The sequence below is a fragment of the Moschus berezovskii genome, chromosome 19 (assembly GCF_049115385.1).
Source record: "Moschus berezovskii isolate FMDL1 chromosome 19, NW_MosBer_1.0, whole genome shotgun sequence".
Taxonomy (NCBI): domain Eukaryota; kingdom Metazoa; phylum Chordata; class Mammalia; order Artiodactyla; family Moschidae; genus Moschus; species Moschus berezovskii.
In genome coordinates this window covers 71,984,100-72,043,644 of record NC_142478.1, presented here as the reverse complement: position 1 = coordinate 72,043,644, position 59,545 = coordinate 71,984,100, and the positions used below count along the sequence as shown (strand labels likewise).

The 59,545-nt window shown below is 58.4% G+C and overlaps 3 protein-coding genes across 4 annotated transcripts; 1 reads left to right on the top strand and 2 right to left on the bottom strand.

The window, feature by feature from the left end:
- Positions 1-4,673: 4,673 nt before the first annotated feature.
- UQCR10 (ubiquinol-cytochrome c reductase, complex III subunit X) lies at positions 4,674-6,655 on the bottom strand. Its single transcript, XM_088828316.1, has 2 exons — positions 6,449-6,655; positions 4,674-4,937 (listed from the first exon to the last, which is right to left on the bottom strand). Exons 1-2 carry the CDS (start codon positions 6,596-6,598, stop codon positions 4,893-4,895), a joined length of 195 nt encoding a protein of 64 aa, XP_088684442.1. The 5' UTR covers positions 6,599-6,655; the 3' UTR covers positions 4,674-4,892.
- Positions 6,656-6,939: 284 nt separating this feature from the next.
- ZMAT5 (zinc finger matrin-type 5) lies at positions 6,940-29,860 on the top strand. Of its 2 annotated transcripts, XM_055405119.2 has the most exons (7): positions 6,985-7,034; positions 10,767-10,850; positions 19,388-19,542; positions 22,645-22,707; positions 24,597-24,677; positions 25,877-25,988; positions 29,468-29,860. In XM_055405119.2, the coding sequence occupies exons 3-7, from the start codon at positions 19,416-19,418 to the stop codon at positions 29,595-29,597; spliced, it is 513 nt and encodes a 170-aa protein (XP_055261094.2). In that variant the 5' UTR covers positions 6,985-7,034; positions 10,767-10,850; positions 19,388-19,415; the 3' UTR covers positions 29,598-29,860. The 2 variants fall into 2 exon arrangements, with proteins under 2 accessions (XP_055261095.2, XP_055261094.2); XM_055405120.2 differs by lacking the exon at positions 10,767-10,850 and having other exon boundaries at positions 6,940-7,034.
- A 1,017-nt stretch (positions 29,861-30,877) lies between these two features.
- CABP7 (calcium binding protein 7) lies at positions 30,878-40,572 on the bottom strand. Its single transcript, XM_088828315.1, has 5 exons — positions 40,464-40,572; positions 32,991-33,134; positions 31,811-31,923; positions 31,382-31,535; positions 30,878-31,183 (listed from the first exon to the last, which is right to left on the bottom strand). The coding sequence occupies exons 1-5, from the start codon at positions 40,570-40,572 to the stop codon at positions 31,056-31,058; spliced, it is 648 nt and encodes a 215-aa protein (XP_088684441.1). The 3' UTR covers positions 30,878-31,055.
- Between the last annotated feature and the right edge of the window lie 18,973 nt (positions 40,573-59,545).

Sequence of the window (59,545 nt, the reverse complement as noted above, 5' to 3'; positions counted from 1 at the left end):
TTACTTCCCCCACCTGTGGGCAGATTCACCCAGGGAAACCTGGGGAGGCCCAGCTCCCATTTAACAGGGCCAATCAAGAACAAGTTCCCGGGACTCTTCTGACAGTCATGGTTAAGACCATGTGCTTCCACTACAGGGGGCACAGGTTCAATCCCTGGTCCGGGAACTAAGATTCCCCTGAGCCTCGGGGCAACTAAGCCTGTGTGCCACAACTAAGAATCTCGGCAGCCAAAATAATTAATAAAAAACAAAAGTCTCCGTGCTTCCACTGTAGGGGGCATGGGTTCAACCCCTGGTTGGAGAACTAAGATCCTGCATGCCATAAATTAAAAAAAATTTTTTTTTTTTTTTTAAAGAACAAGTTCTCCTCAGGACTTCAGGGAGAGGCACCATGGACCGCCCACCAGCTGGGTTCCAGGGCTGGGGGCTCATATTTCTCGACTCTCTGTGTTCATGTTCTCCCTGGGCAGCCCCCTTTTAATTCACTTCCAATCCCCCGCTAAAGAGAATACAGGCTTGATGTAGAAAACTTAGAAATCGGGGGGAAAAACACAGGAGAAAATAAAATGGCTCAGCCAGTTAACTACTGTGAGGAATCTCGTGTGAGCATTTCCAATTTTTTTTCTTATACACGTTTACCAAAAACATAAAAGATATCACACTTTATAGGAATTTGTGACCTGCTTTTTTCACTTAGCCTTATATTGTGACTGTTCTATCTGAGCACGTGCATTAACTATATTTTTTACTGAATTGCTTCCTTTCCTAGAAAATATTTTTTACTAGAATGTCAGTATCAGCTTGTTTCGAGAAAAAGTCAATCACTGTTGCACGAAGTGAAGGTCTATCTTTGAAACCCTAGCCCTCAGGTGTGTGTTTTCCCAGGAAAATTTGGTGCAGATCCTGCAGGATTCTGTGTGCAGCCTTATCAAAATGCATGTGTTTACTTAAGTGGATCGAACTAAACAACTAAACATGCCATTTTGCAGCTTGGTTTTGTTTTCACTTTGTCTTTCTTTTCAACTGCAGGCTGAGTCACCCCCTTCTTTTTATTGTCTGCAAAGATTTCTATGGTATGAAGCTACCTTTTATTTAACCACACCCTCACTGAAAGGCAATTTTATTCTCTTTTAAATTCCAAACCAGCCTCCAGTGACTTTTTGTGTGTTTGCATATGCACGTGGGATCCTGGAGGTGCTTTTCTCATCATGAAAGATCAGGAACAAAAGGAACCAACAGGGACTCTCGTGGAGGTCCAGTGGCTAAGACTCCAAGGTCCCAGTGCAGGGACCCGAGTTCAACCCCTGGTCAGGGAACTAGGATCCCACATGCTATCACTGAAGAAATGAAAGATCCCGCATGCCGAAACGAAGACTGGCCCCGAGTGCTGCAGCTAAGACCCAGCTCAGCCAAATAAATAGATAAAATTTTTAAAATGGAACAAATATTTAAGAATAGATATTGCCGAAGTACCCTCCGATATCACTGCTTCAGGGCCCGTGGGCAGTACCTGCTTCCGCACTGAAACACTGGTTTTGCTAATCTTCTCCATTTTTGTTCATGGGATGTGCAAAAAAATGGTATTTCATTTTGCTTATTAGTGAAACTGGGCATCTTTTCATTTTTGTGGCCATTTGTATTTCCTATTTTAATTGCCTATTCCTGTCATTCACCCTAATCTCTACTGTGTTAGTCATTTTTTTCTTATGCATTTGAAAGACTGTTTCATATATTAGTGAAGCTGGTACGTTGCCATGTTTGTTGGATATTTTCTCCCAGTTAAAACTTAATTTTAGGACTTTCCTGGTGGTCCAGTGTTTAAGATGCATGCTTCAGGCTTCCCTGGTGGCTCAATGGTAAGTAATTTGTCTGCTGGTGCAGGGGACACAGGTTTGATCCCTAGTCCAGGAATATCCCACATGCCGTGGGGCAACTAAACCCGTGTGCCACAATTATTGAGCCTGTGCTCCAGAGCCCGGGAGCCGAAACTACTAGAGCTTGTGCTCCACAAAAGAAAAAAAAGCAAAGCCCCCACAATGAGAAGCTCACACACCACAGTGACGAGCAGCCCCACTTGTTGCAACTAGAGAAGAGTCCGGGCAGCAACAAAGACCCACAGCCAAAAATAAAATATAGAAATAAAACTATATTTTTAAAAAAGTTAACCCCCCAGATCTCTTCGTTTTAAGTGGCTACCTAATATTTCACCTTAATAGTAATTCCTATTTTGGAAAGCTTAACCCTGCCCGCCACCCCCTCCCCACCCCAGCCATTATAAACATCATGATGAACGTATCTTGTCGACATTAACATTTGTTTTTAGGAAAACTTGGTAGAAGTGGAATTTACTGGGTCAAGGGTATGTATATTAAGGATCTTGATACATAAGTACAAAATATCCTCCAGGAAGATGGTACCGCTTCACATACTCTTGCAATAGTCCATCTGTGTCATTTTCCTGTATCCTTGACAAGGTTAGGTAATGTTCTTTAGCTTGGCCAGTGTGTGCCAAGTTATGTCTGACTTTTTTTGCAACCCCATGGACTGTAGCTCACCAGGCTCCTCTGTCCATGGGGTTTTTTTCAGGCAAGAATACTGGAATGGGCTGCCATTTCCTTCTCCAGGGGATCTATCCCACCCAGGGATCGAACTCATGTCTCTTGCATTGGCAGGCGGATTACGGCTGAGCCATCAGGGAAGCCCAGCTTGGCCAATGTGACAGGTGTATGTTACCCAGGGCTGCCATGACAGATGACCGCAAACTGAGCAACTGAAAACAACAGAAATCTATTTTCTCCATGTTCTGGAGGGTATTACTCTAAAAGCAAGGTTTCATCAAGGTCCCTCTAAAGTTTGGGAGGGAAGAATCCTTGTCCTTGCTTCTGGTTGCTGGCAATCTGGCATTCCTTGACCCCTGAAATTCTCAACTTCCAATCTCTGTCTCGGTCTTCTAAGAAGGACACCCGTCATTGGATTTAGGGAGGGTTCCCCAACCCATTATCCCATCTCTTTTTTAAAAAATGTGTATTTTTTACTGTGGCTGCGCCAGGTCCCAGTTGTGGCACGCAGGATCTTTTAGTTGGGGCACGTGAACTCTTAGTTGCAGCATGCGGGATCTAGTTCCCTGACCAGAGATCAAAAATAGGCCCCAGGCCTTCACAGCACAGAGTCTTAGTCACTGGACCGCCAGGGGAGTCCCACAACCTCATCTTCATTTAACTGAGTACATCTGCAAAGACCCTGTTTCCAAATAGGGTCAAGTTGAGGTTCTGCTGCTACTGCTGCTAAGTCACGTCAGTCGTGTCCGACTCTGCGACCCCATAGATGGCAGCCCACCAGGCTCTGCCGTCCCTGGGATTCTCCAGGCAAGAACACCGGAGTGGGTTACCATTTCCAACGCATGAAAAGTGAAAGTGAAGTCGCTCAGTCGTGTCTGACTCTTAGCGACCCCATGGACTGCAGCCTACCAGGCTCCTCCATCTGTGGGGTTTTCCAGGCAAAAGTACTGGAGTGGGTTGCCAGTGCCTTCTCCTTGTTGAGGTTCTGGGTGGATAATATTCAGTCCCATAAAATAGGTTAAATGGGGTTAATTACTTTTCTCTTAATTGAAAACAGACACACCACCTCAACAGTCCAGAAGTGCTGATGACAAAAAACGGGGCATCTTAATGTAGAATGGCTTAGAGACACTTGCTGCTTGGGATGAATGTGCCTCACCTGAGGCAGGTAACCAATTAAGCTCGTTCTAACCCTGCTGCCCTGAGCTTGTCATCAGGTGCTCAAGGATATTGTAGAGTAACTTTTCAAGAATGCTCCATTTTACTGTTTTTCACCAGCACACTATTCTCAAATTGTTGGGGAAAGTGTAGTGTAATGTAAATGGCAGATCTTCAACCCAAGAATTATTCTTTACTTCATGGTGAAATCATTCTTAAAAAGAATAGCCTCTACTCTGGCTCAGGTCTTGATCTGGCCCCTAGAGCTCTACGACCTTTGTCAGGTAGATTTCTCCAGGCCTGGACTTCACCTTCATGAGGATATGCCTCAGGTAGGGCAAACCGGGCAGTTCCTAGGGTCTCTCCAACACCCACATGAGTTTCCCAACTGACTCTTCCCCCATCAGACGCTAGTGGTTGTTCTAGCTCTGGCCCCATCACTCCAGGCTCCAGGTGAGGGATGGTGGGCAAGTGAGTCACTCATCTTCCCAGGACAGTCACCAAACAGAACCAACCACTCTACTGCTCAGCACATCTCCGTCCTCTCCAGGGCTGCTCCCAGCCATGCTGCGTGCTTTCCGATATGCCTTACAGCCGTGAGAAGATGAGCTGTGGCCCAGAGAGGTATGCCAGCTTCCCCAAAGATCCTCAGCAACTTAAAGGCAGAATGGAGAATAAACATTTGTTCCCCAGCTTGATCCACAGCGCTTCCCTATGGCCAAGCCAGTTAGCTGTCCTCTGCGTGACTCAAGAATGGAGCTATTGGTTTACAGGCCAAAGCTGAAGGTTAACACCTCCAGCTCTAGATCACGGTGTGAAACCTAGAATTCTTTGGAAGTTAATGGGAGATCCAGAATAATGGAATCTGCCCTTCAGATGTCTGCAGAGGACTTTGAAGTGGTGTTAAATAACCGGTTAAGTGAAGAGCAGGTAGTTAAGAAAATGCAGAAGCAGGTCTCAAGGACAATTTACATTTATTTGCTGATGACTCTGACTAAACATACTTCAAACATAGCAGAAGTTAAAGAGTCTGTCAGGTGACGCCATCTCCTGTTGACAGCTAAAGGTGGTCCATGGAAAGTGACGCGAGCATGTCTTCAAGCTGAGGCCCGGGCTCTGGGCAAACAGCTGGTGCTGGACCTGGTCCTTCTGGCCTGGACGGGGGCCTCCAAGAAGCTACTCCTTGTTCTCATACTTGTGCTTGATATGCTTCCATAGCTTCTGCATTTTAAAGACAAGAGCCACAAACTGAGTTTTGCTTCTCACATTGTACAATGCCTCCCACAGCCCTGGACTCTAAAACAAGCCTGAGAGAAACATGTACGACATCCAGACAGCTTGCAGTGGGCAGTCTGGAAGCAATACTAGGCTTGACGCACACTCCTAGCATTTACAGAATGCTCTGTGTGTGAAGGAAGGGGGAACGCATGACCTCACTCTACAGGTAACTGAGGTAGAGAGACTAAGGGACCTGGGCCCCCAAATCATACAATTATTAAGGAACAGAGGCTGGAAAATGTCTCATTTCTTCAACTCCCAGTTATTACTCAAGAGGTCCTAAGAGCCTGGTCCCCAAATACTTCACACTGAGCCATATTTTAACCTCATCAGACTTAAGATCCCTGGGTCAGGAACTAGCTGTATTCTCATTCCTAAAAGCACCAAGAATGGGTGGATTATGACAAGGTTCGGAGATGCCTTCCCCACATACTAAAATGGCCAGGGGAACAGCTTGCAAATGAACAGGAGCAGCACTTTCATAAGGACAGAAAGCTACCCTGGCCACAGGCTGTACATCAGGAGACAGAGCCTACCTGGGCTGTAGGGCCAGACAGTTTCAAATTATTAACAGAGTGGTGGAACACAGCTTATTTGTCCGAGGACGTTCCTTAGTATGAGCCATGAATTAAATACTTTAACGACATAAAGTATGCAGAGCACCCAGCACAGTGCCTGGCACACAGTGACTTTAAAAGGCGCTGTTAATCTCTATCTTATGCTTTCACTTTCTCCCTGGGATTGTAAAAAATGCTAGTTTTCGAGTGGTACCACCTACCACCTACCGAGACCCCTTGCCAGCATCTCATGGAATCCTCACAATAATTCCCTGAGATAGCTACTATCATTTCTACTTCACAAAAAAAGGGAAGCTCAGAGAGGTTAACTCACACAAGTTATTAAGTGGGAAGGCCCGGTATTCCCATCCAGGGTTCTCTGCTTTTATACCCTCCCTCACCCCTTAACCACTATTAACACCATCGCTGCCAGCATAGAAAAGCTTCGGAACTGAAAAGTACTGTCTAAAAAGGCCAGCCCCAGTGTCTAAGAAGATGTCCTATGCACGGCCGTCGCCCGCTCAAATGTGCCCTTGAAACCCTCAGACGAAACAGGGGGTCTCGGGTCCAGCCCTGACTTGCCACTGGCCTCCTGGTGGCGTGGCCCTAATAAATCCTTTGCTCTCACTAGGCTTTAGTTTTCGCTTCTGCCAATGGACAAGTGGGTGTGTGGGGTGGGAGACAGCGATACTAACAACCCCTGCACAGTGGGAGCTATTGATCCCGTTGAACATTTTAGGATTCATACCGGCGGGTATCGGACAGACGGCAGTCTACAGATAGAAGACATGAAGGGTTCCCCCGCTACTCGTAAAGGCAGACTGAGTCCCGCCCCACCTCCACTCCCACTGTCACCGCTCAGAAGGGCCCAAGGTCAGGGACGGTCCAGGCCCTCACCCCCTGGTTGATGTGTTCGTAGATGGCGTCTGCGCCTTGATCGAAGGCGCGCTCGAAGAACAGGGCGCCCACAACGATGGTGAGGGCGAAGGTAGAGGTCCTGCGGAACAGCAAGGAGTACAACCTCGCAGTCAACGTCGGTCCCGCCATGTTTGTCCGCTGCAGAACAAGCGCCGGCGCGGCGACGACCTTTCTCTCCAAAGGCCCTCCGCGTGTAACGCTTTATGGGATTTGTAGTTCTTCTGAATCTCGGCGCGCGCTCGTCGTTTTGAACTATAGAGGTATACTAATGGCTTGCGCAGGATTAAAATCACCTAAAATCCAGATCATGGAATCCCAAACAGCTTGGTGAAACGTATTACTGAATTCTTCTTAAGCATTTTAAAAAAATGATTTAATATTTTCACTACAACACCCAGAAGCGCTCGCGCTTCCTCCACTTCCGCTCTGTTTCCGCTTTGATTCGCAAAGGTTTCTGGGAAGGGCGGGCCGCTCCCCACCGGGAGGACTACGAATCCCAGCAAGCAGTTCGCGGTGTGAGGGCGCCGGAGGAGGAGCTGGGAGCCGTCGGGCCCCGCCGAACCAGGTATGTTCTGTGAAGGGGACATCGAGGGAGAGTTTCTCCTCACCCCCGCGCGGGAGGACTTGGGCTCTTCCAACTAGGTCGGCGAGCCCGGCGGCAGGCCACGCTATTTAACGCGACGTGGACTGGATACATGGGCGAGGCCTGGATGCCCAATCTCAAGCTTGTCCCCACTCCTGTCGCCTCTGTCAGCCCCAAGTCCAGGTCTAGAGTTGGAACCTATGGCAACAAGTCGGGTCCGGGGGACTGAATCCGTCTGTCCGACCCCCGGGGAAGAGGCGATTCTGCCCCTGCTTCCTGTACTCCTCATCCCTGAGTTTCTCTGACAACCTGGCTTGGAAGACGGGAGACCTAGATCCACTTATTCCTTCTGGGGAATAGAAATAGCAAGAACTTCGGAGGACGAGGGCGGTCCAGTAAATGTTTTCTAAGAGGCCCTGGGCCCTACGCTGCGGATCCAGCGGTGAACAAGTCCCTGCCCTCATGAAGCGCTCGTTCTAGTGCGTGTGTGGAGGGGCAGTAATAACAAGTAATACTTAGAAGAGCAGAAGACAGGTTGATTGGGGAGGGAGTGGTGCTAATATTTTAGCCAGGGTGCCCAGGAAGACACTTAACCCTAGACCTGTGCAAAGGCCTTTTCTGTCCTGGGGTGTTCCAGGGGAAAAAGTAGAATGAACTGTGAAGTAGCTCAGATCAGCTCATATCTGGCCTTGTAATCCACAGTAAGGAGTCTGTTTTTTTCCTTATTGCACTAGGAAGCCACTGATGGGTTTTAAGCTGGGGTGTGACAAATCTGATTTACTTTCAAGGTCCTTTCTGGCTGCTCTCCAGAGATCAGACTGAAGAGGGGAAGTGCTGTGGTGGGAGTGGAGGCTGGATGGAAATTTAGATTAGGGTGTGGATTAGAGCAGTGATCAGATTTGGAATGTATTTAGGGGGTGGGTCAAATGGAACAAGCTGACAGATGCATGTAGAGGGTTCAGTTCAGTTCAGTCGCTCAGTTGTGTCTGACCCTCTGCACGCCAGACCTCCCTGTCCATCACCAACTCTCGGAGTTTACTCAAACTCACGTCCACTGAGTTGGTGATGCCATCCAACCATCTCATCCTCTGTCGTCCCCTTCTCCTCCTGCCCTCAATCTTTCCCATCATCAGGATCTTTTCCAATGAGTCAACTCTTCGCACCAGGTGGCCAAAATATTGGAGTTTCAGCTTCAACATCAGTCCTTCCAATGAACACCCAGGACTGATCTTCTTTAGGATGGACTGGTTGGATCTCCTTGCAGTCCAAGGGACTCTCAAGAGTCTTCTCCAACACCACAGTTCAAAAGCATCAATTCTTCGGCGCTCAGCTTTCTTTGTAGTCCAACTCTGACATCCATACATGACCACGGGAAAAACCATAGCCTTGACTAGACGGACCTTTGTTGGCAAAGTAATGTCTCTGCTTTTTAATATGCTGTCTAGGTTGGTCATAACTTTCCTTCCAAGGAGTAAGCATCTTTTAATTTCATAGCCGTAGTCACCATCTACAGTGATTTTGGAGCCCCCCCAAAAATAAAGCCTGACACTGTTTCCACAGTTTCCCCATCTATTTCCCATGAAGTGATGGGACTGGATGCCATGATTTTAGTTTTCTGAATTTTGAGCTTTAAGCCAACGTTTTCACTCTCCTCTTTCACTTTCACCAAGAGGCTCTTTAGTTCTTCTTCACTTTCTGCCGTATGGGTGGTGTCATCTTCATATCTAAGGTTATTGATATTTCTCCCAGCAATCTTGATTCCAGCTTGTGCTTCATCCAGCCTAGTGTTTCTCATGATGTACTCTGCATATAAGTTAAATAAGCAGGTGACAATTTACAGCCTTGACGTACTCCTTTTCATATTTAGAACCAGTCTGTTGTTCCATTGGAGAAGGCAATGGCAAGCCACTCCAGTACTCTTGCCTGGAAAATCCCATGGACGGAGGAGCCTGGTAGGCTGCAGTCCGTGGGGTCGCTAAGGGTCGGACACGACTGAGCGACTTCACTTTCACTTTCACACATTGGAGAAGGAAATGGCAACCCACTCCAGTGTTCTTGCCTGGAGAATCCCAGGGACGGGGGAGCCTGGTGGGCTTCCATCTATGGGGTCACACAGAGTCGGACACGACTGAGGTGACTTAGCAGCAGCAGCAGCAGCAGCTGTTGTTCCATATCCAGTTCTAACTGTTGCTTCCTGACCTGCATACAGAGTTCTGAGGAGGCAGGTCAGGTGGTCTGGTATTCCCATCTCTTTAAGAATTTTCCACAGTTTATTGTGATCTACACAGTCAAAGGCTTTGGCATAGTCAATAAAGCAGAAATAGATTTTTTCTGGAACTCTCTTGCTTTTTCAATGATCCAGCAGATGTTGGCAATTTGATCTCTGGTTCCTCTGCCTTTTCTAAAACCAGCTTGAACATCTGGAAGTTCACGGTTCACGTTTTGCTGAAGCCTGGCTTGGAGAATTTTAAGCATTACTTTACTAGTGTGTGAGATGAGTGCAATTGTGTGGTAGTTTGAGCATTCTTTGGCATTGCCTTTCTTATGGATGGGAATAAAAACTGACCTTTTCCAGTCCTGTGGCCACTGCTGAGTTTTCCAAATTTGCTGGCATATTGAGTGCAGCACTTTCACAGCATCATCTTTTAGGATTGGAAATAGCTCAGTGGAATCCTGTCACCTCCTCTAGCTTTGTTCATAGTGATTCTTCCTAAGGCCCACTTGACTTCACATTCCAGGATGTCTGGCTCTAGGTGAGTGATGTAGGGGGTACTGGAAAGAGAAATCAAGGATGAAATCATAGTTTTCACCTCAGCAACTTAAAATTAAAGGAATGATTTTAGCTTCTGTTTGGCCATGTTAAGCTTGAACTGCTCCTTAGATGTCAAATGGAGGTGGTTGTTGTTCAGTTGCTAAATGGTGTCTGACTCTTTGTGACCCCGTGGACTGCAGCACACCAGGCTCCCCTGTCCTCCACTGTCTCCCAGAGTTTGCTCATATGCATGTCCGTTTAGTGGGTGATGCTGTCTAACCATCTCATCCTCTGCCGCCCCCTTCTCCTTTTGCCTTTGATCTCTCCCAGCATCAGGTCTTTTCCAATGAGATGGCTTTTTGCATCACGTAGCCAAAGTATTGGAGCTTTAGCTTCATCATCACTCCTTCCAAGGAACATTCAAGGTTGATTTCCTTTCCTTGACTGGTTTGATTTTCTTGAAGTCCAAGGGACTCTCAGGAGTCTTCTCCAGCACCACAGTTTAAAAGCTTCAGTTCTTTGATGCTCAGCCTTCTTTATGGTCCAACTCTCATATCCATACATGACTACTGGAGAAACCATAGCTTTGACCATATGGACCTTTGTCGGCAAAGTGATGTCTCTGTTTTTTAGGTTTGTCACAGCTTTCCTTCCAAGGAGCAAGCGTCTTTTAATTTCATGACTGCAGTCACTGTCCACAGTGATTTTGGAGCCCGTGAAAATAAAATCTGCCACTGCTCCTGTCCAGAGGGTAATGGGCATTTGAATCTAGATTTCAGAGGAGAGGCCTGAGCCAGAGATAAAAGTCGTTTGTGTAGGTGTGGCATTGAAAAGCAGGGACCGGATTGGAAACCTGGATCTACCTCTGACTTGTAAAAACAACTGTAATGCCTTATTAGGAGATGGAGAGGAAAAATGTGAAATGCTCTATAACCATGACCAGTTATTTTCTATTTGCAAAGCATCTTGGTAGCCCGTTGGGGCAGGAGATTGTGAAGCTTCTGGGAAAGAACACTTGTATCTGCTGACAGCTAGTCTGGCTGATGGTAAGTTAAGAGGAGGGAGGAATTATTTTATGTGAGATGGGTAGGGAAGACTACAGGGAGTTAAGGTGTGGCTTATTTTATTTTATTTTTTTTTGCCTTTTTAGTTAATTCTCATTTTGGAGCAACACTTTATAAAAAAATCTAATTTACTTTAAGCTGTCGCTTTCAGTTTAGAAGTTATTATTCTATGTGTAAACCTAAAAAAATAAGAAAAATGACCTTAACTTTCCCTTTGATTAATATTTGAACTCAAGTTGATTAAACAAAATTCCTTTAAACATTCAGCCCTATCTTTAGCCCAATTACATTCCCTTACATATTTAATTCCACTTATACATTTAATATATTTGATTTTCCTTTTAAGTACTTCAGATATATAATCTAACAAGCATAATATCCCCAGAATACTTAAACTACTAGGAAAGCCAATAAATTAAACTCATAAATGTGATAAATTTTAAGTTCTTATAAACAGTTTGGTACTTTTAACAGACTTAGTCATGTTCTCTTGTGTCACGTTCTCTCAGTCTGGGGATTCAAAACATACTGGCTCCATCTCCATTGTGAACCTCGAACATGGGGGCACTCTTAGTGGCTTTCATAGCACCCAGGTGTCACATGCACGTGTTTAATATGCAGCCAGCGTTTCCAGCCATTGCTGCTGCTGCTGCTGCTGCTGAGTCACGTCAGTCGTGTCCGACTCTGTGACCCCATAGACGGAAGCCCACCAGGCTCCCCCATCCCTGGGACTCTCCAGGCAAGAACACTGGAGTGGGTTGCCGTTTCCTTCTCCAATGTGTGAAAGTGAAAAGTGAAAGTGAAGTCGCTCAGTCGTGTCCGACCCTTAGCGACCCCACGGACTGCAGCCTACCAGGCTCCTCCATCCATGGGATTTTCTAGGCAATAGTACTGGAGTGGCTTGCCATTGCCTTCTCCAAGCCATTGCTGACTCCTCCGCTTAAAGCAGCAAGTCTCATATAAATCACTGACAGGTATTTCATCAGTCATGTGCTGTGCTCGGTCACTCAGTCGTGTCAGATTCTTTGCGACCCCATGAACTGTAGCCCGCCAGGCTCTTCTGTCCATGGGATTTTCTAGGCAAGAATACTGGAATGGGTTGCCATTTCCTCCTCCAGAGGGTCTTCCTGACCCAGGGATTGAGTCCATATCTCCTGCATTGGCAGGCAGATTGTCTACCACTGCACCCACTGGGAAGCCCATTTTATCAATTATCTAACTACAAATTTTAATTTTTATATTTTAAATTGGAATCAATTTAATCAATTCCTGAAAAGCGATGCTTTTCTCTTGTATACTCAACAGAAATTCTTTTCAATGAGATACTTTTAAATACCAAGTATACACTGATTATTAATAAACTTAGGACAAGAACATTAATACAATAATTGAGTTGCTCTTCTACCTCTGTTTTCTTTTCTAAAAAATGATTGTCTACATTAATTCCATGAAAAGTGAAAGTGAAAGTCGCTTAGTCGCATCAGATTCTTTGCAACCCTATGAACTCTACAGTCCATGGAATTCTCCAGGCCAGAATATTGGAGTGGATAGCCTTTCCCTTCTCCAGGGGATCTTCCCAACTCAGGGATCGAACCCAGGTCTCCCGCATTGCAGATGGATTCTTTGCCAGCTGAGCCACAAGGAAAGCCCCAGAATATTGAAGTGGGTAGCCTGTCCCTTCTCCAGCAGATCTTCCTGACCCAGGAATCAAACCAGGGCCTCCTGCATTACAAGTGGATTCTTTACCAACTGAGCTATCAGGGAATCCCAGTCAAATTCCTTACATATATCTTTAAAAAAAAAAAGATTTCTTTATTTGTTATTTATTTTTTACTCTGCTGGGTCTTCATTGCTGTGTGCAAGCTTTCACTCCTTGTGGAGAGCAGGGGCTTCTCTTTGTTGAGGAGCCCAAGCTGTAGAGCACGGGCCCAGTAGTTGTGAAACATGGGCTTAATTGCTTCCATAGCACGTGGAATCTTCCTGAACCTGGGATCAAACCTGTGTCCCCTGCATCGGCAGGTGGATTCTTCACCGCTGGACCACTGGGGAAGTCCTCTATTTTCAATTTTAAACTGTCCTGGAGTATGACAAGAGACTTAGCCAGTAAGAAAAGTGTTTTATCCACTTTTCTGAATTATGCTTTGCCTTCCAGTCAAGTTGGGGTTTCAGCACACTGAGGGTGTTCGTAGACCAGCAGATTTCTGATTGGGACATGAATTTGGGGGCTGTGTCCACCCAGAGTGACTGCCTTCAGCGGAGGCTGCTGGAGGCATGCAGGGGAAGAGAAGGTTGATGAACAGGGGTACCTCAGTTCTCCATGCTTTTATTTATTGGGGGTATCTGCTAGGGGGGTGCTAGACTCACTGGTTAGAATGCAAATTTCTCCAGATCTGCTGAGTCAGAATTCGTGAGGATCCGATTCAGGAGGCTTCATTTTTAATAAGCTTCTAACCAGAGCAGTGGAAAAATTTGAGGAGTTGTTTTCAGAGGGTTGATCTGATGCTGCCCAGGGTGGGCTGAACTAAGGAGGCTGGTCCAGGGGTTCAGCGTTGGCTCAGTGGTAAAGAACCCGCCTGCCAATGCAGGAGACATGGGTTCGATTCCTGATCTGGGAAGATCCCTTGGAGAAGGGAATGGCTACCCACTCTGGTATTCTTGTCTGGGAAATTCCATGGACAGAGGAGCCTGGCAGAGTACAGTCCATGGGATCTCTGAGTCAGACATGACTTAGTGACTAAATAACAACTACAAACCAGATGTTATTGAAATAAAAATGTGAGAAAAAGAAAGTAAAGGGCAGGGGGAGGCTGGCCTAGGTGTGAAAGGGTGAGATGTGACTTGGGCAGTGGTGGCAGAGAGTCCCGTGGTATTGGGAGCCCAGGCTTGGGGCTGGTGGGGAGAGGGTGGAGAAGGGAAAGGCAGAGATGTTTTGGAATTGGGGAGTGTGGTTCAAGGGCCTCCTTTAGACGATTTTTTACTTCTCCTGTTTGGGACCTCTGTCCTTTCAGGAGGCCAGGGTGAGAGAGCTGCGTGGTTGCTACAAGACCCCAGGGGCATCTGAAGGAGACCTTAGCATCTCAGGGGTCCCATCAGGGGAGACATTTGGGTCTCCTAGGTACTGCTGTTGGAGCTGGGTCCCGAGCAGGCAGTCTGCAGGTCTCCCGTGTGGGATGGGTCTGATGCCATCGACTTCAGGCGGTGGGCATACGCGATGCTGGAATGTTGCCGTGCTCCTAGTGGGCATGCCATAGAGCCGCCCTCTGGCCGAGGTTTGCTGTTTACCTGGGGTCTGACGGTGCCGTAATCAGAAGAAATGAGAGGTGAGCCTGAGGGTAGCATGTGGAGAGCACAAGTCTGGATCATTACCGGCTGCCTCCCAGCCCCCGCGGCCAAGCTGTTGGCTTATTTTAGCCTTGTGCCAAAGCCAGCTCTGGACCTGAGATGCTCGCGATGAAAGGAACTGAGAATATCAGTGGAGCAGCCTCAAGGTGGAGCGCTGGGGAGGGAGAGCTGGGTCCCGGGTCAGCCAGGCCCCAGGGCGAGTGATGACCCCACCAGGCCTTGACACGCGTGGTGACAGCTCCATGGCAGGTGCTTGGAGTGCACCCACCAGCCCACCCGCGGCACTCAGGTTGATGAGAGATCATTAGGGTCTCTCCCAGTTGTGGCTTTGAGCAAATTAGGAAGTGACTGTTTCTGAATGTGTGTCCCCATCTGTGAAATGGACGCCCTGGTGTCTGCTCAGGGGGTCTGTGAGGATCAGACAAGAGAATGCCTCGCACGACGGAGTCAAATCTGATTCTCTTTTCTTCCCTCTTCCTCCTCCCCGCATCTCGGCTCATTGGTCATCCTTTCCCTGAGCCCTCCGGGTGTGGGCTAAGTAGATCGGGGGGGCTCTGCTGGGGACAGAAGCCCTGCGGGGAGGGTGAAGGTGGCAGACTTGCCTTGGGGGACCTTATCTCTCTTCTCATCCTCTGCTCATCTCTGTATTCAAGCTTATGGAGAAGAGGGTAGGTGAGCCAGTGAGCAGGTGGCAGGAGGCCTCGGGCAGGGATGGGCAAGTCCCTTGCATCCGCTCTGCGTTTGAGCAGGTGCAGCCACCGGACGGACAGACAACGCTCTCTGCCCTGGTGGAGCTGTGTTCTAGCGGGGACGCAGCCCGTTTGACAGTAAATCAGCGTGTGAGATGAGCTCCGGAAAACAGAGCAGGTGGCGAGAGGGACAGACGTGTCTGCTGCTGAGACTTTGGCTGCAGTTTTGAATCAGGTTTGGGGGGGAGGAGTGAGCCCCCCAGGTGACAATGGCAACAGCAGTCACAGCCTCCACTCTCTGTGGTGGTAAATTCACAGCAGTGGCAGGGTTCCTGTTTTCTAGCTGAGGACAGACGCCAGGAGATGAAAAGGACTTTCCGGAGGTCACCCAGCTGATAAGTGGTAGAGCTGGAACTCAAACCCAGGCCTGTGTGACCCCAGAAGGTGGTCCCCGCCAGCCTTGCCCTCTGCTCCGTGGCCACGAGGAGTCACTCTGTCACCTGGCAAAGGTCCAGGGAGCCAGCAGATGCTGTTGCCACCACAGACCTGGTCTCCGGGAGTGGGTGGGCAGTGCCGCCTGTGTTCCCGGCGAGGGAGCGGGGCCGGATGGTCCTGTGTTCCCAGACGGGGCTGCGCTCACATGGTGCAGAGCGTCCTCGGAGGACGGGGATGAATCACGGCTGCGGAGAGGGCCCGCTTAGTCAGCACCCCGTGCTGGCATCTGGGCGCCAGGGAGACATCCGGCTGTCCCCACCCCCGCCCCTGCCCTGCCCTCCCGCTCAGGACTGCCAAGTGAGGTAGTGCAGGTTGTGCCCTCTGCAAGGATGCCTGGCGTGCTCCACCTGCCAAGTTGTGTGTCTGTCCAGAGGGCTTTGCAGCCGTAGCCCCTCCTAACATGTGCCGGGGCAGGAGGGCAGGAGCCCTGGAGGTTCACACCTGGGCAGTGCCCGGCCGAGGTCACCTTGCTGGGGGCCAGCTCCTGCTCAGGGACAGGGCCTCTGCCTCCTGGGGTCAGGCCTGTGAAGGCGGCAGGAAGTGCTGGCCCCCGTAAAGCCGCTCTGCTCCCCTGACCGCATTCCCGGGTAGCGGAGGCCGCAGAGCTGCCATGCGGGTGGGGGTCTTAGGCTGCCGTGGGGGCTGCGAACTAGTCTCGTGCCACCTTGTGCTGGGTGCTGTGGACGGCTCACTTCCCCTCTCCTGGCCTCACTTTCCTCATCTGTATTATGGAGCAGCTGATCACAGAGGTCACTTGGGTCACCCTGGCTTTTGGAGGCCAGCAATAATGATGGTGATGACAGCCAATGTTGCTTGAGGGCCTGCTATGGGCCAGGCTCTCTGTTACGTGTCTGTGTGTATGTGTGTGCTTTTAGAGTTCTCCTGGCCTAGCTACCTACCTCCTGCTTTCCATGTGGGCAAACTGAGGCCTGGAGAGGGCACGTGACAGAGCCACAGCCTGGCAGAGCCGGGATGGGATGCATGGCCAGTTAACCTGTCCTGGATAGCTGAGCACTTCCCCTGCCCAATGAGGGGTGGCTCAGGTGGGCAGGGGGGAGGAGGCGTGGGTGGGTATTGCTGCTGTGACAGCCTCAGCTGAGACTGGTATGTCCCCCATGGTTTGCGCATGTGAGGGACGGGGGAAAACACACACACGTATACACAGACACACGTGGCCCAGCCCCAAGGGCTCATCATTTGAATCGGTGTCACCGGGTAGGCTATGGCAGGTGGGGTGTGTGATCTTCATTTCCTGGTGGGTTGGTGGGTGGCTTTCCCAGCAGACCTGAGCCCCAGGCGTGACGAGACCTGCTTTTCTTCCTGGAGGTGTGATCTGGAGCACCTCAGAGCCCCTCTCTGAGCCTCAGTTTCCCCCTTCGTAGATGGGATCATGATACATGCCTATGGCCCTGGGGGCGTTGTGAGTAAACAGCAGAGGAAAGCTGTCATTGGTGTGATCTGCTGGGAGGAGACTCTCAGCCATGGGGAGTGTGGGCTCCAGAGCCATCCCCGCTGTGTCCTCAGCCGGGCCTGGCCGCTCTCCAGCAGCGTGACCTTGGCTCAGTCATTTCCCTTCTGGGAGTCTCAGAGCCCTCATCTGAAACCCACCGATTGTCCTGAGGGTTCAGTGAGAGGATGCCTTCCAGAGCTGTGAGCCCAGTGCTGGCCTGTGGGAGGTGTTTAGTGGACCAAACACTATATAACATTCATCGTGCACTTGCGCGTTGCCAGACATCATTAGCGTCATTTACATTGCTAGCGTAATTTAGCTGCTAAGTTGTGCCTGACTCTTTTGCGACCCCATGGACTGTAGCTCACCAGGCTCTTTTGTCCATGGGATTCTTCAGGCAAGAATACTGGAGTGGGTAACAATTTCCTTCTCCAGGGTGTCTTCCCAGCCTAGGGGTCGAGCCCATGCCTCTTGCATCAGCAGGTGGGTTCTTGCCCACTGAGCCACCAGGGAAGCCCTGTATTGCTGTTTCTCTTTTACTAATAATTCATTTGGGTAAGCAGACTTCTGTGTGCTGCTCTCTAAGCAATTAGCCAGTCAGTCAGACCCACTGCCCCGTAGTCCTAGCTTGAACGCAGAGGCCTGGAGGGGTGTGGGGTCACACAGCTGGCTTCCCAGTGCCTTGGGGGGTTTTGCTCCATCGAGTCTGCCAAGAGCCCCTGTTCCATCACAGCCTCCCGAGGGACGCCCCTCTCCTGGCCCTTCCCCCTGCCCATTCCTTTCCTCTGAGCTGCTTCAGGCCTCGTGCATGGCTTGGTTAAGCACTCGGCCGTTAAACGTTCATCTCTTACAATTTCAATCCAATTCCTATAAGTTTATTGGCAAGACGGGGTGTATTAGAGCTGCCAAATTTAATATATCAAGTCTGTGTGTCTGGAATGTGGTTTCTCAGCAGTAATAGGAGAAGAGAGGGTTTATACGTTTTCATTTTGAGTGACTGTCTGTTCCCGATCCCATTACTGCCCTTGACTTCATGGCTGCTGTCTGCCACGGGAGCGGCCTTCTCCAGGGGGCTCACTCGTCTCTGTGTCCCTCCCCATTATCAGGAGGGACGCATCCCGAGGTGTATCTGTCCCCCTCCGGCTGCCCTGTGGATCAGCTCTCAGCTTTAACTGTATTCCTGGGGCCGTGGGAGGCCGGGGTTTCTGTTGCTGGCCTGACTGTTACCTGGTGACCTTGGGGAAGTCACTTTCCCTCTCCTCCTTGGGGCCTCAGGCACCCGCTCTGGGAAAGGAGGGGTCAGACTCTAGGACCTGAAAGGTGTGGGACGATTCTGGGCTCAGCCCTTTGCCGATCCCACTTGATTGCCCTGAGTGGACCCGTCTGTCCTCTCATCTTGTGACACCAAACGGGGACCCACGGGCTGGCCATGAGTCATAGAGTTGCCACCTGCCTCTGGCTGCGGTGGTTACCACCGGTGAGCGGTCTTACGGGTCTGAAGACCCTGAACCGTTCTCGTTTTCCTCCGTGATCCCCACCTGAGCACACGTTCAGTGCCCGCGTGTCCGCCTGAGCCCGCTGGCTTCTCTAAGCCGTGAGCTGGCTGGAAGAGTGGACACCAGCGGTGGGATCGTCGGGCACCGGGGGTTGCCTTCCGCATACCAGCTGTGTGACCTCGGGCGAGTCGCTTCCTCTCTCTCAGCCTCAGTTGTTCCCGTAAGGAAAATGGGAATTAATTCATTTGTTCAACACACATTTGGTTGCCTTCTCTGTACTGTGCACCACTCTGGGGGCTGCAGCAACTCACAGAACAAAAATATCCCAGCCCGCAAGCACGCAGATTCCTGCTGAAGAAGCAACATAATAAACAACAAATGACGCCACTTCAGAGGTGGTAAAGTGGAGCAGGGAACGGGGAAAGCCACGCGGAGGGTTCTGCGTTTTCAACGAAGTCGTCACGGGAGATTACTGAGAGGCAGCGTCTGAGCAAAGGTGGAAGGAGCACGGCTCTGAGAGGGGGATGCGAGGTGGGGGGCCTGCGGGGGGCTGTCCAGTGGGGGCAGGTGGCCGTTCTCCAGCCTGGCTGCAGGTGAGAACCCCCAAGGAGCGTTGGAACATGCTGACGCCCCCTGGCCTCACTCACGGTGGCTCTGCTCTCACTGGCCTGGGGTAGAAACTGGCATCAATCAGCATTGTTAAAAAAGGACTTCCTTGGCGGCCCAGCGGTTACGACTCTGCACTTCCAGCGCAGGGGTGCAGTTTCCATCCCTGGTCGGAGAACTAAGATCCCACATGCTGTGTGGCAGGGCCAAAAATAATAACAAAATTGAAAAAATAAAATAGAGGGGGGAAAAAAGAATTGTCAAACGGCCCCTCCGAAATGTGGTGTCTCAGGCTCTGAGTATTTGCCTGTGTGGATCCTCCCAGGCTGTTTGGGAGCCTTCCTGCCCCGGCACAGGCCAGGCCCTGGATGCGCCCCTCTGCCCTCAGGGTGGGTTGGTGGTGTGCCCTCCTTGCTCTGACCCAGTGCCCTGACCTTGCAGGCAGTGGCAGCTCCCAGCGCAGGTCACCATGGGGAAGCGTTACTTCTGTGACTACTGCGACCGGTCCTTCCAGGACAACCTCCACAACCGCAAGAAGCACCTGAACGGGCTGCAGCACCTCAAGGCCAAGAAGCTCTGGTACGACATGTTCCGAGGTGAGTGCTGCAGGCCAGGCAGCCAGGCGGGGGGAACCCTGGTCTCCGATCACTCTGATCATCCGCTGGGAAGCGCCGTGGGCCAGCGACCGTCCTGGCCTGGGCTCTCTGAAGAGCCAGAGAGAGAGGCCCGGGCCGCTGGCCCCTGGGGCACACGGGCCCTCGGAGGGACAGATGGCAGGCATGCTCCTCTCCCTGCAGTCCTGACTGGAGGCTCCGTTCTCAGACCCCTTGCTAGGCTCTCGGGGACACTGGGGACAGGGAGAGGGCCTCTCTGAGGAGCTGGTGTTCCAGCCCACAGCTAGGGAAAAGCCCGTGCTCCGTCCTGAGCAGGTGTTCTTGTTGCAGGAGAGAGGGTGAGGAGGAGGGGCCGAAGCTGGCCAGGGGCTGGGGTGCACTTGGTGCGTGCCTGGCTGCCCAAGAGGTGAATAAAACAGGACCCCTCTCCTTCATGACCTCACGCCCCATTACAACAGCATGGTCAGGGTGGAACCCCTGTCCTGTCCAGGCCTCCGTGCCCTGCTGACCTTTCCCTCCAAGCTCCAGCCATACTGGCCACAACCAGTACTGTCCCCTCAGCTGCCAGGCCTTTCCTGCTGTCCTGCCCTCCCCCAGAGAGTCCTCTGGGATGCCCTCTCCGACCCCTGGGCCAGGGCAGGTCATCTGGCCGCGTGCTGGCTGTTTACCTTGCTCATAGTCGCATGGATTAGTGTGACTGTCGGAGTGGAAGGAAGGACCAGGTCTGACTTGTCCTCCGCTAAATCCTCATCCTGGCACAGCGCCTGGCCCCCAGGACGTGCTCAGGAAATGTTTGCCGGGCGAATGTCTCAATGAACGAGCAAACAGACCCAGGGCAGTGGGGCAGCTGTTCATCTGGAGAGCTGAAGCGAGAAGGACCGATGGGGTCAGACCGCAAGGAGCCTTGAATGCTGGGCAGAGGGGCGAGGCCTGGGCTGGGGGTTCTCAACCCTGGGTGCACGTCAGCATCACCGAGGAGCATTTTAACAGTTCTCAAGCCCTCCCCTCAGATGAAATAAAACAGAAGGTGGGAAAGACAGGCTGGGGCTCAGTAGACTTGAAAAGCTGCCTGGAGCTTCTGCCGTGTGGCTGAAGTTGGAGCCAGCAACCAGATGCTGGGCAGCCTGGAGCCCTTCCCCATAGGGTTGTCTTGACAACCTTGTCAAGACTCAGACTCAGCCCCTCTTCCAGTTTCGCTGTCCTGCGTGGGAGATGGGTGGCAGGGGAGGCTCTGAGCAGTGTCCAGATGTCTTCCGCAGGCCCACCTCCCCAGGGGAAGGCTCTGGCCCCAGCCGGGTGGGCTGAGTAACAGACCTAGTGCTGACAGATGGACCCTGGCCCACGCTCCGGCAGGCAGGCCGGGAGAGTCCTCTGATAACTAGCTGCAGACCTCAGCAGCCAGCCCTGCCCCGGCCGTCAGTTGGCCCACCTGAGGAGGTGAGGCTCCCCCATCAGAGTCAGCTACGCACTGCTGGTGCTTAGTCGCTCCGTTGTGTCCGACTCTTTGCTGCCCCATGGACTATCGCCCTCCAGGCTCCTCTGTTCATGGGATTTCCTAGGCAAGAACACTGGAGTGGGTTGCCATTTCCTCCTCCAGGGGATCTTCCTGACCCAGGAATTGAACCCGTACCTTCTGTGTCTCCTGCATTGCAGGCAGGTTCTTTACCCGCTGAGCCATCAGGGAAGCCCAACACCAGAAAATCAGCAGCCACACGGGAAAGGGAAGGGGCTTGAGACTCACAGCTAGGGTTCAAACTTGGCACTGCCAGTTCCTGTCTGTGTGCCCCTTTTCCTTGCGTGAACCTCAGTATTCCCATCTGCAAAATGGGCCTATTTGCATATATGATGGGTTTATGAGGAGGTCATGGAGTAAGAACTGCTCCTGTTGTTTGAGCTTCCACTTCTGGCTGCATGTCAGCATCACCGGGGACCCTGGTGCTGAGGCTGCTCCCAGCTCCACTTTTCTGGCAAAATTCTAATGTGTGGCATCCTCTGCCAAGTGCTCTCCATCCATTAACTTATTAAATGTTCACAGCAGCCCTGCCAGGTGAGCGTTTTCCTCCCATTTTACATGTGGGGAACCTGAGACTTGAAGAGATTAAGCAGCTTGCCTGGGGTCCTGTGAACCTCGGCTCCGAAGCCCGGCGGCCTCTGGAAGAGGCGGTGGACGGACGGGGCGGGTGCACAGCCCAGGCCCATCTGCACCCCCTCCAGGGCGATGCGGCGCTCTGAGCCGGGCTCCATCCTCGCGCGCCTCACTCACTCACAGATTTCGACCAGTCGACTCCTGGCCCACCAAGAAGCACACAAGGTGTAAACTTCAGACAGAATTTAAATTCTAATTTAAGAATTAGACTCAATTAAGAATAAGACTCAATATTCAACATGGGATTCCCTGATGGCTCGATGGTAAGGAATCCGTCTGCAAGGCAGGAGACCCAGGTTCAGTCCCTGGGTTGGGAAGATCCCCTGGAGAAGGGAATGGTAGAGAGTCTCAGGAAGTTGCAATGACAGTAAACAGAAGTAAACAGAAGTCTTCTTCCGATTGAACCTGGGCCTCATGCATTGCGGGCGAATTCTTTACTGAGCCGCCAGGGAAGTCCGGGAAACCCACTTCCCTGGTGACTCGGTCGGTAAAGAATCCGCCTGCAGTGCAAGAGACACAGGAGATGTGGGTTTGATCCCTGGGTCAGGAAGATCCTCTGGAGAAGGAAATGGCAACCCATTCCAGTATTCTTGCCTGGAAAATCCCATGGACAGAGGAGCCTGGTGGACTACAGTCCATAGGGTCGCAAAAGAGTCAGACACAGCTTAACGATTAAACCATCTGATACCAGGACTTAAAAAAACTCCCCAGGTGATCCACCATACATGGTTGAGAGTCCTGACCTCACACCTGCCCTGGCTTTGGGCTGGGTGGGGCTGAGGTCTCCTGAGGCTCGGCCCCTCTCCCCCGTGTCCCTGCCCGTGGTCGTCCCCTCTTACCCTCCTCGCTGGGTGCGGTGCTCTCCCCTTCCCTGGTGTCTGTGGTAGGAAGTGCCCATCCGCAGCCACAGTCTGAGTCCAGCGCCTGTCTCCTTGCAGACGCAGCTGCCATCTTGCTGGATGAGCAGAACAAGAGGCCCTGCCGGAAGTTTCTACTGACAGGTAAGGTGCCCTGCTCGGTCCAGGTCCCTCCCTTCCCCCCTGCCTGCCTGGGACCCATCTGGCCTGCCTGGACCTCTGCACAGCCTGCCCCCCGCCCTCACCCCAGCCACCACCCTGAGCCCGCCTCGTGGTCTCAGTCAGCGGGGCCCTTCCCAGGGGGTTGTGCCTTATGACAGCCAGGGCTTGGTCCTCAGCTCTTCAGACGTCAGCGTGTGATTTTATCAGGTCACCCAGGACAAGCAAGTGCTGGGTGAACGAGAGGCTGCAAGTCAGTCCAGGAGACACTGACGGGTGTGATGGCCGGGCTGATTGAGGTAGCCTGGAAGCCTGACCTTCACGCGCCCTCCCTGCTGGCAGGCATGGCTGGAGACACCAACAGGTCCGACAACAGCGAGAAGCTTGAGTTCGAACAAAGGTGCTGGGTGCCGCTTTCACTGCTCAGTGCCCAGCTAATAAAGATGCATGTAGTTCAGAGAGACAGAAACCTCAGCAGGCGAAGGAAGCAAAGGCGGGTGAAAGCAAGGGCAGGAAGAATCTGGCAAGGCCGGGACGGCTGTCTCCTCCAGGCTTGCCCCGAGGCCCTGTGTGCTCACGAAGGGTCCGGCCCTGAGGAACGCTGTGGGGGTGCGCAAGGTGTACGAGGGAGCTGGGCACTAGGGACAGGCACTGCCGTTGGCCTCGGAAAGCGGGGTGAATGCTATGCTCCCCTCAGGAGGCGGCGCTGCCCCCAGTGTCTCCTGAACACGGCGTGGCCGGCGAGGCTGTCTTAGGACACCTCTGTCTCCTGTGTGTTTTTTCTTCTAATTCTTGTTGGAGTCCAGTTGATTTACAGCGTTGTGTTAGTTTCAGGTGTATGGCAGATTGCTTCAGTGATGCGTATGTTTATATCCACTTTTTTTTGTTTTAGATTCTTTTCTCATAGAGGCCACTACAGGGTATTGAGTGGAGTTCCCCGTGCTGTTCAGCAGATTCTTGTTAGTTAGCTGTTTTATATTCAGGAGGGTGTATATGTCAGTCCCAGTTTATCCCTCCCCCAGCCCCACAGTCTCTCGTTATTTTGAGACACTTTTTGGTCTCCACAGTTGAGATTCGGAAAACCACCCTGGACTTCGGTACCTCCTTGACAAAGTTGCCATGAAAGCCTTTCTGGGGAAGCAGTCTAGCCCCACCCCCAACCACGAGCCACGGGCAGGGGCCACCAAGGGGGCGGGCAAGAGGAAGCAGGACCCTCTCGGGGTCCTACCATAGTTTGATGGGACTGGGGTAGGGAGAGGTGACAGGGGACAAGCCTGCAGAGGCTTAATGGAACCCAGTCACTAGAGGGGCTTCCCTGGGGCTTCCCTCATAGCTCAGTTGGTAAAGAATCCGCCTGCAATGAGGGAGACCCCGGTTCGATTCCTGGGTCTGGAAGATCCGCTGGAGAAGGGGATAGGCTACCCACTCCAGTATTCTTGGGCTTCCCTTGTGGCTCAGCTGGTAAAGAATCAGCCTGCAGTGTGGGAGACTTGGGTTCGATCCCTGGGTTGGGAAGATCCCCTGAAGAAGGGAAAGGCTACCCACTCCAGTATTCTGTCCTAGAGAATTCCATGGACTGTATAGTCTATGGGGTCACAGAGTCGGACACGACTGAGCGACCTTCACTCAGTCACTCACTAGAAGCTACAGTGGACTGTGGCCTCCGGCCAAGGCAGGGCTGTGAGCAGGGCCTGGGGGAGCAGACAGGCGGTTCTGGCAGCCCCTGTGGCCAGGCCAGAGAGAGCGCAGCCTCTTCTTCAGGGCTGGGGTGGCCCCTCCTCAGTCCCAGATGCCGGCTGGCCCCTCCTCAGGCTGCCCCTCAGCCCGTGGGCGAGTCCGTTCCAGCAGCGACTAACTCTGTCCTCCCGTTGCAGGCCAGTGCGACTTTGGCTCCAACTGCCGCTTCTCCCACATGTCAGAGCGAGGCCTGCAGGAGCTGAGCATCCAGGTGGAGGGTGCGTCTCCCAGGGGCCCTGGGCTGGGGGCGGGAGTGCTAGGGGGCTGCTGCCCTGTGTCTCCCCCCAGCCCCTCTTTTGTGACTACCACATCGGGTAGCCCGTGGCATCAGGAGCTGCATTCAGTTCACCCCGGGCATGAGTGGGGAAGGAGCCAGGAGCTCCCGTCCGCGTCCCCGGCTGGGTTTAAAGTGAGACACGTGGCTTCCTGCCCGGGAGTCCTGAGGGTGTGCCTCAGCCCCGCTGGGGCCCTGCTAGCCTGCCCTGCATCCTTATGCACACACCCGCCCTTCCTCAGTCCGACCACGTGTTTGGGGTCCCTGCTCGGCCCCTGGCAGATCCCTGTTGCCGCTCTGGGTCCAAGGGAATGAAGAGAGCACCTTCCCTGACCTCAGGGTGCTCTATGGAAAGGCGAGGTCAGCATCCGCCTGGAGACTGGCCTGTCCACCTTTGTCCACCATTCGCTTCTTACTGCTGCGATTAGAGAGAAGGGAACGCCCCCTGAGGCGGCCTTTGTCCATCGTCCGCCGCCCTCCCTGAACCTGTGGAGAAGCAGCCTCGTGTGAGCCCCTGGCGAACGCGGTGCCTCCATCCACATGGTCAGCGAGTGTCTGGGGCGGCCTGGCTTTGCTCTCACGCCCCGATGGGCCTCGCTCCCCTCTGACCAGTCAGACCCTGTGGGCAGTGCCTGCCCTGGGGGGCTGGTGGCAGTGCGGCCACAGCCCTGGCACAGACAGAGGTCTCTCGGCGCTTTTCCAGGGCAGAAGTGAGGCCCGTGGGCCGGACCGGCGCATCCGCCAGCCAGCTGTATCTGCAGCCCCTCCCTACCACCGTCTCTCAGAACCGGAGGCCCGTGGAGCGGGGCACGCACAGGCTCTGCCCTGTTCTGCAGCCCACGCTGTCTCCCTGACCCCGGAGGGTTTGGACCCTCCTGAAGACCAGGCTCTCGACACGTGTTATCCCGTGTCCACCTCCAGAAAGCTGGGGGGCAGCCAGGGTTTGCTCTCCGTTTGATGAGGAAGCCGGGGGAGGCCCAGGGGGCGCTGCCTGGGGCGGCAGGTGGCTGCAGGTGGAGACAGGCCAGAGACTCTGCTCCTGGCCTCCCAGTCTGTGCCCCCACCCCAGAAGGTTCCACCTGCCGTGTGGGAGCGTGAGGGTAAGTATGCCCCTCACTCAGGCCTGTCTGTCTGTCTCCCCAGAGGAGAGGCGGGCCAGGGAGTGGCCGCTGGATATCTCCGAGCTTCCTGAGGTCCACCTGGAGGACTGGCTGGAAAAGCGAGCCAAGCAGCTGAGCTCCGCCCCAAGCAGCAGGTACAGGCCCCGGGGTTCCCCCTCCACACCCTCCAGGAGCAGGACCCCAGCCAGCTCGCCCTTGTCACCACCAGCTGCCCAGGGACCAGACACGGATGCCCACATAGGACTCCCCACGGGGCCACGTCGGGGCTCTCAGTCCCAGGCCCTGGCCAGAGGCTGATGGACACTCCCTTGTAGGCTCCCGTGCCCGGCCTTGTGCCCTGCTTTGGTGGCTCCCCGCTTATAGCAGTCTAACCTGGCTGAAGGCAGGCACGTGGCCAAGCCAGCTTGACTCCACATCACCAAGTGTCCCTTGCCAGAGGGAGGGGCCTGACCGTGGTCACTGTCCCCTCTAGACCCTGCCAGAGGGCCACGGTTGCCCCAACCCTGAAGAAGGGGAAGGGAGGCTTGTGGGAGGTGTGACTTGTCGGGGGGCACACAGCTCTGAGCGGGCAGAGCTGGGATGGCACAGGGGGGTGACAGACTCCTCGCCGTTGACCTTAAGGAAGGGGCTGGGGTGGGGCTGGCCCAGCTGCTGCCTGGACCCAGCACTCAGGAGGCCCAGGAGTAGACAGGGTGCCCTTCACTCCTCATATGGGGGACAGCCTGGGTCAGGAACCCAGGTTCTGCCCTTCAAGGTCACAGCCAAGGCCAGAGACAGGGCTCCTGGGGCCTTCCACCAGGTATTGAGAGAGAAGGGAGGAAGAGGGCTAAGGGGTGTGCTCGGGAGCTGCCCGACGTGGTGAGGTCGCCCCGCGCCCAGCTGCACTGGGGCTGCAGAACTGGCGATGTCTGCGGAGGGACCTCATGGTCCGCGGCCCGGCCGGCACAGTCTGTGGGCGAGGCCTCCCCTTGAGGCTCCAGCAGGGGGTAAGGGCCAAGCCTCCTGCCTTCTCCATGCCCCAGTGAGGAGAGCTTGTTAAGCTGTTTTAAAATTAATCCTGCTTTTAAATCTGTGCCCCCAACCTTGAAAACACACAGTACAGTCATGACTCTTATGTTGGAGCGTGACGGCCCCTCCTTCTGGTCCTGTCAGGAGCGGTTATGACCTTGGAGGTCCATCCTCCACACAACCGCCCCAACCAGCTTCTAGAACACTCCCCAGCCCGGCCCCTGCTGAAACCCTCCGGGCCTCCTCCCCCTCAGGGGAGCCCGGACTCCGCCACCCACCTCGAAGGGCCCTGGCTAACTTCTCTGCCGCCTCCGTGGCCCGTGGGGGTCACCTTCTCACCTCCCCCGTCCGGCCTCCACGTCAGTCCTGTCAGGATGCTTGGCGGCTTCTTAGATGTGGTGGGCATTCCTGATTTCGGGGTACCTCGTGCTATTTCCTCGGCCTGGAACTGCCCCCCCACCCCACGTCTGCCTGGCAGTCAGACTCATCCTTCAAGCTTTAGCTGAGACGTCTCCCCTCCCCTGACCCTCCCCGCCCTCCTCCCCCTCAGGGCCCAGAGCTCACAACCTGTTGCGGCCCCAGGAGCGCATTTGGGGAGAGGGGCTGGCCCGGGGGCCATTCCTGGGTGTTGGTGCAGTGGGCGCCTAGTGGGGACGGGTCTGGTGGCCCCTCTGCCTCTTGGGGTGTGTCTGTTTCCCCCGCCCGGGACACACAGGGCCCAGATGGCTGCCTGGCCCACTTGGGGCCATCCAGCCCCGAGGGTCCGACCCCCCAGGCCAAGCAGAGCCCTCAAGCTGAGCCTGGCCAGCCCTCCTGGTGAAGGGGAGGTGCAGGCTGGAGGGGGGCTGCTTGTGTGTCCCCCGCCCCCCACCCCGGCAGACTGACCCTGAGGGGCCTGCCAGAGCAGGCAGTGCTGGGAGGGGGGCCGGCCTCAGACCAGCAGGCTAATCCCCAGCCAGGCCAGGGCTCATCTGTTTTCCATTGTCGGCACTTCAGATTGTGACCTGATCCGTTTTAATCTCCCCTCTGCACCGCTCTCTGAGCCGGGCGCTCCTGTTCAGCCCAGGTGGCTCCCTGAGACTCTCTTTCTAACTGGGCCCAGGGTGGGGGACAGCGAGAGAGGAGAGAGCTGCCCTGTCCTCATGACGGGCAGACCGGGCGCCCACGTCCCCGTCCCCTCTGTGTGGGCTGGAGGCCTGCGCCCTGACGGCTCAGGGCCTGCGGGCCTGAGGAATGTGCCCTTCTCCCGGCAGGAGCCCTCGGCCGCCCGGGTGTCTGCCCCGGGTGCAGAGGCAGGACAGGGCTCCCCGCTGGGTCACGCCCTCTCTGTGGACCCCTGCTAGGAGCCAGGGCTTGGCCAGCAGCCGGGGCACCCCTTCCAGCAGCCGCGGGGCCTCACTCCCACCCTTCTCTGCGGCTGGTGGAGTTTATGAAATCTCCCCAATGCCATAAATCACGGTGGAAGCCGCTCTCTGTGCTTTCCAGGAGGCAGCAGACAGCCGAGCAGGGATTCCCCTGTCCTCACGCCACGGGAGGCCCCAGGCCGCCTGAAGCCCTCGCTCTGGGTCTGACAGCCGGTCAGGCTGGAGAGGGGCCTGAGCCTCCAGACCACTCCTCCTGCAGACGGCTGGGGCCCCAGGCCTGCCCACAGCTGCCAGGACCTCGCCTGCACTGAATGCGGGGCCTGGGGGTGGGGGGTTGAGGGGAGGGCTGGGCAGGGGGCTGAAGCACGAGCCGCAGCCTGCGTGGGGGTCAAGTCCAGGAGGATCGAGCGGTTGTGGGACGGCAGTGGGTGGGGCAGGCTCCCTGAGGAGAGGGCTGCCCCAGCCTGGGCACCACAGGGGCGGGTGCTTCAAACAGACCCCGGTCCCCAGAAGGTGGCTCCCAGGATGATGGACCTTAAGGGGGAGGAGAGTGAATAGTGTGAGAAATGAGGCTTTAAAAAAAAAAAAATTTAGACAATATTTTTTTTCCCTGATTTCAAAGGCTTCCGTGCTTGTAAAACTTTTCTTGAAAAGTATAAAAGAGGTAGGAAAAAAATCACCCATAATTGCACCACTCAGACAGAACCACTGTTAACATTTTGCTGTCTCTTCCAGGTTTTTTTTCTTTTTATGCATTTATATATGTTATATATCTTTAAACAAAAATAGTATCATGCTATATACATTATTTTATAAGCCGCTTTTTCTACGCTCCTCACACGGTGCGTCACGACACCTTTCCCCATCAGCGCATATAAGTCTGCCCCCGTCCTCACACAGGCTGCATAGCATTCTCTGCCCTGAACGTGCATATGTATTCACCCACTTATCCCTCCCCCACAGGTGGACTCCTTAGGTCCCTCCCATCTCTCATGGCTCAGTCTCTGCCCCTAACCCCCACTATTTCCTTGGGCGCATTCCTAGAGGGGAGGCTCAAAGGGCCCGTGTGTTTCTGAGGCTCTGCCTTCCTGAACTGGTGATTCAGGCAGCAGGGGCCTCCCCCGCGCCGCCGCCACAGTTGGGGTAGTGGGGAGGGTGAGCTGGGCGGGGGGGGGGTGTAGTGCCCCAGCCTGGGCCGTGGTGCCCCACTCTTAATTCTCCATCCTTCTCTCTGGGTCTAGGGCAGAGCCTATGAGAGCCACCGTGTTCCAATACCCCGTGGGCTGGCCGCCAGTCCAGGAGCTGCCTCTGTCCCTGCGGGCACCCCCGCCTGGGGGGTGGCCCCTGCAGCCCAGCGTCCAATGGGGCTGAGCCCCTCCTCCCTGCCTGGTGAGCTCAGGAGTCGGCCACAACCAAGGGCTCTTACAGCGGACACTGAAGCCCCCTCCTGCTGCGCCCCACAGAGCGTCGGAAACTCAAGCCTGGGCCTCTCTGAGGCCTGAGTGCTCCCTGCCCACCCCAGCCAGGTGCAGCGCTGGTCCTGACTCTGTACCAGGCTGTTCCACACCCACCCCCTCAGGGGACATCTCAGAGGACTTCCTTCCGGATGTTTATAAAGAAAGTCTGTCACCACAGTGGCGTGGCTGCCCTTCCCCTCGCCTGGCACCCTCCACTCTGCGCTCTGGCCCTGGGTCGGGAGATGGGCGAGGTGAGGTCCTCTCCTGGCTGACCGGTGCTTGCTGCCCTTCTCCTCCCTTGGGGGCCAGCGGAGGCTCAGCGCGGCCGGGTGGGACCAGTCCAGACCGGGCGTGGCTCCGCATCTGGGGAGGGGAGCTGAGGACCGGGTCTACCGTCCGGCCCCCACATCCGCCAGTGCAGAGCACATGTGGCACAGCTTGGGTGGCACGCAGAACCGGGTCTCCGGCCTGGATGGTGTGGAGAAGTGGGCAACCCCTGGAGGGTGGGCCCTGGGCTGGGGAGAGCGGCCTGGCTGAGTGTCCCAGCACCGACATCAGGGGGACTTCCACCCTGGAGAAGCCAGCCCCCTGATAGGTAGGGAGATCACACAGGCGGCCCCAGTGGTCTTCGGCCCAGCCCTGCACTTCAGGTCAAGATGCTGTGCTGGGCGCTGGCGGGCAATGAGGCCCCCTGGTCCCTGGGCCTCTGGTGGGGGCGCCCAATGGGTGGGGTGGCTACCGGCTCCATCTTTTGTGAGCTTCCGCCCTTCCTGAAAATCACCATTGCTGGGGGGAGCTGAGGCCAATTCTGGGAGCCCTCTGGACCTCAGACTCCTCCTCTTTGAAATGGGCTGATTCTCTAGTGTGAGGAGGAAGGCTGGTTTGAGTCTAGGGAAGGTCAGAGGGCGGGGCTTCCTCAGGCTGTGCCAGGGACTGGGGGCCAGGAGACCCCAGCCTCATCCCATTCCAGGAGGAGGCCTCCTACCCTCTGCATGCCCCTGAACGGCCCTGGGCACCCCTCAGGGACCAGGCTGGGGCTGGTTGTGCGGTGCTGGGCACACGGTGCCTCCTCCTGCCTCCGGGACCCCAGCAGCTACTGGGCCCTGCAGAGATTCCCCCTTTTAATGTCCCAGGAGTACCCCCCCCGCCCCCGCCCCAGACAGCGAGAAGAGTTGGTGCTATGGTACAGCAGGCCAGGGAGGGGCACGCAGGGTGCAGGCGTGGCCGGGCTCTCCACGGCCGGGGCCACGGCTCCATGCAAGGCCCTGAAGTAGGCGCGGTGGTGGCCCAGGGTCAGAGGAGTAGGAGGGCTGCGGGGCGGCCGGCGCAGGGGGGTCGGTGCGGAGCGGCCCCCGCCCTGCGCACCAGGCGCCTATTTCATGCCGCTGCGCAGCACCTGGTTGGCCGCGATGAGCATGACGCTGATGATGAAGGCGATGGCGAAGGCGCAGATGAGGCTCTTCCGCACGCACGTCTGGCGGATCTGCTGGTTGGAGCAGGCTGCGGCCACCGCCACCGGGGAGCAGCAGAGAGACAGAAGGGACAGCCCGGCGATGGACTCAGGGGCCGCCTGCACTTTCGCACGGGGCGCATGGAGACGCCGGGTCCGGGGCAGACGAGGAGGCCCGCCCAGCACTCCGCCCCCAGCCCGGGGCTCCTCCCCTGCCCCGCCCGTGGGGTCCCGGGGGCGTCACTCACTCTCCACGTCCACGGGGCACTCCTCCGCCGTGCCCAGGTGGCTCTCCTCCTCCGTCATGATGATGTTCTCGATGTCCTTCATGGACAGGTGCTCACAGAAGGTGTCATAGAGCAGCCGCTTCAGCTCGTCCACGGTCAGCTTCTGCATGTCGCACTTGGGGTGGGGGGAGACACGGTGCTCTGGCCGCAGCCACCACCGCCAACCATCCCCACCCAGCCCCTGCGGCCACACAAGCTGGCGGCGAGCCTCTAGGTCCCGGAGGGCTGGGAACCACTCACCCCCTCCTTGAGTCCTCGACCAACAGTGGCCTCCCCAGGGAAGCCCTTGGCCCAGCGGACAGAAGCCTGGAGGCGTTGCTGCCCCACTTTGCAGCGTGGGCCCGGCCCTTCAATGGCCCCAGTACAGCCCTCCAGTCAGCCAGGGCGTACCTTCCAGAAGACGGTGTCAAAGTCAGTGCCGTGGAACTTCTCTGGGATCCCCGAGGTGGAAAGCTTGGGTCCCAGGAGTGTCACAAACTCCTCAAAGTCCACTTGGCCGTCACCTGGAGCGGGCACAGTTCCAGTCAGCTGGGAGGCTGCACCTGGGTGCTGCAGGCCACTCGGGGACCCATGAAGTCCCCTGCTCGGAGCCTCACGTGCCAGGCTCTGGGCTGAGCCGAAGCCACCGAGTGTGCAGAGGCCCCACCTGACAGGTGTGTGTGTGGGGTGCAGTGCAGCAGGCGGGCCTGAGCGGCCTTGCCCGTGGGAGACATGTTTCATCCCGAACCCCGCTGCCCGGAGCGGTGTAGGGCCAAACATCCTCCCCACCACACACAGGAAACGGAGCTCAGGGTGGGGGAGCACCCACCCAGGTCGGCACCTGCTGTCCGTGTGAACAGGGGGCGTGGGAGGGGCCGGAGAAGCCTGGGAGGAGAGGACTGGGCCTTCCTGGTGCTTATGACTGTCTCCATTGAAAGCTAGGTGGCAAATACAACTAATGATTTTTTTTGGTGATGGGAACTGGAGTATTTAGTAGTAATATATTATTTTTAGTCGCTCAGTTGTGTCCAACTCTGCACAGTCCCATGGACTGTAGCCCACCAGGCTCCTCTGTCCATGGGATCTCCCAGGCAAGAATACCAGAGTGGATTCTATTCCCTTCCAGGGAATCTACCCAACCCAGGGATCGAACCCCATCTCCTGCCTTGTAGGCAGATTCTTTACCACTGAGCCACCAGGGAAGTCCACTTAGTAGATACATTCTTACTTTTCTGTACTTTAAAATTTTCTTGGGGACTTCCCAGTGGTTAGGACTCCTTGCTTCCGCTGCAGGGGGGACGGGTTGAACCCCCAGTTGGGGTTCAAGCTACAGCGTGGCCAAAAAAAGAAAAATTCTTGGAATACAGAGGTACAGAGTCTCCAGCTTCTTGGGTGTAGCTGGTACTGTCACACTGTCTGGCCTCAGTTGTCCAGCTGAGAAGTGGGGCCAGACCCAGCTGCAAGCTGCCACGGGCTTGGGGCTGCCCGGGAGCAGCAAGAGTGAAGGGACCCCTGTGGGCTCAGGGTCCAGACTCAGCTCCCCAGCCCCCCACAGGGGAGGGGCGAGGGAACAGGCAGGGGCGCGGCTCACCATCCATGTCCAGCCTCTGGATGATGACCTCCAGCTCCACCTCGTTGGGCATGTAGCCCAGGGAGCGCATGGCCGTGCCCAGTTCCTGCTTGGAGATGAAGCCGTTGCCATCGCGGTCAAAGACTTTGAAGGCTTCTCGGATCTCTGGGGGAGGGGCAGAGCTGGTCAGGACCTCACCCCTGTCCCCGACAGCCCCCTCCCCAGGCCCCCGGGATCCCAGACCCCACCCCCTGAGCGTGGGATGGAGACTGTGCCCCCCACCCCCGACCCTCGCCACCCTCTGGGGACCCCGCTGGTCTGGTCACGGCAGGTGGCCACAGCGCTGCCTCCCTGGAGCTCGGGGCAGGCCAAGCTGGCAGCAGTGGAGCCGGGGCGGCGGCAGTGATGAGGCCGCCCCGGGGTCTCGGGCTCGGCGTGCCAGGCTTCCACAGCCTCTCCAGGTGCTCACAGCGACCCCGTGTGGCCGGCACCACGGAGCCCGCTGTGCAGGGGAGGACTCGGGCGGGAGCCGGTCCTCTGCGAGCTGCCGAAGGCTTCCCGCCCACCCCCGCTCCTCCCATCCTCCCCCCAGCCCCATCACACTTCCTCCCCAGGCTCAGCTCGTTAACACCGGCCAGCACTCCTTAATGGCGGCCGCGAGAGGCAGCCGCAGCTCTGGGCTAACAGCTGGGTGCAGACTGCCTCCCAGAGCCTGAGATTTGGGGGAAGACAGATGGATGGAGGCACCTCCACCGGCCCAGGCCAGCTGAGGTGTGGGGGTCACTCCCCCGACCACCACATCGTATGGAAAGGGAGACAGCCCTAAGGAACCTGGGTGACTCAGGGATGGAGAGCAAGGCACAGGGCTGGGAGCCTGAGAACAAGAAACTCGAGGAGTGACCTTGGGCCAGCCTCAGTCTTACCCACAGTACAATGGGCAGGCGTGGTGTGAGGTTTTACCAAAGATATCCAGGAACGGCTCAGGTGGAAGGGTTCTACACCCTCCCGTTCACCTTTCCACCTCTGTCTCTGGCTTGCTGTCCCTTCACTGTTACTCAGCCCCAGAAGGGTCCTACAGAGCACCTCCCGTTGTGGGGAAGGTCTCTCAGTCCACGCTCACCCCCTCGGCTCAGGCTCCCGGGGGTCTCCTTGTTCAGTTTGCAGGCGGAGGGGAGCTCACGCGTGCAGGTGTATTTGGAAGGAGAGGCGTACTGCAAAGTGCGGTCTAGGAGGCTAGGTGGCCAGTGTGGGGGTCTGTGAGCCCCTGAGACTGACCGCGGGATCCTGCACCTTGGGGTCAGTCCCTGATTCTGCTGGACCCACTAGAGCCCAGAAAGGTGGCCATGTGTCCCAAGCCACACAGCAAGGCGGCTGCGGCCGAAGCCCCAGACTTCATCAGGTCCATCCCACATGGCGTCTGCACCCAAGGCCTGAAGGTTCCAGTTGCCACGCAGGCCAGGACAGTGTCTAGAGGCCTCACCTGAGCTGCCTAGGCCCCCAGACCCTCTGACTCTGGACTGCTGCCCCCTTCCCCAATCCGAGGTAGGGCCTGAGAAACCAGTCTCCTAACCAGTGGCCCCTTGGCCAGAGGAGCGGCTTGAAAGCGAGAGCTGGGCCAGGCCAGGGGCTCCTGTAAACCCTGGACTCGGGGAACTCCAGGCCAACGCCCACTTAGAGTTTCCCTGGGCCATCGAGAAGGTCGTGAGCCCCCCACCCGCAGAGGAGTGTGAGCAGAGGACCAGCAGTTCCAGAGCTGCTGCAGGGGTTCCAGTCCCCTGGGAATCCTGGGTAAGAGAGGAAGACACTGGCATTGCAGCCAGGTATGTGTGCCCGACCCTACACACAGACACACACACACACACACACAGGTTTTTGTACTATAGTACTCTTGCCTAGAAAATCCCATGGATGGAGGAGCCTGGTAGGCTGCAGTCCGTGGGGTCGCTAAGGGTCGGACACGACTGAGCGACTTCACTTTCACTTTTCACTTTCACACATTGGAGAAGGAAATGGCAGCCCGCTCCAGTGTTCTTGCCTGGAGAATCCCAGGGACGGGAGAGCCTGGTGGGCTTCCGTCTATGGGGTTACACAGAGTCGGACACGACTGAAGCGACGCAGCAGCAGCAGCATTGGCCTCCTGACCACACACACACACACACCACACACACACACACACCACACACACACACACCACACACACACACCACACACACACACACCACACACACAGGTTTTTTGCTGGCTCTCTTGGCCTCCTGACCCAGCCCCAGGCTCTGCCCACCTTATGTGTCCTGAACTCCAGCCCTAGGGGCCCTTTCAGTCCAGGTGGGCACCAGGGCTGCTCCCCTTGCAGGCCTCTGAACATGAGGCTCCTTTTGCCTGCAATGCTCTTCCCCTCTCCATGGCGAACTCTGATACCTCCCTGGTTCCCAGCGAGGATGGACGGCATTACCTCCCTTTCTACCCGCCCCCCTCCCCCAGCTGACTCTGGCCCTTCTGTGGCTCCCACAGACCCCTTCCCCCGAGGATTCCTTCCTGACCACGCTGGATTGTGAACTATGAGATGCCACGAGAGCGGGGACGGGTGGGTCTTGTTCACTGCTGTGTCCCGTGACTGGAATGGTGCAGTCATCCAAACCGAGCCATTTGCTAATAAATGGTTAAATGAATGACTGATTCAGGGACCCCCTCCTACCTCTGAAGCACACACAGAGGAGCTGAACAGAACTCTTAGTTTACAAATGATCCTAGTAAGGGCAAGTGTTAGCCAGAGGCGGCGGGGTAGGGGGCAAGGCTGGGGTGCTGCTTGTCCTCTCATGCAGCCCCTAAGGACCCCCTCACCCCATGGGCCACCACAGAAGAGGGGGATCACCCTCAGATGAACCATCCTCAGACGCCCAGGTCAGGGGCTGGTTTGCAGGAAGTGGGAACCCAAGGAAGGCACCCATCTCTCTGGGTCCTCAGCAGGGAGATCTCAGGATGGGATGGCAAAACCGCAGCCTCGTAGCACAGTGGCGCTGCAGTGGGTGCTGGCTTGCTCCCCTGAAATGAACTGGGGCCCAGGCTGTCCCTTCCGCCCCGACAGGGGCTAGGTGTGCTTCCGTCGGAACCCCTGACCTCCTTCTAAAAGTCCTGAGAAAATACACACACAGGGGACAGTGGAAAGCAGGTGAATCCTGGGGTAGGTAGGCAGGCGACAGTCCCAGAGGGATCCCTTTCTCCAACAGGACGAACCTTCCAAGACCACTGGATTAATGCAAACACTGCCACCTCCCCTTCCATGTGTCCCCTTAGCCACTCCTCCCTGGCACGCCCGGCCCACACCTCAGTCTTGCTCTGTGTCTTTGGCCTTGCTCAGAGCCACGACCCAGCCCCTGCTGATTCTCCGAGGCCAAGTTCAGGAATCACCTTCTCAGCCAGACAATCAGCACCAAGTCCCGCAGACTTGGGTCAGATCCCAGCTCGCCTACGTCCTGGCCAGGTGCCCTCGGGTGGGTGTTTGCTCACCTGTACAATGGGGCTACAGAAATGAATAAATAAGAAAATCAAGCAGGTGAGAGCTCAGCCAGGGCGGGCCTGGCTCAGGGCAGGATGCTATAAATCAGAACATCCCAGATGTTCCGGCAGAGCTGGAAGGAGAAGGGAGGTGTCAGGGAGCTTCGGACACCAGGCCAGACTTCCTGTTTGCTGGTACCAGGAACTGCAGGCCCAGGGCTTGGAGTCTGGCCTTGCTGCTCAGCAGCCAAGAGACCTGGACACGGCACCTCCCTCTCTGAACCTCCATAGACTCGTCTGTGAGCTGAGAGCGTGACTCTTGCCCCATCCCAGAGACCTGGACTCTGCTGGGGGCTCCCGGAGCAGGGTGGGCGTCACAGCTTGCCTGTTGCTGCTGCTGCCATCGACACAGCCCAGCTGGGCGCGTTTCCCCGAAAGCCTCACTCTGTTCCTGCCCCAGGAGGCCGGGGGAAGCCTGCCGCGCTCCATCTTGGCATGGGGACGCCTGGCCCGGGCAAGGGCTGGCAGGGCCTCTGAGTTTCCAGGCCGACACAGGTCCCTTCCTGCTGCCTCCAGCCTCTGCCCTCAATCCCTCCCCTGGCCCAGGGAGCTGCATCAGGGCCTGAGTCCCCAGCCAGCCCCATGGGAGCTGGAGTCCAGAGAAGGGGAGTGTGGGCTGGAGGTCACTTTCAGGGGGCAGAGTGTGTCCTCTGTGGTGACGGCTCCTCTCCGTGGCATTGGCCCTGTGCCCCAGCACTTTGGCCTCCCTGAGTTTCTGGCCTGCACGGAGGTGGCTGCTGGGCTTGCGGGAAACAGGGGCAGGAAAGGGGACCCCTCTGTACCCAGAATGCCCTGTTTGGCCACACAGTGCAGGCTCTAGTGTCTGTCTAAGCAGGTCAAGTGCCAAGCCCAGGCCCCTGCCCTGGCGGCTGTCTGCCTGCCTGTCCACTTGTCTGCCTGTCCGCCTGTCTGTTCGCCTGTCCGTCTGTCCACCTCCTCCTCTCTGTGACGGAGGGCTGGGTGAGGGCCTGCCGCTCCCCAGCTCCTAGCCTCAGGTGTTCAAGTCCGTCGATGCCACTGGGGTCAGCCTCAGAGCTGCCACAGGCCCAGCAGGTGGGGGTCCGTGCAGTGTGCATCTCAGGGAGAATCTGGGGAATTCTGTCCTCCGCTCAAGGAGGGCCAGGGACCCAGGCCAGCTCTGCCTGGCCACGTCTACCCATCCAGGGGTCCCCAAGTGTCTCCGCAGACCTTCAAGGCCCTTTCCACCCACCCTTTCCCCGAGCCTGCCTTTCTGGCCCGGTCCCCCACATACCGCGTGTTCCTTCCTCGTGGGCCTTCCCCGATTCCCTCTCCCCGATCCTTAACCTCCCCACTGCTGCCCTGGTCTCCGAGCCCCCACTGAGCCCTGTGGCAGGCCCTGTGCTGAGCACTTCCATCACGTTCTCTGTCACTTGCGGCCCTGGGGAGGGGCAAGGCCAACCCCTTTTTACAGATGGAGAAACCGAGGCAAAAAGCAAGTGGTGTCCCGAGATCACTCCATAAATCGAAGGAGCAGAGATTCGAACCCCCCGTACTTGGCTAGGAAGCCCTCCCCTTAAGCCGGCGCCCTCCACCTCCCTCCCTCGTCCTAACCGCCCCCTGGATCTCTGCAGGCAGGCATGTACTGTCTGCAGTGGCTCATCCCAAGCTGCTGGGCTCGCTGTCCTCGGCACATGTGGCTCGCCCACCGACAGGCGTCCCCTAACCAAGGGCCTTGGTGGGACAGGAGCACTGACGGGCCCCTGAGGAGGTGGACGGGGCAGAGGGGGACTCTGTGCCATGGATGGTCACCCTTCCCACCCAGCCCTTGGCATCCAAGGACCACTGGGACCTGCAGAGACCTGGTCTCCTCGGAGAAGGGCTTCCAGAGTGCCTGCAGCCAAGAAGGGGGTCAATCACAGAGGACTTCCTGTCCTCATCCTTGGCTGCCCACAGGCTGCCCCAGACAGGCGGGGACCGCCAAGCATCTACAGGCATCATCTGCCTACCCCCCACAGGGAGAGCCCTGCCCTTCAGATGTCCCCTGTGCCAGGGCCCCCTGCTCCACAGGGCCCGGGAGAAGGGGACGGGCGAGAAGCAGGCAGTGCGTTTGGTGTGGCTGGTGACTAACACTCCTGGGCTCCTGCCAGCATGTCCGCCATGCGGTCCAAGGGGAGCCTGCGGGCTCCTTGCCCCTGCACTGCCCGCCCTGTGCCCTGCTCACCCCTGCATCTCAGCCTCCTCCCACCTCTCCCCTTCCTTGGGGTCTGTACTCCAGGGCTGGGAGATCAAGAGAAGAGGGACAGTGAGGCACCAGCAAGGCTGCCAGGGGCATGGTGGGATGCTGGGAGCAAGAGGAGGGAATGAGATGAAGGCTGCCTGGGCTGCGGGGGAACAAAGTGTGCCTCTGCCCGACTGGCCAGGAGGAAGGGATGGATGACGGCCTGAGGAGGGGGCAACTGTAAGAGGTTTGGGGTGCCCGGGGCAGGAGAAGACAGTGTCAGGGCAGAGATGGCCAATGCCCCATCCCCGGCCTCTTGCCCCTCACTGTACCCCCTCCTTTTCCTAGGCCCTGGATGAGACTCTGGTTCCTGGGCTTCGGCCCAGACAGTGCACAGACTTGGGCTTTGGAGTTCAAGGCCAGAGACCCAATAGCGGTATCCATCCATCTGTCCTGCCCGCGTCAGACACCAGACCCCGTTTCCACGGCTCTCCCAACCTCTGGTGGCTTTCGGGGGGACGTGGTGAGAAGCAGGTGGCTCACGGTGATGCAGTGTGGGCTTGGGGGTGGGGGTGCCTTCTCCTCTTGATCCCCCCCATCCCCTCTGACTCCCTCAAGATCTGCTCCCTCCAGGGCTTGGGGGTGCGGCTGGACCTCTCTCTATGGCTTGTGCTCCCACCGTCACCACTGGTGTCTCAACTGTACCCCGCAAAGGCCCTGTTGAGCCCCGGATCTCAGAGACCCTTGGCCCTAAGGTACCTGAAGAGAGGCCCAGCCTCTGGGTGATCGCAGGCCCTCCCCCAACAGCAGACAAGCAGATCCCATGGGGCCGAGACCCCCATCAGCCCAGAGCCCCTCACTCCACTGCGAAGGGCCCCCAGGAGGTCTGGGGGGAAGGGAAACCTGAGCCCCTGCCCCCGGTCCTGTAGGGAAAGAGCTGCAGGCCCCGGGGGTCTCACTGCTGCCCAGAATCCTCAGTCTGAGGACCCCGGGCTCTGCCATCTGCTCTGATCCTGCCCAGCCCGCTGCCCAAGGTCCCCATTCATGTCCAGAGGTGGAGGGACTCGGGAAACAGATCAGGTCGCGTCCCCCTCTGCCTTTCCCTACCAGGCTTGGTTATCGCGACCAAGCCGCCCAGTCTGGCCACTTGTTGTCGCCACCACCTCCCCTGCCGCCTTCCCGGCGCTCGGGGCTGGGGGTCCCCGCAGGGCTGTGGGGAAAGGGCTCCGGGCCCCGCGACAGGGGCTGGGGGCAGCCCGGCAGCCGGCGGGAGCAGGGCAGGCGCCCGCTCCCCTTCTCTGCCTGCCGGAGCAGATTGGATTTTAAAAGCGACACGAGCGGAATGTCAATGCGAGTGCAGAGCCGCGGGCGGGCGCCGCCGAGGGGATCAGGATGCGGGTGCTCCGGGGCCGGCGCTGGCGCGGGGGTGCACAGCTCAGACCCCCAACCCGACCCGCCGCGTTGCCGCACCGTCACCGCGGACTGCGCGGCCCCGTGACCCCGCTGCGGGGCCCGGCAAGTTTCCGCAGCGCGGGGGACCACGCGGCTGAGGCTGGGCCGGCCCTCTGCCTTCGCGACCCCCCACCGCGGCGCCCAGGGGTGCGACCTGGGCCGGCCTCCCCGCGCAGCTGTTGGCTGGAGCGCCCACCGGGCAGGCGGCGCCCGCAGACAGCCCCCCAGCCCCTGCGCCCTTAAGACCGCGTTTCACCTGGGCGCACAGGTAGGAGGGCGGGCGGCGGGGGTCCCGGCGGGGCACTCACCTTCCAGCTCGTCCTCGGGGATGTCCACAGGGCGCTGCTCCGACAGCAGGTTGGGGACGGTGTAGATGCCCCGGTACATCAACGCCGCCGTCACCGGGTGGAACGGCATCTTGAAGGCTCCGCGCCCGCCCGCCCGCCGCAAACTTTGAGGTCGGGGCTCATGGGCCGGCGGCGGCCCCGGGGGCGGCTGGAGCGGGCGCGGCGCGCGGCTGCGGAGGGCGGCGAGGCGGGGGGCGCCCCTCCGGGGGCCTAGCGCCCCCGCGCCCCGGGCCGCCGGTCCATGCCGCCCCCTCCCTCGTCGGGCTCCCGGCCGGGGCCCCGCAGGGGCCGCGGGGGCGGCGCCGCTCGGGCCTCTCCGCTCGGGCCGCTGCGCGCTGCGCCCGCCGCTCCCGCTCCTCGGTGCCCCGCGCGCTCCGCGCTGCGCGCTGCTGGCCGCCCGCTCGTCCGCTCGCCGGCGCGGCCGCCCGGCCCGCCGCTCCGGCTCTCGCCGCCTCCCCTGCTCGCTCGCTCGCTCGCTCCGTGTCGCGCTGGCTGCGCTCCCCGCCTCCCCCGCCCGCCGCTCGCCCGCCCCCTCCGCGCGTCCCCCCACCCCGCCCGCCGCCGGCCCCTGCGTGGCCGCCCGAGCCCGCCGGGGGCTCCTTCTCCCCTTTGGCCCGGGCTCCTCTTTCTCCCTACCGAGGCTCACTCGCCCACCCCCACCCCCATACAAACCAAGCCCGCAGCCACCCGGATTAAATGAAGAGGGGGTGGGGTGGGGCCCTTCCTTCCAGCCCCTTGGCTGGCCCCCACCCGCCTCGAACAGACAGCAGGGAGCTGAGGACCAGAAAACTGGCAGCCCGAGGAAGTCTGCCCCCCCTACCCCGGGCCCTGAGTCCTCGAAGAGAATCACACAACGTTGGTGCCAGGAGAGGCTCCAGAGTGGGGAAACTGAGTCCGAGGAAGAAGGGCTTTGACCAAGGTCATGGGGCAGGGCCGGCTGGCAGGAGCTGGGGATAGGTCTTGGGCAGTCTCCCCTGCTCTGTGGCTGAGACCTGGCCCCTGACCTTGCCCCCCAGCAGTGGAGCCCCAGGCCTGGCTCCTTCCCAGACGCTCACCACCACTCAGGCTGCAGAGAGGGAGCCCAGCGGGGGAGGCCGCTGGGGACAGAGAGGTGGTTGGGCACCTGTGGGCACTGCTGGGGGGATCGGTCATTTCACGTGGCTCCAGGTGAGGCCCAGAACTTGTGCAGGGCCGTCCCAGGCCCCAGGGCACGTGTGCCTGTGGAGTGAGGGGATAGCACGTGTGTGTGCATGTTACACCCTGTTATCCACCAGGGTGTGTACCTGTGTTTTCAAGTCCAATAGAGATGGTCGCATGCTGGGAGGGTGTGCGGCCACCTGTGTGTGCCAAGGTTATGAGCTGGGAGACAAGGGCAGGAGCCCGTGGGCGGGTGGGGGTCAGTGTGCAGCCCTTGGGTGTGGGCCTGCGTTCACAGATGTCCATGCATATTTACGGGGGAGGACTTGGCCCTCAGGCCTCACTATGGCCCCAGATGCAGACCCTGCCCCTGTTGTTGTCCAGTCGCTCAGTCATGTTCGACTCTTTGCGACCCCGTGGACTGTAATATGCCGGGCTTCCCTGTCCTTCACTGTCTCCTGGAGTTTGTTCAGATTCATGTCCAGTGAGTCGGTGATGCCATCCAACCACCTCGTCCTCTGTCATCCCCTTCTCCTCCTGCCCTCAATCTTTCCCAGCATTGGGGTCTTTTCCGGTGAGTCGGCTCTTTGCAGTAGGTGGCCAGAGTATTGAAGCTTCAGCTTCAGCATCAGTCCTTGCATAGAGGCTCCATTGGAACCACCTCCCTCCCCTCTTTGGTCCAATCAGCCTTCGGCCCCAGGGGGAAAGCTGATTGCCATGCCCCTGCCGGCCCTGCCCTCCCCAGTCTGATTACATTTTACTGCTTTTTGTTGCTGATTAATCACAGCCTGGGGAGAGGGGCTCAGGGAGAGATGCCTTCCCTGGCTGAGCTGGGCCGGGTCAGGCCTGGGCCCCAGCACTTCTTGTGCCTGGCTGTGGACAAGGCTCCCAGGAGCACCTATGGCCTGCAGAGGAGCCAGGCATGACCGCAGCTCTTGGTCTGTCTTCCCAGCCTCTATGGGCCAGAGGGTGCCCGTTAGGGGCTGGGGGTGTGAGGGTCTCCGGAAAAGCCCCAGCTGAAGTCCTCTTCGTCCACCTGTCCTGGGTCTGACATCTCACCCTTAGAGCCGAGTGCTGTGTGCTCCCTCGGTTCTTCTGCTGGAGCAGAGGAACCGGGAGGAAAGAACCTGGCCCTCGGAGCCAGACAGACCTGGGGCTGCCGCACCTACCACTCAGTCATCTCCTGTAACCTCCGGGGGCCTCGGTTTCCCTTGTGAATGAGGGTGGCCGTGCTGCCTCCTGGGCAGTGGTGAGGACGGAGAGACGCTAGCTCATGAGAGGGGCCTGGCTGGGCCTCCCTGTGTCTCTTAGGATTTCCTATTAGCATGAAAACTACCCCCCGACCCCGAGCAATATGAAATAATAATAATTAGAGCTTCGACTTACTAATTGGGAGGGTGAGTGGCAGCGGCTCGCTTGTTTGGTGTCTACTGAGCAGCCGGCCAGCTGGCTCCTCAGGACCCCTGTGCCGAGGGAGGGTGGGCTGGAGCCTGCCGAGGGGCTGATGGGAAACCGGCTTCCAGTGACTTTCCAAGAGGCCGTCACAGGGCATGTTGGTGCTGGCCTGACAGAGCTCCCACTGCATCCCCCCTGACTCCCAGGCCAAGAAGCTTCCAAGGAAGGGCAGAAGCAGTCCCTAAGTAAATCAGACGAGAACCAAATGGGTGGACCTGCCCTGCACTACCTGCGGGTCTGCGCTGAGGGACAGTGCGGGTGTCCACTGGAGACATGGGCCTCCCTCCAGGCCTCGGCCTTGGTCTGTGACCATCTCTTGGCCAGGCTGCTCCCTGGGGCAGGATCCCACCGGGCCAAAGGGACAGGATTCACCTGGTTTATAGCACCAAGGGATTATAGCAGCAAGGTCACGGAGCAGCCCACTGCCGGGGTCATCCCTGACCTCAGGCCAGTCACTCTCCTCTCCCCTGGTGCAAAGTGACAGCCCATGGAGCCGGCTGTGTGTCCAGGGAGCCTTCCACATGCCGCCAGCTGCAGCTGGGCCATACTTTGGCTGTGCCTAAGACCTGCATAGAGTCTTCTAAGACTCTGAAGGCATTTTGGCCATGCCCCCAACTCATGGGTCAAGGGTACCCCCATTCAGGGAGCTGAAGGGACCAGGTTGGGTCATGCTGGGGTGGCAGGGCTGGGGTTCAAGTTCAAGGCAGGAGCTGGGTAGGGAATAGGATGAGGAGTCAGGCTCTGGGTCATCTGCTCTCCCTGCCCTTCCAGGCTCAGAGGAAAGCTGCCTCCTTCAGGAAGCTTCCTCGACCTTCTCGGCCTTTCGTGGGGCAGCCCCTGAGTGCCAGGTCCTGCGAGCAAGTCAGGCTGGGAGTCAGAGGATGAGGGAGAGGCTTGTCCAGGGGGCTCAGAGAACAAGCGCCCGAGGACAAAGCTCACCGCCTGCTGAAAGGCAGGTGTGGTAGTGGGCGTGGGGGGAGAAGGGTTTTTTGCAGAGGAAGGTCATAGAAACAGGGCTTGAAATTTCCCTGACATGGCGGGGTGCAAGCAGTGCCAAGAGCAATAGGAGCTCCACATGGAGACCCCAGAGCTGGGCCTGTGCCTCTGGGTGTCTCTGAGCCTCAGCTTACACACCTGTTAAACAGGAACACATCCGGCCCCAGAGTGAATGCTTAGATCCTGCTCGTGAAGTGCTGAACATGGTGGCTGAGGGTGGAACATGGTGGCTCTTAGTACAAGCCAAAGGAATGCCAGGAGGAGGAGCCGGGGTGGGCAGAAGCTCAGACACGTGAGAGGACCACTTCCCCACTCAGCTCTGGAGGGCAAGATCTGGGGGTCTGCACCCCCCAGGTCTGGGTGCCTGACCCAGGGCTAGGCTGGGCTTGGGAAGGTGGCAGGGTGGGTGAAGGTCTGCTTAAAGGATGAATGACAGGGTGAGTGAATGAATGAGCGAGCGCACACCAGCCCACCCGCCCCTCAGCGCTGCAGCCCCGTCCTCTCCTCTGCACGCCACGGGGAGCAGGTGGCGAGATCGCAGGGTGTGAATTGTGTCTGTCGCTCCCCCATCTGGGGAAGGTGCCACTGTCATCACGCCACACTCCCTGGGGTGCTACCCGGAGACCCGTGGGCCTTCCAGAGAGGAGTCTCCTGGGACTTCCCCCACTAGTCCTTGGCTCAGCGTCCTGGAGACCCTGGGAGAGGTGACCCCTCCCCCACCCCCCAAGACTCTGGAAGGATCCACCAGGCAGGGAGGCAAGATGAGAGAAGTGGGGAATTCCCCGTGCAGAAGCTGGAGGCTTCCCCTGCCAACCCAGAGACTGGAGCCCTCTCCTCTCAAAGCCGGCATGCTCCCCGGCATCCTGTCTCCACCCACATTCAGCACCAGGGAGAGCTCCACCACACGGGGTGGAGTTGTGCAGGGATCTGGGAGGCCCTGACGAGACACGAACCCATTGTCCAGGGCAGGATATCAAAGTGGACGGAGGGCAAGCATCGTGGGCAGGGTTTTGCCTGGGCCACTGACCACAGCCCTACCCAAACTCGGGACCTGCTGGGGCACGCTGGTCAGGGAGGGGTGCTCCAGGGAGGGCAGAGGCTCTGGCCTCTGCTCCTTGGCTAGGGAACAATATTCTTCCCAGAACCCACTGGGGACAGTGTGTAGAGGTGAATAAAATATTCATCGTCCGGGCAAACTCACACGGTCACTTGATGAATAATGGAATTTATAGACCTGCAGAGGCACGCCCAGCCACACGGGGCGTGCAGGCCTGGGCGCCCTCTTTGAGCCCCCAGAGGACAGCTCCTGAAGGTGACAAAGGGGTACAGGACAGAGCAGGAGTTAGAGTCTGTGAGAGGGAAACAGGGCGGAAGGGACAGGTCTTTAAGATTGTTACTTCTTGAGAATCAACTCGATGATGGGAAGAAGAGGACTGGACTTGGAGTCCAGTGTGGCTGGGGTGAAACCTGGCTGCTGTTCTGCACCTGGGGCGTGACACCGGTCACCGGGTGACAGTGCCTGGTGCCTCGGTCCTGGCACACACGGTTCTGGGACTTGCTGAGAGGCTGGACCCTGAGAGCCTCCCTTTCCGGCTGTCACAGCCCTCTGAGCCCAGGAGAAGTCTGAGAGGCAGAGGGAGGCATGGCCACAGGAGCAGAGAAGCTTCTAGTCCTTGGGACTGGGTTTGATGTCAAAAACGTGCAAAAACTTGGCCGGGGAGAGATGGACATAGGCACTTCCTAGCCGCCCCCCCACCTCACCCTCCCCCACAGAGTCTGCTTGGTTGGGCCCTGGGCGAGGGCACTTTATTTCGTCTTTAAAATCTTTCTTTCTTTATTTGACCGTGCTGGGTCTTAGCTGCAGCTTGTGGAATCTAGTTCTGTGACCAGGGATTGAACCCGGGCCTTCTGCGTTGGGAGAGTGGAGTCTTAGCCACTGGGAAGACCACCAGGGAATTCCAAGGGAACACTCTTAAAAAGCTTCCCAGGAGCTTCCGAGAGTGAGAACTCTAACTCTTAGAGCTCTTAGAGTTCCACGGAGGAAGGTCTGGTCTGGGAAACTGAGTCTGGGCAGGGGCCAGAAGAATTGGATGCTGTCCCTGCCCAGGATGGGACAGTGCTCCCTGCCCCTGGTCCCCTTGGGCTGTGGTTTCCCCCTTGGGGCAGGCTGCTGGCTGGCTGGGGCGTCAGGGGCCCAGCCCCCGCTCCAGGCCCGCTTCCTGAGTGACAGCTGTGGCAGCTGGCGGGAGACAGGCACGAGGCGGCTCCTAATTGCTCTGGGCTCCCGGATCCCTGCCTCAGTCTGCTGCCTCTGATGAGACGCTCGACCGATCTGCCCAGGGCGGCCACTCCTCTAGAAGAGACCCCATGTCTGGCCAGCCTGAGCATTGGCCAGGGGGTGGGGAAGTGGGGGAAGGGGAGGCAGCCCCTCCTTGAAGGGTGTGGCCACCTCTGGACAGGGCAAGGTCCTTTCCGCTTTTCTCGCTGTGACATAAAAGAGCTTGTGTGTCAACTTCCATTTGAATGAGGGTCTGTTCAAACAGTGTGAAATGACAGACACTGTGTGTGGGCTCTGTGGCCTCACCTGGCACACCCTGCCCCTGCCAGGGGGCTGTGACCTGTCCTCTGGGATCAGACCTGAGAGAGAGAGAGGCAGTGTGACCTCGGGCCAGCTGTTGGGAATAAGGCCAGCTGCATCCCAGGACGAACACAGGAGGAGGATGGCGTGGACAGCACTGAGCCCAGGTCCGGGGCAGAGCGCCCGGTTCGCTCTTACCGCTCTGCTGGTGTCTCAGAGCGGTCCTTGTGATGCTGGGGACCAGCAGTGTTTAGCATACCCTCCGGGCTGAGTTCTCAGGCTGGCGCCTGCCTCCCTGTCTTCAGCTGTCCGGGCCCTTCCCACTGCCCCTCCACCCCAGCCCCTGCCCCTCTCCTGTTGCGGAAGCACCTCCAGAGCAAGGGCTGGACATCAGAAGACTGAACCCTCTGGTTCCTCCAAGGGCGTTCTCAGATCCTGACATCTCAAATTCTTTCTCAGGAGAACCAGATTCATTTCCCGACTTCAATCATCCAGCCCAGCGTTTATGCTTCTCCAGGTGTGAGCTGGGGGCTTCCCCGGTGGCTCAGCTGGTAAGAAGCCGCCTGCCAATGCTGGAGAGGCAAGAGACCAAGGGTTTGATTCCTAGGTTGGGAAGATATCCTGGTGGAGGGCGTGGCAACCCATTCCAGGATTCTTGCCTGGGAAATCCCATGGACAGAGGAGCCTGGTGGGCTATAGTCTATGGGGTCGCAAAGAATCGGACATTACTAAGCTCACATGCCACGCCACACATGTGTGAGCTGCTGCCTCCACCTGCCACCATGCGGCCTGGGTGCAGCTTGTGCTTGCATACCTCCAGGGACGGGGAGCTCACTTCACCACCACCCACCAGGCAGGGCCAACATTTGCCTGTTCCCTGGGCTCTGACTTTGTGCTCCTGGATCTCCCCTGTGCTGAGACAAGACACTGAGGCCCCTGCCAAAAGGAGCAGCTGCTCGTCATTTGGGAGATCTGTGAGCAGCTCATCAGAGAACAGGGTCATGGTGTGAGGAGCACACCTCGAGGCTGGGGGCAGAGGGCCCCGTGGAAGCAGAGAGAGGGAGCCGGGGTTGTGGGGGCCAGGCTTCACATGAGTGCTTCCAGCCCTTCATCCTAGGAATCAGCTGTGCAGGTTGGCCTGGCACCGAGACGCCTGGCCGTGAAACAGTGAGTCTGACGAGGGGAACGTGGGGGAACACCCAGGCCAGAGGCGCTGCCCAGACAGAGGCTGGTTTTGCCGAAGTCCCTCCTCCCCTGGCCTCTTCCGGTTCCATCGGGAACTGGGCTGTGATCTTTCTGGAGTCCCCGATGTTGGGGGACAGGACTGGGGCAGTGCACCAGGGCGCTGGGGGTGGTGGGTGGCGGGACTTCCTTGTGAGCTGTTGAGTTAGGCCTGCAGTCCTGGCCCCGGCCAGCGCCCCGCCCGAGGGCCCGCTAATGGGCCTCTGTGGCCCCAAGTGCCCTGGTCGTGTGGAGCCTAAGTGATGATAAAATCGACAGCAGTTTAATTGGTAATTTTAATCCTGGACAGAGGAGTAATGGCGTTACTAATTGGATCGTTAGAGATTTGTGCTTTATGGCTATGTAATTAGAGGAGCTATGGGGGGTCGGGGTGAACTGGGGTGTCATGCAGGGCCAGGGGCAGGGAGCAGCCGGCAGGGCTCCGTCCCCGGCTGGGGCTCGGTCACCACTGAGACCTCTTGCTCTTCTTCGGCTCCTCCTGAGCAGGGCTCCTGGGGCAGCTGAGAGGGGTGGGGGGTGCCAGCCAGGGTCTGTGTGCACCCCTCCCAGACCTGGGGTTCCACCAAGTAGAGAGGACAGGAGGACCCTCTGAGCTCAAAGCTCAGTTCCCTGTAGACGGGGTGGAGCGGCTCCATCAAGCCCAGGCCCTCCCTGGGCTCCCAGGGCTCTGGGTTGGGGAGAGAATCACCAAGTGTCTGCATTTAGACTAGAAAGAGGTTGTCGGTCCTCTGGCCTTGCTCAGTTGACAGGTGGGGAAACTGAGGCCCAGGGAGGGGAGGGGACAGCCTCGTGTGTGTGTCTGAGACTCACCGGCCCTGGACACCAGCATTCCGTGGCGTGAAGGGGCAGGTGGGCTGACAACCGGAGCATGGAGGGGCCGAGGGAGGTCCCGCCCCACCCCAGGCACTCAGGGCAGACGCTGTGAGGTGCCTTGTGATGGGTGTGGGCAGAGTGGAGGGTCCTTTGGACTGAGTTAACGAGAGGCTCCATCTATTTCTGGCCTTTGAAAAATGTTTGCTGGATCAATTAGTGAAGGAAAGAAAAAGGAAAAAAGCAAAAGGAGGGAAGGAGAACAGTAGACCACAGACAGAGGGCCTCTGTCAAGTGCCCCTCCCGCTGGCCCCCTAAGCAAGTCCTGGTCACTCTCCTGACCTAGGCGTGGTTCCCCTGCCAGCCTTCCAGCGGCATCCACCTACTCCCGAAGGAGCCCCGTGCACCTCTCTGCCCTCCACTCGCCCCCTCGCTCACCTGCTCCTGCTGCCTCAGGGCCTTTGCACTTGCTCTGTTGTCTGCCAGAAAGGCTGTCTCCCTGGATACCTTCACTGCTCACTCCTTCGGGTCTTTACTCAAAAGTCACCTTCCTGATGGGCTTCCCTTCGCCACACCCTTGCTTAAAAAGAAGACACGCAAAGACAAGCCACACCTGTGCTCCCACTGTCCTGCTTTATGTCCTGGCCTGCCCCTAAACCGCAACCTGACACGCCGTGGACTTTCTGTCCTTGCCTGTTGCTGGGTTTCTTGGCGGCCGCGTCCCAGTGCTGTGACATAGAGCAGATGCTCATGCAGGGTTGTTGAATGAATGAGGGGATGAATGAATGCAGAATTGGAGGCTCCCTGCAGAGGCAGCCCTGGGAGCTGAGGGCAGGAGGTGTGAGGGTGCGCGGGCTGAGGAGGGCAGGAGGCGGACGTGGGCTAGGGTGGTGACTGAGGACCCCCCCGCAAGTGTGAGCCTTCCCCCGCCCCCTCCAGCATTGCTCCATCAGGAGACAGCGACCTACATCAGCAAGTGACTCGGCAGGTGGGGGCCGGGAGACAAGAATCTGTGTCCTCCTGCCAAGCGCCCTCCGCCTGTGGGCTGTCAGCCGACCCACACTCCCCTTCGGGTCACCCCATGGCCTACAGCTGCCTCCTGTGTCTCCCCCACACAGGGAGTGGCTATCTCCCGGGGTGGGCTTTGGGACTCCAAGGAGACCCCTCCTCTGCTGGCCCCAGCTCCCTGTTCACAGGCAGGAGTCCGGGCCTGAAATCCCACCCTCAACCCCAGGGTGGGTCCCGCCGGGGCGGGCTGCCTCAGGCTTCCTCGTTGGGTGATGTACGGCCCGCTGGCCCTGCCAGGAAGTGACAGCGGATGGATGGGCAATGCCGAGGGGTGGGCTTGGTGCCAGGAGCGGGAGTGGGGAGGGGGGAGGCGCCTGGCGCTGGAGAAAGCCGTTCCCGGAACACCGCCCTCCCTGACCGCCGGCAGGACAGGGAGCAGTCTCTCACCCGGCTCCCACACTGTGGCCCCCGGGGGAGGCCAAGGGCAGGGACCCAGGGTCAGGGGCTCTAGGCTCCCCGTGGCATCTCTCCAGGCCTCAATTTCCTCATCTGTGAAATGGCAATGAAGCACCCACCGGGAGGGGCCGGTTCTCCTGAAAGGATGCTCACCACGCACAGACCCCGGGGTGTTCCAGCCCCGGAGCGTCTGAGGCCCGGTGCTGGGCCAGGGAGGGGCCGTCCCCTCCTGTATCCGCTTCCTCTTCCCTGTATCTCCCCTAACCCTCCTCTCCCACCCTTTGGGAGAATTGCCGAGCCAGAGACGGGCAAGGCCTTAGCAGATTTCTAGTCCAACCCCTCTCCCAATTTTCCAGACAGGAAAACGGAGGTCTTGAGGGAGGCAGGACCTGCCCAAGGTCAGGTGGGAAGGCTTGGGAGACCCCCTCCTGGTGATTCCTGGAAGAGGCTGCCTCTCCACCCCGGGAGGGTGGGGTACGGGGGTGCTGGCCTGGCCGCCCTGCAGGTGGGGGCGGACAGCGCTGGGTGCGGGGAAGGGGCCGGGCGGCCGGCGTGGTGGCTGTGGCCGAGTCAGGATGCGCCAGACGCCTCCGTGGATCTGTCTGCGTCCAAGGAGACCGGGACAGCGGGCGGGCGGACGGCGTGTCCTTGCTGGCTGGGCCTGGAGGAGGGCCGCGGAGTGGGGGTGTCATTCTGGGAATCAGGCTGCCTGTGGGGCCGGGCGGCCTCTCCTGGCATCTGTTCACTGGCCCCGCTCCCCAGAGGAGCCCGGGCTCCACGCGGGGCTCCTGACGGCTGTGGGCGCGGGACACAGATGTACGTGGACGGGGCTGAGGTGTGTGCATGTGTGTGCAGGGGTGGGTGGGTCTGAGCGCCCGGGACCCCGGAGCCCAGGGCTGGGCCCACACCGCATGCGTCTGAGTGTGCAGTGCGCTTGGCCCGTGCGGGCAGGCGTGGGTGAGACGTGGGCATGAACAGGTGGGCACGGGGAGAGACAGGCGCCCACTCAGTACCCACCAGGCCCCACATGGCGCGGCCTCAGCTTCGGTTCAGAGGACCTGCTGTCAGATGGGGAAACCGAGGGCAGCAGCCCCCCTGGGAGCTCCTGCCTATAAATCCAGGAGAACCAGCCCAGCCCCGTCCTTCTCACAACGTGGGGCTCAGACAAGTGTCCCCCCGCCCCCCAAGGGGAGAGAAAGGATAGGCCCTGGGGAAAGGCGCTGCAACAGATCACGGCAGCATTCTGGAATACGGGTCTTGCTGTGGCCTTGTTCTTCTGAGCAGGGGCAGGGCACGGCCATGGAATTCTGCAGTCAGATGTGGATTCGAGATCACCCAGGGCGCCCTGGCCACTATGCTGGGGTGGGGACTGTTGCAGAGGAGGGAGCCCCCACTGGAGGGTCTCGTCTGCTCTCCAAGCCTCTGTTTCCTCACCTGTAGAACAGAGAGCCCCCCTCCTCCCTGGTCCCCGCTGGAGGGCTGGAGACCCAAGGTCATCTGAGGGACGAGGCAGTGGTCCCGCCATGCTCTTCTGCTGGACTGGGGCTGGGGGATGAGCCGGGGCCCGGGGAGGAGGGGGCTGAGTGATCTGAGGCAGGGAGGCAGGCCTTCCAGTTCAGTTAGTGAAGGGATTTGTCATTTTAATGATGTGATATTTCTTGCCCAGCTCCTGTCCTCGGCAGCACCAAGGGGCCAGCTGCCTCCCTGAGTGAGGCGGCGGCAGAGGCTGCTCTCTCGGACTCCCTCACCCAGCCAGGCTGGGACTGGGGTCAAGGTTTGGATGCCAGGGCTGGCAGGGAGGGGGTCCAGTGGCTCCCGTGCAACATCACCCCCAGCCCAACCCTGCTGCTTCGTCTGTGTGACCTTGGGCTAGTGCTGCCCCGGTCTCCAAGGCTTGGTTTCCTCATCTGGAAAGTGGGGCTCATACCATCACCCCCCCGCCCCCGGCTTCTGCTGCTGACCCGCTATCGGCTCTAGAATCTCTCCCTCCCTTCCCTTTGAGGCCCCTCCAGTCCCACCCGCCAGGGCCACGTCTGTAGTCCTCATCTTTGCAGACCCTGAGCAGGCCGCCCTCCCCCCGGCAGCAGTGGGGTCTTTTTCTTTTTCAGCTGGAAGATAATTGCTTTACAATGTTGTGTGGACTTCTGCTGCACGACAACGTGAATCAGCCCTGAGTATACACCTACCCTCTCCCTCTTAAGCCTCCCCCTGCACCCCACCCATCCAGGTCACCACAGAGCACTGGGCTGAGCTCCCTGGGCTGTTCAGCAGCTTCCCGTTAGCTGTCTGTTTTACAGATGGCCATGTATATATATGTGTCAATGTCAGTCTCTCGATTCATCCTGCTCTTGCAGCGGGGTCTTTTGGAAGCGCCAACCTAGCGTTTGACCCCCTCCGCCCAGAGGTGAGCCCAAGCTGGCTTTGCCCCACTCCCCAGCCTGCCTGGGCCCCCACCCCACGCCCCCTCCATGCCCCAGTCATGCTGAGCCTGTCAGCCGTGTGGCCACCCCTCACCGTCCTCACTTCTGACCCGTCCACCAGCTGCTCCCTCTGCTGTTGTCACGTCCATCACCCTGGGCCCTCGGGTCAGAGGCCCCCTCCGACTCCCATAACCACCCCGTGACCACACCTGTCACATGGAAGAGTGACAGCTGTTTTCCTAAACCTGTCTTGTCTGTGCTGAGTTCCAGCACACGGTGGGACCCCCCACTAAGCCTGTGTTTGTTGAATGACTGAATGAGGGGCTGCAGAGCCGCCCTGCTGACCCCGGAGCACAGCTGTGAGGGTGTGGGTGGCTAGGCGGGCGGCCCGTCCATCAGCTTGGCGCGGCGCCTGACCAGATGGAGCTGCACCCTGAGGAGGAGCTCCATCAGCCGGGGGTCAGTTCGGGGTATGTGGGCGTGTTGCACCTGCCCCCCACGGGCCCGCATCCACCTCTCTGTCCCTGGGATGCTGGGTGGGGTGAGCAGGCAGCAGCCCCTCCGCCGGGCTCTTGGGGGGTGGGGCCTGGAGGAGGTCTGCAACTCTCTTAGCACAGGGGAGACGGAGGCCAGGATGAGGGAGGCAGAAACAAGGATGTGGACCCCACGTTCAGGCCAGTCTGTGTTTGAGTGACAGCTCTGGGCCTCACTCGTGCGACCCTGGGCAGGCCTCTGGGCTCTGGGAGCCAAGCCCCTTATCTGTAAAACGGGGACACGGCGGTGCCCCAGAAGAGGGGACTCGCGCTGTGCCTGCCTTGTGCCCACCCCCACCCCACCCGCTGGCCTGGCCCCCGGCTGAGGAGGGGAAAGCAGAGAGGCTGGCTGCGAGTGGCAGGGCCATCGGATTCAGGCGGGACTGGCTAATCGTCTGGGCTGTCAGGGGGAAGGAGACGTTGATGGATGCTCCTCTGGGCCAGAAGGGCTGCGGGAAGGGGTGGCTGAGTGATGACCAGGCCCCGTGGTAAGTACAGCTCGGCTGACCCAACCAGCGGGGCCAGGGGGACATCGTGGCCTGGAACCTCTCCCAGCCCCCTCCCGGTTTGCTGAGAAGTCACCGCCTCCCTCCTCCTCCTCCTTTGCATTTCAATTATCAAAACAAATGCTTTCTGAGCCATCATTTCACCTGAATTGCACAACGGGCGGGGAGTCGGACTGAAGAGCCTCACCCCACAGGTGGGGGGCCCCCCACTCCACAGATGGGGGGGACTCATTCACTCAGCTATTGAGTACTGAGCACCCACAGGACTGAGCACCCAGGCCAGGCTCTGTGCTGGGCACCCAGGGCATCGGACGAGAAGGCTTCGGCCACCTGCCCCGGGCACCCTGGATGTTACAGGACTGGGTTTTGCATCCATCACGCTCGGTCCTGGGAGTGTGGCGGGCAGACAGCATCCTGCCTGGCGTGTGCTCCCTGGCAGCGATGGCGGCCTCGGTGCCAGGCACAGCCTGCACTTAAAGTGCGTTCTCGTTTAGTCATCCAAGGCAGATGTCAGTGACCCCGTTTTCCAGCTTTGAAAACTGGAGCTCAAAGAGGGGGTGATCTGAGCTGCTTGGGGTCCCCCAACTGGGAGTTGATGAGAGGTGCCTACATGCCCACCCCAGACCTTCGCTCGCTCCCTGGGGCCAGAGCCTCACCGTTGCCCAGGGGGAGACTCAGGGAGGAGCTGCTGGGTGGGGGGGCTCATGAATGAACCCCACACACTCCAAGAGCACCATGCTGCGCCTAGCCTCCCCAACACCTCCTCTGCTGTGGGGGTGAAGGCCAGGATGGGATCTCACCTCCCAGCATCCGATGGCACCCCGGACAGTCCCTCCCACATATCCTGCCCCCCACCCTGGCTTGTCCTCACTGGGAGCCCCCTTAGGGGGCCGATGGCCACACCCAGCTCATTTGAGGGCAGAACAGCCCCAGCGGAGGTAGGATGGGGCTCGCACCCCAGCTCCGAGAAGTCAGGTGGCCTCTCTGAGCCTCACTCTGCGCCCCCCTCATCCCACAGTGGTGCCAGCACAGGGCCCCCCAGGGGCCTTAAGATGCAGCCAGCCCCAAAGTGGGGGCCACTGCCACGAACCGGGCCCTTGTGCAGGGTGATGAGCGTGATCCTGCTGGGACCAGCGGTGCGGAGGCGCACACGATCACCCTTGTGATCTCCCCCTCGGGGCCTGAGGGGACCCTGTGGCCCTGACCCCAGACAGACGGGGTCAGTGCTGGGGCAGGGGGGCCGGGCCTGGTCCCCTGAGGCAGGCAGCAGGGCTGGGACAGCCCAGAGGAGCTGTGGGGCTGGGCGTGTAGAGGGGTGCTGGGCCTGGCCTGTGCCGACCTACTCAGCGAAGCAGAGCTGGCTCTAATGAAGTGGGCTAGCCCCGGGCCGGCACTGATTTCACGACTCAGTGGCCACTTCCCAGCCGGTAAATGTCACCGGAGAGGGGAGCTGTGGCCCCCGGCACGGACCCAGTCTCCGGAGGGATGGGGGGTGGGCAGTCTGCTAGGGGGTCCAGGGATCCCTGTGGAATGCTGCTACCGGCGCCGGGCTCCCAGACCCTTGGGGCTCCTCTCCAAGTCCCGGGGGCTGAGCCCAGTTTGCTCCGGGGTCACCGACTCAGAGACGTATGCGACCACCAGCCCCTCTCCTGTGTCAACCCAGGGGGCCCGAGCTCGGGGCCCCAACTGGCCATATCCTGCCCCCCTCTCTTCATGGGGGGGCAGTTTGGGGTGGTCTGCCCAGGGCGCGGGAGCAAAGCCAAGGAAGAACCGCCTCCTCCCCCTGCTCTCGCGGCCCTGCTGCCCTGAGCTGTCTCCTCTGACACCTGAGCCAGGTCGAGCTAATAGCGAACAGCCATAACCACACAGCGGCAGGCCCCGCTTAATAAACTCTCGCTGTGGCAGGTTTTGGCTCAGACCTGGGATCCGCGATGACCCTGCGGCTGGCTGGGGACTGACTGTCCCACGACAGACGGGTGTGGGGCTCCAGAAGCCGAGCCCTCTCCTCCTAGCAGCGCTGTGGTGCCACCCCCAGTCCTCATGGGACCCTTCTCTGCTGGCCAGAGGAGATGGTGCCCGGCCCCCCATGCCCCGTCTGCCCTGCGTCTTCTCCCCTCCCATCATCTGGGATCACCAAGAGGCGAGAGGTCAGGTGGGGTGCCCTGACAGGCGTTTCTTTTCCACTGCTCCTGGTGGACTCTCTGCACCCCGCCCCCCCACCACTCCAGCTTCCTGGCCCATGGGAGCCAGGGTCGGGGAGAAGGGAGGCTCGTCCCTTCCAGGTTTACACCTGGGGAGGAACTGGGCTTCCTGGAGGACTGGAAGCAAGGGGAGCAGGGGGCAGGGAAGGACTGTCCCTGTGCACCCTTCCTTCCCCGTCGTCTGTCTCCTTCGGGAGCCTCCATCTCCAGGTGTGAGACCTGACAACCAAGCTCTGTGCGCCCTCGACCCCACGCTTCCTGCGAACACTCTTGACGTTTCATCGGTGACAGGATGGGACAGTGGCTCACGCAGGCTCTGCAGGCAGAGGGCCAGACCCACCTGTCACGCCTTGACTTGCATGTCATTGTCACAGCCGGGGCCCCTGGACCCAGTGGGAGCCATTCCTGAGTCCTCCACATCTCCCGACCACCTTCTCCACCTAAGGAGCCCCTCCGGGTCGGGCCCTGGCTCCCCGATCATTGCCTTGCTGGGCCTGTCCACCCGACACCCAATACAGATTGGTCACAGCAGAGCTTGGCAGACGGGGAAGCTGGGGTGGGGGCTGCCCCTGGGGCCCGAGGGCCTCCTGGAGCGGGGAGTGGGGTGAGGGTGTGGCCCAGGGATGCGCCTGGTGGGGACATACATGCCTGCTCCTTCTGAGAGCTGCTCCCCCCTCTCCCTTCTCGGCGTTTCCGGGGACCTTCCTACGTGGGGCAGGGAGCCCTGGTATCCCCAGCTGCTCCCCCCACCTATTCCATGGGGAAGGCGGGGAGGAGAGAAAAGCCATATTAATAAAAGAATAGGATGCTGCGACGGCCGCCCAGCGTGTGCAGCTCAGAATAGCAATGTGCTTTCTCAAGGCAAACAGAACTCCCCAGGTGTTAATGCAAATTCACTCCAGTTAAGATGAAAGAGGGTTGTTTCCCCTTTGCCGGCTAATATGAAGGACTTAATAGATTCTGCTTGAGGAACTCGGCTGGGAGCGGAAGGCTGGGGGAGGGACCCGGGCATGGGCAAAGAAGCTGGGGGTGGTGGTGGGGGTCCCCAAGGGTTTTAGGGCAGAGCACCTGTCGCAGCAGGCCTGGCTGACAGCGCCGCCCCGGCCGCCACTTGGGCTGTCAGGAGCCGGACACGTGGCCGGAGACGAGGCGGTGCCAGGCCCCCTGCCCTGTTGCCCACTGCCCTTCACGCTAGTACGGGGGCTGGCACCAGAACTGCCCACTCCCCAGTTTGTGCCAGAGGACAGTGTGGCTGGGAGAGAGGGTCGGGGGAGGCAGGCTGGCCCTGCAGGGTGCCTGGTTCAAGACCGTAGCCCACCCCCCAGACCCCTCTCCCCAGCCCACCCCATGGGGCCCTGGGTCTGCCTTTATTCTGCTCCCCGGAGGCAAAAGGGAGGTCAAGGAGACCAGCCTGTGGAATTCTTTTAGAAACACCCGCATAGATGCCTGCAACAGGAAGGGGCCCGGGTTCCTCTCATCCGAAATGGCACCTGAACTCAAGGACAAGGGAGCCGGAGAGTTGGGGAAGGGACCTTCTTGGCCACACGGCTGTAAGCGGAGAGCTGTTCTCTGGAGTCACAGGCTGGACCCCGACAGGCCAGGGCAGGAACATCCGTCTGAGTGGCTCTGCCAGTCATGGGCGCCTCCAGCCCAGACCAGCCCAGACCACCCCTGACCACTCTGCACACATGTCTCCCTGAGTCACCCTCCCCTGGGAACCACGCAGGGCCAAGCTGGGCCACTGCTGGGGAGGGTGGGGGCTTCAGAGGCTGGACTGCCTGGTGGCCCAGGAAAGGAAGCTCTGGAGGAAGGGAGACTTCAGGGAGGTCCATGGGGAGAGTGGGCAGGAGAGAGACTGTCCACTTCCCCCCAGTTCTGGGTTTAACTCCATCTCCTGGGTAAATGGCACAGCAGGTGCCTACAAGGAGACACCTCGAAGCCTTCTTCCCTTTTGTTTACTGACTTAATTCCTCCAGATCAAAGGCTGCCCCTTCCTCCCTGAGCAGGCAGGCGGGGGAATTACATTATTTATATTGAAAATGGGCAAGAACTCCACGGGGACTTCTTCCTCATGGCTGATAAGAGAAAATGAGGTCGCTGCGTGCCCGTCGCTGCCCCCCCCACAGCCCCCCACCCAGGCGTCTGCCCCCCCCACAGCCCCACCCCGGCGTCTGCAGTGGGTGCCCATGGGCTCAGGATGGGCTGCTCCAGGTGCCAGGCGGGCTGAGGGCTGCCCACCCACCCGCGCTCACCCTGCGCCTCCAGTAAATTATTGACCGGAGCAGCAGGTATTAATGTGACGAAGCCAGAACATCCTCTCCAGGCAGCCCCCAGCCTGGGCGATCTGTCATCTCCCTGGGCTTTGCAGCTGGCACTGGGCAAACACAGCAAGGGCGGAGAGACCAGATGCAGGTCATTAAGCTCCGGGTGCAGGTGGAGTGGGGGCCCAGGTGGGGGCCACAGGTGGGCCCGGTCGCTCCCGGGCTGGGGTTTCCTCTGGGTCACCTGCAGTCCTTCCCTCTGCTTCCTCCTGCTACTCCCCCCGCCTCATCCTCAAAGGACGTCTCCAGAGAAAGTCACTGGGCTTAGAGCTTCCCCGGGCATGACCAACCCCCACAAACTGACAAAACTCCCTTTTCGATGAGGAAAATGCTGTGCCCAAAACTGAGATAACTTGTCTCGACCACATGGCTGCTGAGTGGCTGAAACCTGGTCTTCTCTGAGTTCCAGGTCAGGGGCTTGGAGCCCCTCGGCCGTGTGGTGTCCTTGGCATCCCCACGGTCGTGTGAAAGGAAAAGATGGCACGTTTCCCGTGTGTATTGCTCCTGATACTTGTAAGGAAACGGTGGTACCATTACACACCTGCGATCCCCTTTCCCTTACAAATCTGAGTATTTTTTGGGGGGGGTCTCATCTTCACGTTAGCCTGACAGCATCCCAGAGGCGTCACTCTCAGCCCTCTTTGCAGAGGGGGAGCCAGGAGGCAGGGAGCGGGTACGGCAGCGAGCGACCTCACCGGGAGGTGTCTTGATTTCTTCGGCTCAGAGGCAACGTGCCAGGTGCTATTCTGGGGCTAGTACTCTAGCGGGGAATAGGCATCAAGTGGGAACCGGGAGGGGACACGGCGGGGGTTCCTCTGCGAAGGCTCAGGTCCTGGCCATGCTGAGTGGCCCCGAGCTGGCTCCGGTCTCCCTAGTGGTGCCGGATTGCGGCCGCAGCATCCTGCCATAATGCAGTAATGACAGGCTGCCAGGGAGCCCCGCGCGGCCCGGGAGGGGCGAGGAGCCCTTGGCGTCCCTCTCAGCCGCCTGGGCTGTCTGAGAGGGAGACGACGGGGAACACGCAGGCGGCTTGACTGTCTCTTCCCCAGACGCGCGACAGAAATTGGATTAGACATGGTTGCAGCAACCTCCTCACCAATACCTTTCCCCCTGGAGTCCTGCTGCCAACTCGTGGTTACATCCGTGGGTGGCTCCCGACCCACTCCTCCAAAGCGAAGGCTTCTGGGGTGGCCAGCCCTGGGGACGGTTGCCAGGCACTCAGCTCAGGCAAGGGCCACAGAGAAGGACGAAGTGCTGAGCCACTCAGGGACCCTCGTGGGGCCGGGCTGCAAATGCCACAGTGAAACACCCGGATCCTGCAGCAGCTGTGGGTTTATAGCACGGTCAAAGCAAACGAAAAATGACAAAAAAAAAAAGCAG

Bases quoted from the DNA above. Each gene is read 5' to 3' on its own strand.
- UQCR10 (XM_088828316.1), bottom strand. From the start codon at position 6,598: ATGGCGGGACCGACGTTGACTGCGAGGTTGTACTCCTTGCTGTTCCGC. The intron at 4,938-6,448 runs GTGAGGGCCTGG...TTTAAAATGCAG, and splicing joins ACGAACACATCAACCAGGGG to AAGCTATGGAAGCATATCAA.
- CABP7 (XM_088828315.1), bottom strand. From the start codon at position 40,572: ATGCCGTTCCACCCGGTGACGGCGGCGTTGATGTACCGGGGCATCTAC. The intron at 31,924-32,990 runs GTGAGCCGCGCC...TGCCCGCTCCAG, and splicing joins CCAGAGGCTGGACATGGATG to GTGACGGCCAAGTGGACTTT. The intron at 31,536-31,810 runs GTACGCCCTGGC...CCCCACCCCAAG, and splicing joins TTGACACCGTCTTCTGGAAG to TGCGACATGCAGAAGCTGAC.
- ZMAT5 (XM_055405120.2), top strand. From the start codon at position 19,416: ATGGGGAAGCGTTACTTCTGTGACTACTGCGACCGGTCCTTCCAGGAC. The intron at 22,708-24,596 runs GTAAGGTGCCCT...CTCCCGTTGCAG, and splicing joins CCGGAAGTTTCTACTGACAG to GCCAGTGCGACTTTGGCTCC. The intron at 25,989-29,467 runs GTACAGGCCCCG...CTCTGGGTCTAG, and splicing joins AGCTCCGCCCCAAGCAGCAG to GGCAGAGCCTATGAGAGCCA.